This window comes from Oryza glaberrima, chromosome 7 (assembly GCF_000147395.1).
Source record: "Oryza glaberrima chromosome 7, OglaRS2, whole genome shotgun sequence".
NCBI lineage: Eukaryota > Viridiplantae > Streptophyta > Magnoliopsida > Poales > Poaceae > Oryza > Oryza glaberrima.
Genome location: NC_068332.1, coordinates 16818164 through 16872886, shown reverse-complemented (window position 1 = coordinate 16872886; position 54723 = coordinate 16818164). Strand labels below are relative to the sequence as shown.

Here is a 54723-nt window from a genome sequence, read left to right as displayed (position 1 = left end):
TATTTACACTTATCTCTAGTATTTTTTTTATGAATTTATAAAAATTTTAGGTATGATTTTTACGAGTTTCTAACACTTAGCTTGTTTTCACCAGATATGTCCCCTTCTAGGATTACCCAAATTAATATAGATGTTAATGAATCTAGACACATATAGAAAACATATACATTGATCAATGGATGAATCTAGGTAAGTCTAAAAAGTATTACAATATGAAACGAAGGGAGTATCAAATATACCGTCTTACTAGTGCTGGTTAGGGGAAAAACTAGCACTGGTAGCGGTTTTTGGTCCCTCAAACCCACACGACACTCGCAGGATAAGAAAAACCACACATGAGACCATATCGATACCAGTTCATTAAATAAACCAATAAAATGTGTGGGACGTCGATGTTGGAACATGTATAAAAAAGAGCTGATATTGATGGGTGATTAAGCTGAGCTGATCAAGTAAGCTCTAGATTGGTTTCGATATCCTTTAAGTCTAGACACTCTCTCTTGTGTGCGCTCAGAATCGATCCCTTCGTCTCCCTTCCCCTTTCTCTCATGGCCACCTCCCTTTTCCTCTCTCACTTCCTCTCCCTCTTTGTCCCGCCACCGCGAGATTGATTACAGTGGCTTGATCGGTAGGCAGCGGCAACTTCCGTCATCTTTCCCAACGCGGCTGTCCTATAGAGCTCGGAAGCCGCTGGATCTGCCCATCATGAGCTCGGGTCTGGCTGGATCCGATCAGTGTGGCTCAATGGAAACTTCCCTCCCCCTCTCCCAGCCACCTTGAGCTTTCGAATGCGACGACAAAATGGAACAACAGCTATGGTCTATTCTCAAATATAAGCATTTATATGATTTATTTTTTTCCAAGATATAAATATTTCTGAGCACTAATTCTAATATGTAGGAATTTAGGCATTTTTCAGCCAATTAGATACTTAGAAAATGAATCTAGCTATCTAAGAAACTCAAGATTTTTTAATATGACCATTGATGAGGTTATCGAAAGGGAATTATTACCTTAACATAATATTTACTAAATAACCTAAAAATGCTTATATTTAAAAATAGGTGGAGTGGTACATTTTGCGGTTAAGCTTTTCTTTTTACTAGTAATCGTGCACGTGCATCAATGCACGTTTTTCATAAAATATATTATAGGAGTACATTGGAAGTTTGGAAACTATATCTACCAAAAATAATTTATTCAACCAAAATTTATAAAATATATCTCATGTGTAACTGTAAAAAAAAATATAACCAACATTATCGGTACTTGTAAACATGGGCATGACTGTTTGTTTTGTACAAATTTTGATAGGAGGGAACAAAATAGAACCGAAGCCAAAGGCTATACAGTAGCCGCCTTTTTCTCTACAGCTAGCTGCTCCACTGCTTGATCTCGTAAAAAAAGAATTTGTCGACAATTCGCTAAATTGACCATCCCTCTTTCTTGAAGTTTCTATTGTTTCGTTCCGTCCAAATTCCCCAACAGACAAGCAAGAAGAGGGTCCTGAGCCCTTTGCTTTGCATCTTTTCTGATAAAGTCTTGTGACACCACCATTCCAATACTGAACAGGCTGAAGGAGGGCTAGCTGAAGAAACTTCAGTCAAGCACAGGCTAATAAATATAGATGTGTAAGACATGCTTCAGACAAACTTCAGTCAAGGAGGTAATGCATCACTGCAAGTTGAATTAAATTAAAAATCAAATATGATAGTTTCACTCATTAGATGTTACAACTCACAAGAATACAAGGTTTCGGAAAACAAAACAACTAATAAATATAGATGTGTAAGACATACTCCCTTCGTCAAAAAAAAATCAACCTAGAAGGGTCCACATACATCAACCTAGGAGGGGTCTTAAGTTGAATTTTTTTTTTGACGGAGGAAGTAGGAAGTAAAATCTAGATATTTTACCCGAGCGTGCAACAAAATAACTTAGATATGGAGGCTCTCTATTACCCTCGATAGAAAGGCGAAGTTATAAAACTCGTTGGAGATGCTCGCTTGGCTGGATTTTTTTTCTTAGAAAGACAGATTTGTCAATTTTCCCAGTCAGACAAATGTAGCAGCGTCAACTAATTAAGGAGCTGATGAACCTTCTTCCAGAGAATGGAGTGTCACGGGCTGTTATGTTTCTCTTGTCACTGTAATCTGAGTACCAGCTACTATGCGTCTGTGCGTTGTTCTCGAACGAACTAGTGGTCTTATCGATAAAGTTAAAATTTATATTTTCAAGTTGATTTTAAAATATTTTTAACATAGTAGTTTTATTTTCAGAATTGGCTTTTAAGTCCCTTAAAACATGCATATACAAGTTTTATCTATAAATTAATTTTTATTTTCTAATAAACCGTTTTAGTTTATAAGGGAATATAAGTAACCGACGAGGACATAAACAGCTTATCCCGATCTCAAAATTTTAGCAGAATAATGATCAACAAGCAGAAATAATTCAGATAGATAGCGACGTGTAAAGATGCACCAACCACATAGAAATCTCTGTTTCGTTGCGTTTGCCTCGGCGTAGGTTAGGGAGCAGAATTGGCTGTCAGCTGGTGCCTTATCGTTGATTGGAAAAGATATGGAAGTTGGAACAAGCCAACAAACTGTATATGTCATCATTTTAGGGCAAGCCCAAAAGCATTTTCTAGCCGCACCATCGAGAAAGCATTCTAGCCGCTCGATTTCGAGCTGGCATTTTCTCTTCTGGTCGTACAAATTTTCTTCCCTAAATTTTACTTGTTTTCAGTCTTTTTTAACAAAAAGAAAATATTTTAAGCCTACTGTTTGAGAGCGTACTATGCAGCAACAAATATTACAAAAAAAATATATCTAGAGATAGTATTCTATCATGTAATTTTCAGAAATTCACACCGACTTTCAAGTAAGTTCAACAAAACATACTTGAAATATATGTTGCTCCGTGATTTGGATCCCCGTGGACTACGGGAGAGAACCAGGGAATTGGAATCTAATTTCTTAAACACGTTGTTTGGGTGCCATTGGAGTTGGAATCATCTAAACAATATCAGCTTCCAAGACGAAAATAGTACATATCCACATTTTATATTAGAGTAAATTTCACAAAACTATACGTTTTGTGGTCTATGTTGTAGAAAACTACACACACTTTGATACTTGGCACTTAAGTACATATATTTTGATATTTCGGTAGTGTAGTTTTACAAAACCACACTATCAATGAATAAATTCACCGTGAGATGATGTGGCTGTTCCACCTAAACAAGGACGTGGCATCCTATGCTATTAATTTTGCATGACCTCCTATGCTTGTCAGCGCCGGCGCGGATGGCCGTTCCATATTTCCGCCCATCGACGACCACCGAGCAATATCGTGTAGTTCTCACCGCCTTCGGCCTGCATCTCGTCGTCATGTCAGCCACAAGCCAGCGCCTTTCCTCTCACTGCTATCCCCTCGCCGCCGCGCCACGAGGCTCCTCGCTAGGCCTCATCATCTCTCCCGGCGGCCCCTCACCATCCTCTGGTCATCTCTCTCCAATACATGCTATGCTCGAGATCTGGAGTTAGCAGGCAACTCGCTGGCTACATGCCTCTTTTGAGTACTGCGGCCGTGCGGCCCCTTGTGTCTCATTCCAGTACTATGGTGGCTCTGCCATTCTGCTACTAACAGGTATGGTTTGGTTTTTTTTTTTTTCCAAGGAATCAATCAGGTGCCCATTTCATAGTGAGTTTTCTAAAAAAATCTAGTGTGAATGAGCAAGTTCCAACTGAAATTTCACATAGGTATGTAGTTTTTTGCCTCACTGTTGATTGATTTTGTTAAAAAAAACAGTTAATTCATCAAATATGGAGGTTTCTAATGCCTTTGAAATGAAAGTAGTACAAAACATGGGAGCTATAAGGGGAGGACAGGGAATTAGTATTCTAAATTTTACAGTCAGTCCACTATTGTACTTAATTTCAAGTAGATAAATTACGCTTCAGTGGAAAGGATCACTCAGTCTGAAGTTTGTGGCTATAACCCCTTGAGTTAATTGATTGTTCCATTCAGCTTGTAGTACTGGAACTTGACAAGAGAAGCACAATAGTTTGGCTGTAGACAGTAGTAGGTGGCTTCTTTCATGTCTGCAGGAAAGTGCTCCTAAACCAAGCACAACCTTCAGTTGTGGTAAGCACAATACATACCTTAACTCATGGAACTTTGAAATGAAATAAAAATGGTATAATGCTCCATTAGACATGTTCACACATCTAGTTTGATCAACAAGTATTCTTAATAACCAGCTCAACAAATATTGCAAGAACAATAGACTCAAAACAACCATATAGAAAGGTGATCACTGACCAGAAAACAAGTCACATAATAAAATCCTTGGTAACATATCGCGCTGGGATTGGAAGGCACATATGTGTGTATATTTAGTTGCAGCAGTTTTAGTGGGCCATGCGCATAGAAGTCCAGCTTGTCCCACAATGCCACGTCCTCGTCCTAGGTGGAACAGCCACATCATCTCACGTGTGAATTCATTCATTGATAGTGTAGTTTTGTGAAGCTACACTATCAAAATATATGTATTTAAGTGCCAAATGTCAAAGTGTGTGTAGTTTTCTGCAACTTGGACCACAAAACGTGTAGTTTTGTGAAATTTATTCTTTATATTAAGAAAGGATGTCTTTTTTTTCACGTACTCTTGTGACTTAGGCCCTGTTTAGTTACCACGCAAAAACTTTCCACCCCGTCACATCGAATGTTTGGACACATGCATGGAGTATTAAATATAGACAAACATAACTAATTACACAGATTGCGTGTAAATTGCGAGACAAATCTGTTACGACCAAATTTGGTAAGATATGAACCAAGTTCGGCATTAGAATCGAAGCGGATTCGGCAAAGAGTTAGGCTCGAAAAACATAGTTTGCATCGGCTGCGAAGGCATCGGCTGAGATGGATCGGACAGAGTACAGCCGATACGGTCGATTCTGATGAAGACAGTTGTAAAACTGCTTCTAGAATCAATCAACATGCTACATAAGGATTGCCATGACGGAGATAAGCTCTTAGATAGGCAATTGTATCTATTAGTTAGTTAGGATATTTCGAATAGTTTCCTTAGAGATATGTTTGGACAAAAGTCTGCCGTAAAGACCTATGTGTATCTTAGAGTTTGTTAGAGATAAGAGTCGTGTCCGGCGAGGACATATTATGTATCTCGGGTATAAATATGACCCGAACCCAATGTAAACAACAACACACAATTCAATAACACTTTCGGCGCATCGCCACCCTTTTTACTTTTGTTCTATTTCGACGAGTTATTGCTTTCGGGTTAAGCTGGATCGTTTCGATCTTCAACTAGAGGTAAACTTGTCATGACGGCTTGCGTTCTCAAGATTAGTGCTTCCATCTTTATGATATTCTAATCTTGTTTATGTAATTCGTCGAGTTATCATATATACTTTATAATCTCTGTTAATTGTGCTATATAACTTGCAATTGGCTGATTTTTACTGTTGGAAAGTAGCCGATAGAGTTAAATATCGTTATTAATTTAGATTATATTGTATATCTACTATCTCTTAGAGATTTTCATCATCTTGCCTAGATCTTATACTTATCTTTATGCTTAATGCTGTATCGGTTGGGTTCGATCTATTAAGTAATATCCATAATTATAAATATCTAGTTTGTTTTATGATTGTCAATAGAGATAGTGTCGGAGTTTCAGCCGATCTTACCTGATTTAGCTATTTATATCTCATATGCTTGATTGTTATGCTAAATCTGCCTTTTATATTAAAATCTTATTTCATTAAAGTATATTAGGCTTCTTGTTTGATATATTTTGCTTGTTTTGATATCTTAGTATAAAGTGGTATCAGAGTATTAGCCGATACAGCTAGATCTATTTGGTCGGCTATGCTATAAACATCTATATAATCTTTGCTTCAATGTATGTTTCGACTTAAGTGATTTATATTGTCTCTGCATGACGACCGATCTATCCCAGTCACTTAGTTTAAACATATATCGAAGGAAAGATTATATGTCATTAATATCTACAGCCGATCGAGTAGATTTAGTTTTATCTTATTCATTTATTACTGCCAATCGATTCCAACATGATATCGGCTCGAAGATAAATGATATGTCATCGGCAACTAGCCGATCGGCTATCATTTATGGATTTAATCGTGGTTTTCTTGTCTTTCTTTCTTGTTGATTGCAGGATCAAATCAACTGGCACGCTCACGAACCTAAAAGCAAGATTTTGGACCTGCACATGAGTTAAGCAGATCTCCAGGCCAGTGTGTGTTTTTCGCATCAACAGAATCTTTTAAGCCTAATTACTCCATGATTTGACAATGTGGTGCTACAGTTAATATTTGCTAATGACGGATTAATTAGGCTTAATAAATTCATCTCGCAGTTTACAAGCAGAATATGTAATTTGTTTTGTTATTAAATCTACGTTTAATACTTCAAATTTATGTCCGTATATTTAATGTGACACGTCAAAACTTTTTACCCCTGAACAGGGCCTTACCCTACTCATCACTGCACTGGTCCCCGTATTGGGAAGCCTCAGCTATGGTGACACCGTCCTCAATAAGAGGAGGATGAACCTAGGCCAGCACACCATGTTTCAACCTTAAATTACCAAATCTGGTTGCACGAAAATATAAGCGTAAAGATAACATCAATAAACATGATATTAAGGTTTGTGCCAAACATTTGATGACATCAAGTGCAAGTGCAACGGAGACAGCAAGGCAATGAGAAATTGAGAAGTCTAGTATTTTGCTAGTTGCTTACTAGTATACCTTACTCTCTTTCTGAACTTTTCTTTAAAATGTTCTATAAAAGTTTATTTTAAAAATCATATTAATTCAATTTAAAATACTTTAAGCTAATACTTAATTAATCATGTGCTAATCTGCTACTCCGTTTTGCACGTCGAGAGGAAGAATTTGCAACACTCAAAAGAACACAACCTAATTCTCTCCACGCTTTCCTGTGCTCTTTCTCGGTTATTAATATTTTCTCAATCCTATAATTTTTTTTTAAAAAAAACAGGCATTTAAAACTATCCGCTAAGGATTTAACTCAATACTAAAATGGAAATATAATCCATTCTAAACATAGAATTCGAGCAGAGGCCTTTCAATAATCTTGAGCATAGCCTGGCTAGCGAGTCCATAAACAGTCACTGACAAGTGGGCCCCAAGTAGAGCGTGGCCACGACCAAAGCTCTGCTCCCCCCTTCCAGCCCGTCTCCAACCAGCCGCCTCCCCCCCAACGCCAACCACCCGCACACGCAAAATCCCCCAACTCCAGCAACAACCAAAAAGTCGCCGTCGCCGTCGCCTCTCCTCGCCGTCGCCGCCCATCCCCCCCCCCCTCTCGCTTTCCCCTCCCCTCCCCTCCACCGACCAGCCGCCATCCCGACCTGCTCCCTGCCGCGGCGGTCTCTCGACGACCGTTTCCGTCCCTACTTGCTCATGGTGGTGGCCGCGCCGTGCTCGTCGTGAGGGGGATGATGCGCCGCCGCGCGACGATCGGGGCCATGGGGCCCTCCGCAGCCGCGCTGAGGGCCGCCGCCGTGGTGGGGCTGGTTGTGGCGGTCGGGCTCGCGCTCCCGCCGCTGGCCGCGGCGCTGCGGCCGCTCAGGGAGCGCGTCGCGTCCGCAGGGGCCGCCTCCTCCTCCGGATCGTGGGGCGATGAGGTGAGGACACCGAGGCGCGATTGGGAGGTTTCCTCCCCACACCATTTCTGTCGCGGGGGTTTAGGCGAATTCGGTCCCGACGGGGTAGTGCAATTGAAGAGAAGAGGCCGGGGGGAGTTGGGGAGAGATATATGCTTTGCTCTGCGCTAAATTTGGTACTCCATGGGTTTAATTTCGTAGGGGGCTTATTTTGGTGCCTTGTTTCCTTGCAGTACAAACAATTCGATGGAAACAGATAACTAGTGTTGAATTTGGAAAGGTACTGCAAAACCAAAATCGGCGTCTAGGTTTACAAGTCAAATTAGGCTATTCTGTTCTTGGTAGGCACCTTGAATTGGATATGCTGGCATCCCAACTGACTGTACGTTTGTACCTACATAGACACCAGGTGTAGTTGGAGTAAGAGTCTACTAGGGGTCTATAAGCCCTTGGGAATATGAAGAAGGGGCACTCGAACAGCTCGCACTTCAAGTGGTTTCTTTCATTTCTAACTTGGTTGTTAGCTGATCATGCCCTTGAGCTTGTCTGTTTATCACTTTTATCTACAACTACGAATTCTACTTGTATGTCTGCAGTTGAGCTTATTACTCATTATCTCTATCTTTATGCGCTTCTGCAGCATGCATTCTTCAAGAGGGATGAGAATGAGATAAGTCCGTACTCATGGAATATCACAGGGACATATAAAGGTAACTTCTGGGTCATAGTTACACTTACACACTCGATGTTCTACCTGCTTCTTTAGCTGAACATTTGTATCACAACAGCATGTGCTATAGTGATATGTTGTCTTTCGCTTGCCATACATTTTATTGCCGCTGCATGTGTTTGGATGATCTACTGTTGTAGGTATTCCAGGAATTAAGTATGTGCTATTTGCTCTTGGAATATTATTTGAAACATGGGAACTGCCCTCTATTCCCTGGAGTTCAGTACTGTACCTGCATTTTAGGTGCTGGAATGATTTAATTTTAGTGCTACCAATTTTTCTTTCGAAGATTATAAGTTAATGATATGCTATTCAAACCATATGATATAATTTGATCATGCCTTATCTTCTTTGCACTTACTTCTTTTGTTTCATGATATTCCTTGTGCCTAATATTAATTCACTGCTGTTGCTTGCTTGTCATAATGCTTAGAGCTTTCTTGGATCTTAGGTTAGGACGTTCAGCCCCAAATTGAAATGTTTGATACTTTGATTTTCCTGCTGTGTATCTAGTTAGTAACAGGAGTCTTTTAACAATTTGTGGTAGATTTTCTATTATGGGTCCATATCTATGCTTTAAGATAGTTACTGTGGCCAAAAAGTGGAATAACATATGTGCTTTTGAAAATCCACCTCGTCACTGCTTGCCAATCCTAGCAACTGTGGTCTTTCCTTCCTGTCCAAACAGTTGTATCATACACCATGTCTATACTTGTGTGCGTTTGAGTGTTACACACATTGTTCTCTTAAATATAATTGTAATATAAATAAAGTGCACATATGACGCCTTTTTTTTAAAAAAAAAATAGTTACCTTATGTTGTGCTAGTGCTATGCATAGGATACCGTTGCTTCATTACAGTGTTAATGTGCTTCATGAAATAACATCACCAATTTGTTGTTCAGGAAGTTGGAACTTTGCTGGTTCCACAAATGGTTCTTCTAGGTTTCTTGAGTTTACAAAATTGAAGGGCGATGCGGTTTTGGAACTATTAAGTACACCGACAAAGATAAGCGGGGTGCACTATGTTCAGGTAATGCAGTTCCCCACCCCACCAGGTACATGAGGCCATTCTAGTTTACTTTCATTTATAAGTCCAGTTGAGCTGATGTCACATCCTGGGCCTCCCACACCCTTCAAATAGTCCCTGTTGAGCCATTCCTACATTGGTGTAACTCCTTTATCCCTGTAGCCTAAACTTAATTCTTTCCCCCGCCCCCTTCATCTCAATCAACTTGAAGCTTGTAATCCCACCTTTTTGGGACTTTTTGAAGAGATTTAATTTCAGGTGGGCTGATCACAGTTTTTCGTGGAGTCATAAAATAATAATAAAAAAGAAGTTACACAGTCCTTTGCATGTCCGATACAATTTTTGTGGTCATCATGATCATTTTCTTCTTCATTCGTGGCTCCTCTGTTCACTCTTTTACCTTGGGATGGCAGGGATCTGTTACATTCCATGATGTTCTAGACAATGCTCATGATCGTGGAGTTGCTCAGATAAGGTTAGAAGGCGTGTACATATGGCCTTTTCGGCAACTTCGGATGGTTGCAAACAGGTGCATATTTAATTTTATTTTCTTTGTACTAAGGAGCTTTGTTATACGGTTTTATGTTATGCCTTCCTGCTTCTGGATTACATTATGTTCTGTTAATTTTGTACAAGAGAACTATATTATTAATATGTTCTATTGCCAAGCACTCCAATAAACCTGCATTATGTTACTTAATGCAAGCTTAGCTACTATTAAACTTCATTCAAATTCCTTGGTTATCCTGACAGATACTTTTTTTTTTCTGTTAGCTAGTGCTAATGTTTAATTGTGGTGTCACATTGATTTATATTAATTACAACGAGGGCGACATTACATCACCTTTTTGTAGGGTGGCATATTTATTTGTTTTTGGTGTCAGTTCTGTTTTGGAGTATTCTGTAGTGGCACATGTAAATCTTGTCCTTCTACCATATGATCTAATGCATATGTACTATACTGTCCAGTGGTGCAGATGGCGAGCCACTTCAAGAAGAGGATTACTTCTTATCAAATCCATATCATTTGGTAAGAAGCATAGTTCTTTTTTCTTTATTGACTTTTCACAGAATGTCTTCCAGTAGTTTCCTCTTACCAAATGCCACCATCCAGTTTTCCTTGTGTACTTTCTCTTTAGATACGCATGTAGTCCCATGACATTTACATTCATTATGATAGTAAAAGAACCCCACTCTTTAAGCTAATGTACACGCCTATGACAATGCACTTGCTAAATTTGTATCAGCTGCGGATTTTCTCCTCTCAAGTGTTCCAAGAAACCTCTGAAGAGAAGAACCGGAGGAAGAATTGTAAGATTTTGACTTGTACATTGAATACTACCTACAACCTCATGTGGTTTTGATATGCGTGACCTCTTCCTTATCAGCTCTTACTTACGACATGGAGAAGCATTGTAGCGTCGAAATAGCTGCTAAGGTGGTCCGTGTGTCCTCTAACCTAAATGGTACTGAATTTCTTTGTAAAATTCTTAAACTCATTTCTCATTGGTTAGTTTGTTGTGCATCACCAAAAGCTGCATGCTCATATTTCAAGTTTTCAGTTTGTGATTGCCTTTCCTTTCATTCTTCAATGACATCTAAACAGCGTCTGTAAATGCTTCTTTTCAACTAGAGGGAGAGCATGAGAAATACCGTTTGGAGGGATTGATGGAGAGTACAGCAGTGGATGATGATGGAGAGTGCTTCTCACCGATCTTATTAAATGCAACATCATTGAATGTTGAAGTTTATTACAACAAAGCAGTCAATTATACACTGATGGTCACTTTTGTATCCTTTGTGACTCTTCAACTTTCTTTGTTCTGATTTTTTATTGGTATGTACTGTACTCTATGTGAATTCCTTAATTGAGTATACCAGATCTCCTTCCTCCAAGTTTTGTTACTGATTAGACAAATGGAACATAGCAACACCCAATCTGTATGTATTCATTTTCCTTTTCAGAATATGTCAATACAATTTGGACCTCTTGCTTTTCATAACCTCAAAGATTCCAGTTTTGAGGTAGTTTATATCATTTTGCAGGGAGCTGCCAAGGTTTCAATTCTAATGATAGGGCAACAAGCTATCATGGATGCATATCTTTGTCTACTGCATCTGACTGCTGGGATATTGGTTGGTGAGTCTTTTGAATCCTAAAATATCAGATGTCTTTTTTGTCTATTATTTTCTGATAAGTGCCAACTGCTAGTATCACCCACTCTTTCTTTGCTGGTAAAAGTTGGGTCCTTGTGCCACTTGTTCTGACATATGCTGTTGCTATGTTCCAACTTGCATGAAGTTCAAGTGTTTCTGAGCAATTAGCTGTAAAATAAAATGTCTTCCAGTAGTAATGCGAAAATAATTATGTTCATTGATTTTTTTTCTCTATTAAATTTAAATTCCACTTTGATTAATGGTTATTCCATTTACAATGGTATTTTCTGTTGAAGTCTTGGAAGGGTTGAATAGCAATGCAATATAATGGCAATCTGAGCCAAACACAAAATGAACATGTTATGGTTACATATGCTACTTATCAAATAGAGATCGTGGATAAAAATGATCCACCGTTGAACCTGCTACTGATCACCAGTTAAATACCATCAACATACCCCAAGATTGGGCCCAGCATGCATGCATGGTCTGAATTTGCCAACCCACTCAAACAAGTCCTGTAATTTCACTAATTTGTAAACCCCTAGGCCATTAATCTGAAATGCTGTTAGTCACAATATTAACTAAGTGGAAACCTTTAAGCTTTTCGTGTGGCCTGATGCTTATAATGTTTTAAATTCTGCATATCTTCAAAATTTATTGGTGGTATTAACATTTTAATTGCTTGTTTGAATTATCTACAGAGTCTCTCTTTAACGCATTCGCAACGGCTGCTTTCTTCAAGTTTGTCGTATTTTCTATATTTGAGATGCGATATCTCCTTGCCATATGGAAAGCCAGTAGACCATTGAACAGTGGAGAAGGCTGGGAAGTAATGAGGAGAGAATTGTCTGTTCTTTACAGCCGCTTTTGTAAGTTCTCCATTTTCATCTGGTTTCTCCATTGTCTTAAAAACCAGTCAGTAGGTCATCTCTTCCAGCCAACATTTATTATGCACAAGAGCATGAATCTGCATAAACTTTAGAACTTTACATGGGCATGTAATCTGGATCACAAGAAGATTGAGTTCCTAGCAGTCTAGCACCCATGCCGATCATTGTTCAATTAGTAAGATGTCATGTGCTCACCATAGTTGACTTCGCAAGATAGCTCCTGTGCTGACCCCATTGCTCAGTCATTCTTATTTATGGTTCTACACATTTACCTTTCATTTGAATTTATTTATGATAAGTGATACCTAATGTGTAAGTGAGTGGGCAAAGCACCCTTATGTGCTATTTGCCTATTTGTTGAAGCCTTTGAGTATGTTGTTCTGTTGGAACCATTAGGATGAATATTTTTGTTGCTTGTTGAAACAGCCTATTTTTCCATTGTAGTATCAGTATGTTGGTAAGATGTCAAATTAGTTGACACTTTCCACCTTTACATCAGTGTTTAGCACTTTTAGCTTTTATTTTACAAAATATAATGTTCAATTTGCGTTGTGTTATTCAGATGGCATTCTTTTGGGAGGGATCCTTCTCATGTATGAGTTGCACAATTTTCTGCGCCCACTTCTTTTCCTGATGTACTCCTTTTGGGTTCCTCAAATTGTCACAAATGTCATCCGGGATACAAGAAAACCCCTGCACCCTCAGTATATTTTAGGCATGACGATCACTCGCCTTGCTATTCCACTGTATATATTTGGTTGCCCTAGCAATTTCATGCGCATTGAGCCTGACAAGACATGGTGCATAGCTGTGACAATATTCATGGGTATCCAAGCCGCAGTGCTCCTGCTCCAGCACTATTTTGGTTCACGCTGCTTTATTCCTCACCAGGTAATTACTACATGGTCTTTCCTAAATCCTCATACACAGTTGATCTGTTGATCTTTCCTACACGCACTCTAGTTGCCATTCATGGCATTAAATTCCATGCCTCCCAAGTTTTTTTTTTCCTTCTATGCTTGCTGTATTATGCACTGTAGTACTTCCATTCCTCAGATTGGAACAATTTGTTCTACCTGTATCACACTATCATTAATAAATTGTCATGGGTACAATTTTCAGATTCTCCCTGAGAAATACTGCTACCACAGGAAGGTAGAGGATAACACAAATCAGCCCATTGATTGTGTTATTTGCATGACTACAATCGACCTTACCCAAAGAACAAGTGAATACATGGTAATTATGAAATCTTGTTGCCTGTGACTGTAACTGTGATGTCATAGATAACTTTGGCTGAACGTGTGCTGCCTTCTCCTTCAGGTGGCACCTTGTGAGCATATATTCCACTCAGGCTGTTTGCAACGTTGGATGGATATCAAGATGGAGTGCCCAACTTGCAGGCGCTCCTTGCCGCCAGCTTAGATGAGCACTACTTTGTACCATATAGTTAACAAGTAGGTAGCTCAGCATATACAAGGTATTACAAACTCAACTCCTTTTCCCTTTTATCCGTAAAAGTGGCTTTATACATCTGCAGCTTGACGGTTTGTCTGTTTCGATGCATTTTTAGGTGGGAATTGAGGTGCAATAAGACGAGTTGCAACCATGGGTGGTTTCTCGAAGATAGCTGTAGAAAATCTTTTACGCTTTTAATCTCAAGTGATCTCTGTGTTGTACACAAATCATTGTACCAATTCTCCCACGGAGGAAAAAAAAATCTTACTTATGCAGTATTCTCGCTCGGCATGCTGCGTTCTTATGTCTTCTTCAGATCTGTCCTTGTTTTGATTATGTAAGCATTGCACAAAAGGTATTCTCACACTGCAAAACGAACTACGGTGTTCCAACTTCTGCGATCTGCGGTAATGCGCCGCTACCCATGCCGTTGAGGTGTGTGCCCCTGCTGTTCCGGCGTTTGTTGTCGGGTGTGCTGTACCCCGTTGAGGTGCGCCCATGTTTAAACGCAGGCAGTCGAGACCAACACGACGAGACAGGAATGCTGCAATTGGAGAAAGAATATGAGGCCCCTTTTAAATGGAGGAAAAATAAAGGAATTGGAATCCTACACTATTCATATCTTTGATTCGTAGGAATGAGAAAAGGAAAAACGTAGGAAACCTTCCTATTCCTACGATTTTAGAGGAAAAACGTAGGAAATTTAACATCTATTCTAACCTCTTGGAAAATTTCCTCTGAGTCTATCTCTTGGAAAATTTCCTCTGAGTCTAACTCTCTTATCTAATTCTTGTGTTTTTCCTGTGGTCTAATCAAACGGTTATTCCTATGTGTGTTTCCGGTGTTTTGTAATCCTCTCTTTTATACTTTATGTCAAAATCATGTGTTTTTACTATTCTTCCGTTTTTTCAACCTTGCGATTCAATGGGGCCCGGAAGGGAAAAGGAGAGCAAAATGCAAGATACTGCAGCGGACGAGAGGTCACAATGCATTGAAATCGAACTTATTCACAATGCACTTCAATCATGTTTTTCTTTTTCTTTCATACACTAGCTAAAGATCTGTGCGTTATAAAAGAATATTATAAAAGATAAAACAAAAGCAAAAACTTTATAGCATAACTAGTCGATTTAACATATAATGCAAAGACATCCATACTGAAATGTGTTGCTAGATCACCTCTTTTTATCCTCTTTGTCAATTTCCCTAAGCCATAAAGTCGGATAATACAAGATTGGATGCTTATAATTCATCTGTGGTAGTAGATGAATTTAAAGGTTTTGTATGTGATTCCTTTAAAATTTCTAGAATTAGCATTTTTATGGCTATTCATATGTTACGGAGATCTCATGCTTATGTTCTGACATGTAGGTTTGTGGTGTTGAAGACAAACTCGGACACCACAAAAATCATTCTAAGTAGTAAAGATAAGAGCACTTCAATTTCCTATAGAGATTGAGAAAATTTAATTTCAAACTGGACATAAAGGATAGCCCACCTTACCAGTTGCAACAGTGCCACCGCCAATTCTTTTACCCCTTGCCAGTAGTACTATGTGCCATTGGTCTCTTGTGATTAACAATCGGAAGAGAAAAAAAAAACTCTAGGTTTGCTTCTCTGTGCTCATGTTGACAAGTTTTACTTTGAAACTAGTACTATCTCCGTTTCTCCGTTACAAAATATAAATATTTTTAAGATCGGCACATGTATTAAGAAAATATGTGCAAATGATTGGTTGAAAAGTAAATGTAGGTAAAGGATAATGGTTATGATTCGTTGAGAAGTAAGTAGGTGGAGAAGTAATTTTATTTTAATATAAAATACCGTGCTAGAAATAGCTACTTCATTCGTTCCAAAATATAACAACTTTTAACCCTCTGGATTTGTCCCAAAATGTAACAACTTCTCCACTAACATTCTCTTCCTAACCAATCACAACCCTCTAGCATTCACTTTTTCTACCTACCTCCACTACTCATCCAATCACAACCCTCCACCATTTACTTTTACCTACTTTCTTAATAACCGTGTCCAACTTTAAAACATCTTATATTTTGGGACGGATGGAGTATATTTTGGAACGAAGATATCAATAGAGTAACGGAACAGAAGAATTACTGCAATTGGCCGAGTTTATTTTCAAATTTTTTCTTCAAACTTTCAACCTTTTCATCACTTTAAAACTTTTTTACACACATGAACTTCCAACTTTTCCGTTACACCGTTTTAATTTTAACCAAACTTCTAATTTTTGTTTTGAACTAAACACGCCCTTGGACTCTCTACGGGAAATTTCACTCACCTGAACGAGGCCACTGGATCTCAATCGATAGCTGGAGCATCCAATACCGCTACTCCAGCGTAGTGGTAGGGACAAATCGCCGCAACAACCGGGCGCACTTTCCCACTTCCGGTCCCCCCCACCCGTCGTCGATACCGCCCGCCGGGACGGTGCAATAAACGTTACAGTGAGCTGGAAGGACATGCTGCATTGCATTGCTGCCCGTGATCTTAGTTTCGCACCGATTGGCAAAGGTTGATTTGCGCCCGATGATTTCTCCACGAGGCCGTAGTACTACGAGCAGTAGCTGTGTACCCCGACAAGATGCAACCCTTTTTTTCTTTTTTTTTCGCGCGCCTATTCATTTGTTGGGTGACCAGATTTTTTCTATCCTTACATTTACAACTAACGGATTACAAAAGAAAATAATAAATACATATTTACTTACACAATATTTATATTAAAATTATAGTGCACTTACCTGTCATATCAACTAAATTTACAATGTAATTTTAGTTATATAGGACTGTAATTTTATATTTTAAAGAAAATAACTAATACATATTTACTTACATAATAATTTTTATCAAAATTACATTGCACTTACATGTCATATCAACTGAATTTGCAAATATAATTGTGTTATATAAAACTGTAATTTTATATTTTATTTCATCAAACCAAACTAACATGCATGGTTGCATCCGTTCATATTCCTTATCTGGTTATAGTGTTGGTTGTGTGTCCAATAAAAATGCTACTAGGTGGTTCGTGCAGGCGTGCACGGTAGGGACGCATCACAGCCGTTAAATTAAGTCATGCCCAAGCGATCCAACGGAAGCAAATTCTAGTGATTTCCAAAAAAAAGAAAAATCTATCGCGTGATGTTTAACAAAATCGTTCAGAAAAAGAGAAAAACGGCCGTGCAATTTCTGGCGACTTCGAGTTTGAGGCTTTGAGCCAAAGCTAGCAATATTCTGGGCTTCTGTCGAGTACGAGCTCGAATCGAATAGCTCGCTAGGGGCAGGGCAGCTGGTTGCCTGGTTCTTGTCCGGGGCGCGGTGTCGCCTCCACCAACGGCTGCGCCGCGGTTCTATCGGCACCGTCGTCGTAGCCCGCATCGACGTTGGTAGTCCAACACCTCCTCCTCCCAAGTTGCCTCGATTTATCTACAACACCGACCACCAAACATTATTTGTTTTGAAACACCGACCACCAAACACCGACCTCCCTAGTTGACAGCGGAAGTTCGGCGGCGACCCCCACTCCTTTCTTTCTCCAACCGGCGGCCTTCCTCCCTAGGCCGGACACTGACAAGCTCCTCTCCCTCTCCGTCAAGTTGCTGCGTGGTTTGGAACAGGGACAACGACGGGCTCAACAGCGCTGAATGGGGACGAAAACGAGGCTAGCCGCCTCCTCATCTTCTTCCTCTGCCGCCTTGTTGTTGAGGTCGCTAGATCCACTTTAGGGGTGGCAACGCATCTCGTGGTGGTGGCCTCGCCGACGACCGCCACCACCCTTGCATGAGGTGTGGGGGTGTTGCACGGGGCCACGCCTCTTCTAACACGCCACTCGCCTCATGCCTCAGCTCCGCCCTGACATATGCCTGCGTAATTTCTGATGAAAAACCCGTGTCTTTATTTTAGCTCCGTGGTCTTTAGGTTGGGAGCGTGGATGTGTACGTGGCGTGAAATCTCCGATGTGAACGGTCGGGGGTGAACGCCATGTAAGTATACTGTGAATGGCCTTAGCCCTTGGTCCGGACATTCATTCCTGCGCGCTGATAACCAATTCCCAGATGATTATTGTTATCCTCTCCTCGGGTGGCTCGTGCGTGGGTCGGGAGCACGAACGTGCACGGTGCACTCCTCTCACTATCCCTCCCGTACCCCAACTAAAAAATGATAAAAGGAGGTTAACCTGTGACCACATCATCTGCACAGCTCAAGTCTCCATTACTAATCATAAAAGCACCCCGTATTTGTCTGTCGCTAATCACGAATATTCTAATACTACACTCGGTTTTAGCTCTCGAAATCAGAGTTTTCAGGCAGCTTGTTGTTTCTCTGCCTCGAGAGAAAAGAAAAAAAAAGAGAAATCTTGGGAGTGCCAAAGCGGAGGAGAAAGGCTCGTACTTTGAAGGGGAGGGAGGAGCGCAATGCAGCGCGGATCTCTCGGCGTGCTGCGGCTGCGGCTGTGGCTGTGGCTGCTCGCGGTCTCCGCATCAACCGCTGTTCTTGCGGCGGATCCTAGCAAAGGTGAGCTTTCTTGCTTGATTCTTGTTTGCCTTTTTTAGCTTTGAAAAGCTCAGTTTCCTGGGTCTTCCTGCTGAAATGTTTGCTAAATGCAGCCCAAACCAGCGACCGTTTTTAGTCTGTGGAATGAAACAATTTCGTCTACAGAATGAGAAATTCCTGGCTATTTTACCCCTTCTTTCCTTCCCTTTTTGGATCTTGAAATGCGAATCGTGTCTTGGGAGGATGTAAGCGGCGAGGTGGGTTCCCCCAGTTTGAGTTTTTGGGTCCAATGCTGCATTTCTTGAGTCTTGGCCAAAATTAGGCGCTGTTGTTTGGTTTCAATCAAGCAAATTTGTGGGAATATCCTTCTATTTTTAAGCATTTCTTGTATTTTGGGGGCACTGCATTGTTCACGGAAAAAAAAGATTGATTTTGACCCCTTCTGAGATACTACTACTTATGATATTTCTGTTCCCTTATCGAGTTCATCCATTTTGGAGTTCATCCATTTTGGGAGTACTACTCCCAAGGAGTCCAGTTTTCTTTGCGAGTTCGCATGTGCTATTTGATAGTTTCCATTTTGCTAGGACAAATCTTGCTCAAGCTATGACTGAATAGGAAGTAGGAACTACTCCCATTTCTGTATGTTTGTACTTTCACGGTTTAATGAACTCAGATAATATTTGCTGTAGTTGCTTGATTGATTGTTCTTGTCTAGCATGACATAGCTGTGTGCCGTAATTCAAGTATCTTGTTTTCAGAGCCATTCACCATCCGCATAAGCTGTGGGAGTTTTGATGATATCCGGACAGCTCCTACCAACACATTGTGGTACAGAGACTTTGGTTATACTGGTGGCAGATTTGCAAATGCTACACGGCCGAGCTTCATAATTCCTCCGCTGAAAACGCTCCGGCATTTCCCTCTGTCTGATGGTCCTGAAAATTGCTACTACATCAACAATGTTCCCAATGGGCACTATCAAGTTAGGCTTTTCTTTGCTCTTGTGGCTGATCCTAATCTTGACAGCGAGCCGATTTTCGATGTTTCCGTCGAGGGTACTCTATTTAGTTCTTTGCTGTTGGGTTGGAGCAGTGAGGATGAGAAGACATTTGCAGAAGCTTTGGTTTTTGTCCAGGACTCAAGCCTGTCAATTTGCTTCCACAGCACTGGTCATGGTGATCCATCGATACTTTCTATCGAAGTTCTCCAAATAGATGACAATGCCTATAAATTTGGTCCTTCATGGGGGAAAGGTACAATACTTAGAACTGCCAAAAGGTTGACATGTGGTTCTGGCAAACCAGCATTCGACGAAGATCTAAATGGTATTCACTGGGGTGGGGACAGATTCTGGTTAGGGGTGAAAACTTTGTCTTCCAGTTCTGACGACCAGCCGATATCAACTGAGAACGTTATAGCAGAAACATTACTTGCACCAAATTTTTATCCTCAAAGCATCTACCAGTCTGCTATTGTGGGTACTGACAGGCAACCAAGCCTATCCTTTGAAATGGATGTTACTCCAAACAGGAATTATTCTGTGTGGCTTCACTTTGCAGAGATTGAGAATGGAATAACTGCGGAAGAGGAAAGGGTGTTTGATGTACTTATCAATGGGGATACTGCATTCAAGGATATTGATATAATTCGCATGGCAGGAGAACGTTTTACTGCCCTTGTTCTGAATAAAACTATTGTTGTCACTGGGACAACACTAACAATTGTCTTGCAGCCTCTTAAAGGAACACGTGCCACTATTAGTGCTATTGAGGTCTTTGAGATCATTCTGGCCGAAAAGAAAACTTTAACTCAAGAAGGTTGGTGCTTGATACCCTACAAATTACTTTCCTTTTGTTTCAAGCAAATAGCAAACTATGGTAGTGGTTTTTTTGAACATTGTACTGACTTTATTTTGACTACTGAGCCTTTTTGTGTCAAAATGCGTATGAAACTTTTAGTCCCATTTCCATCTTGTAGATGATTGAGGCCACCTTAGCTTTTCATGATGTATATTGATCGATGAAAAATGTACTGCCAAATAAAGTAGCTTTTACTGAATGCAAAAAATGTATTGATGTCTTTTTTCAAAGAACAGAAAATGACACGCGAATCACCAGAGTTTGCTGCTTATGTAATGATTTTCCTGTTTTAATGCTTTATAGTGAGCGCATTGCGTACTGTGAAGGGTTCGCTTGGTCTTCCTCTTCGATTGGGCTGGAACGGTGACCCCTGTGTTCCTCAACAACATCCATGGAGTGGAGTTGAATGCCAGTTTGATGATATCAAAGGCCATTGGGTCATTGATGGGCTGTATGTTCTCTATATCACAAAAATCAATATTTATCTTTATTATTAGCTTGCTAGAAATGCTACACTGATTTTTTATTCGTTCAAATAACATAAATAGAAGGATTCCGCACGGTCTATTTTCTCATTTATTAAATTTCAGTAACATGAAACTAATACATAATAATAAGGTATGTTCTAGTAAGCAATATTGCATACAATTGCCCAACCAAAAAAAAGGAAGGTCTGAAGGACTAATAATAGGACAAAATATGAGACCGTGAACATATAGTAGTTAACTAAAAGATAGTGCCAAATGACATCACTTGTGAAATTCCACATGTATTCAATTATCAGGTGAAGATTGTTGCAAGCATACTATTGCTAGTAGTTCTACAACAGCTATCACCTAATCTTATTGTACAATAAATTTAAAATGCTCTAGAATTTGATTTTACAATGCCATGCTGTCATATATTCTTTTCAGACAATTATTGATTGTCATGTGATTTTCCCATGGATTTCCTAATGAACTGCTGGTAAACCATTGATTCGAACACCAATCTTTTCATAGTTTGGTTTTAGTGTTGTAAAAGTTGTGTTTTGATGAACTAGGGGCTTATCCACAATTTTTGGTTTCTGACATGCATTTCAATTTCAATAGTTATCCATCAACAGGAAATCTTTTTCTATCGCAAGCATTTAAACTTAATTCCTGAACATGCAGAGGTCTTGACAACCAAGGTTTGAGAGGATTTATACCTTCTGACATATCTAAGCTACAACATCTACAAAGCATGTAAGTTGGTATCTAATAGAGACGATCTGATTTCATTTTTTTGAGGAGCACTAGTATGCTTTGCTAGATCTTATGATAAGTGCAGTATCTGAAACCTTCACATTATAACAGCATTAATTAAGGACTGCTGGAAAGTATTCAAAACCTATAAAGCTGTAACATTGCAATGGATGCATTGACCTACACACCTGTGCAACATATATGACTGTTGGAAAGTGGTCATGTCCAGTATCATCTGAAAATCTAATATGAATATGGGATTTTCGTGAAATCTAAATGACATGTTCTAACTGCCATTGCCATAAGAAAGTTTTGCCCCTCTTCTAGTCTGACACAAGTACAATCCCATTTTGTCAAACAGAAACTTGAGTGGTAATAGCATAAAGGGCAACATTCCTGTCACCTTGGGTACTATATCAGGGCTGCAAGTGCTGTAAGTGCACCTCAACTATATTTTACTATTATGTTTCCCTTGATTATTTCAAGAACATTCATAATATGTTCTCTTGATTAAAGAAAGAGTATGTAAAATGTATTTGTATTCTTTGTGTTTGAGCTTCTTAAGGCTTGATGCCAAATGTTCTTGGAGGTAACAATAAGGGAAATTTATTTGTTTGGTCAAAGCGTACCTTTTTGGTGATAACACATGACCTCAGAATGGGATATTGCAATGGTTAGATCTTGGCACCTTGCATCATGTGCCTAAAATTACCGATATCCCTGCTCCTTTATTTTTATTGTGAATATTCATCCAGCTTATTGCCTGTTCTCTGCTGACATGGAACTCAAAAGTGAATTGTATTTCATTTCCTTATACTCCTGAGATTGAAACTGCAGTTGGAAGCTAATGATTCAGTTAAATATCATTTCTTGATTAATCCTATCTCTGTCAAATCCGCACTACTCTTAGACCAAATTTAAGTTATATCGGGAAAGAGCAGCAGTTTTTTGTATAATACTAACTTGATAATTATGTTTGCAGAGATCTGTCGTACAACGAACTTAATGGTTCTATTCCAGATAGCCTTGGTCAGCTGGCATCGTTACAGATACTGTGAGGACATTTATTATGCATTTTGTTTTGTTTGGGACATGCTTTATGCTTCTCCCTGTTATCTTAAAAGAATAGCTCTCATGCAGGAATCTGAATGGCAATTATCTTTCTGGAAGGGTACCAGCCAGCCTTGGAGGAAGACCTCTACACAGAGCTAGATTTAAGTAAGCACTCTCTTTTCATTTTGTCACTATATGTAACCTGGTTTCAATTTGCCACATCCTTCATATACGTAATCACACATACCAATCTAGATACATCTGGCTGGTAATTGCTGTTAATAGAAGATTGAATGATAACAAGTTAAGTAGCTTATGATTGCTGAATGCTGATATGGCAGCTTCACGGACAATGCTGGACTTTGTGGAATTCCTGGTTTACATGAATGTGGCCCGCATTTATCTGTGGCTGCAAAGATTGGTATGGCTTTTGGGGTACTGGTAGCTATCCTATTTCTAGTTGTATTTGCGGCATGCTGGTGGAAGAGAAGACAGAACATTCGCCGTGCGCAGAAATTAGCTGCAGGTAAGAAGCAATCATAAGTTGTTAAAATCTGAATGCAGGGTGTACGCCTTTTCTGAATATAAAGGACTGATTGCCCATTTCCCCCTTATATTACTGCAGCAAGGGAAGCTCCTTATGCAAAGTCTCGAACACAATTTACACGGGACATGCAAATGGCGAAGCATCACCGCCCACATGAAAGCTCTCGGAGCGGCAACGATGAAAGCACTCCACATTTGCTTCCTTCCTAGTTAATTGTTAGCTATGGTGATTTGTTGTTTGCTCAGTTGATTCTGCTATCAGGTTGAGTTGCAAAACAAATTGTACATACTAGGTCATGTATGGTGTATAGACACTCGTTTTTGGCTCCAACGTTTATGGTACAGGAGTATTATCAGTTGAGAGAAAGGAATGATCCAGATCAGGTTGTCCTATTGCTTCTGAATTCTGATGGACCAGGTGGTGTACTGACTGAATTGCAACATCTTATGCTTGTGCAAATTAGCAGCCAGATTATCTCCTGTACTACTTTTAAGTTTGCCAAATGTAAATTCAGGGGAGCACCTATTTACTGTTATATAAACCTGAAATCTCACCTGGTCTGTCAATCTGTAAATGTTGTTTTTTTTTTAGTTTCAATTGACAGTAATTTATTTCGAGTGGCATACTGAAAATGTGTTCCAGAACTTATACATCCCTGCGGAACAGAAAAGCAACAGAAGGTATGCAGAACCAAACACTGAAAAACAAGCATATTACTCCCAGTAGCACAGGCCTGCTGCATATCAGCATCACATATTTTTATCCCATCCTACTGATCTCATGATCTCATCAGGATGTTTTTTTTTTTTTTACCTATCTTTCATACCTCATAGACCGTGTCCACACCAGCCATGTATATGTATGTATATGCACATATATATATATGTGTGTGTGTGTGTGTGTGTGTGTGTGTGTGTGTGTATATATATATATATATATATATATATATAAAAGCTCGCCGCCGGCGAATCACCGGGAGACACCTGGGATGTTAACCCATTGGAGGTGCAGGATGATCTCGCCAGTATCGGTGTTCCTGAGCTTGAGGACGATGTCCTGGGACACCTTGCCGTCCTTCCATGTGATGTGGCTCTCCGCCGCGAAGCAGTTCTCCTTGTCCGGGTGGATCGTCTTCATCACCGCGCCGTCGCCGAGATGGCTGTGGTCCTGCTTGGCGATCTCGACGAAGTCCAGGATGCCGAACTCCGCGTCGCCCATGCTGTCGTCCTTGGTGAAGGTGTCCTTGTCAAACACTTCCTGCGTGCAGGTTGATGTTTCAGAAGGGACCAGAGGTGGCAACCAAATGCTTAGAAGTAGGCTTATACAAGAATCAGTGCAAATTTCATATATTATTTAACATGAAAACTACCGTTAAATCAAAATAAACGTTTGAGATTTGTCCGCGTTACTCTAAGTAAAACTTTTACTCCCGGATTTAACAATGAGGGAATGTTTTACCGGGAGTAAAAGTTTTACTTAAGATGATGTGAACAAATCTCATATGTCAATTTTTTTTATCCAACGATAGTTTTCAGGTTTACGTTACATTTTGCACTACATATTTTCCCAACTTGTAATGAAACACTTGATATCTTGAAGGAAGAAGCACTGAAGTAGTGACGAACCGAGAACGGAAATTACCAAGGGTCTAATCATACTCCCTCAGTTCTAAATATAAGGCATAACCACACACTTAACCCAACGAGCAAGAAATAATTATTATCAACTTCTAGTTCACATAATGTAAATAAATATAATGTATGCACCCAATAAATCAAGAGATCTTGAGGGTGAAGGAGAGTGGGTGCTAGCTAGTTACATGCATATACGTTGTTTTATCTTATAAAACAATTTTAAAAAATAGTTTTACGTTATATTATGAAATAGAGAGAGTAATTAAGTATCTAACTTATGAATTGATATACTTAATTAATATAATATACATTATTAAAATTGGATAATTATTTATCTGGGTCCTATGACCTCGAGAAGGATAACGTAGGAACACCACTGGCTGGCTGAAGGTACTAAAATGTGAGTGGAAATGCTGATGAACTTACAATTTTAACAGGCAGCATCATGTTTGTGATTGATAACGTGAGTTCCTCGTTCCATTCTGGGTTGATGGAATGATATCTTATACTTGACTTGACTTTCTGCACATCGCACGAATAGATTAGCAGAAATGTCAACAAAGAAGCATCATTGAGGATAAGGAAGACAAGAATAAGTAGCCTGAATTTACACCATTTCACTATATAAAACGAATTGTCGTAACCAGTAACATCATACAAAACGAACTATTTGAAAAAAAATTTTCTACTTGGTTTTCCTATCAATAATAAGTACTACATCTATCTACGACCTCTCTATCTCTTTACTAATACTCCCTCCGTCCTAAAAAAAACTCAACCTCATACTACGACGTGACACATCCTAGTATAACGAATCTAGACGTACTCTATGTCCAAATTCGTTGTGTCACATCCTAGTACTAGGTTGTCTTTTTTTTGGGACGGAGGGAGTATGAGATATTGTAGAGTTTTGCCTGTCCCATCAACCACTTTTCATTTAAATTTTTTAACATCTTACTCCCAACAAGTCTCTCACGTCCAACCATCCAAACTCCTTTTCTTCTCAATCTGGCTTAGTTCTTTTCAGCAATTCCAAACGACAACTTCCTTGTTTTCACGAACACACTACTGAACTTATATAGAAACTTATTTAAAAAATTAAATAAATATATTTTCTAAGTTTATCATACACTAAAGAGCTTTCTCATTTTGCGCGTGGTTGGATATCTCATCCTAGAATCACAAAGGAACGGGACCTTTATCTCTACAAAATAACCTAGAATCCATTTACACGTAACGTAGAATAAAAACAGGGGAGGAGCCACCGCCCGGCTACCCTGGACGGTTGCCCAGGCTCATCAGTGAAAATGCTATTAAATTTGTATGTTGTTGTTGAATAAGTTGACGAATTTTTTATAGCAAATACTAGTTACAGTGAAATTTGTTTGGGCTCAAAAATATTTCTGGCTCTGCAACACTGAATAAAGAAAGGAACTTGGAAATTAAATGATGCTCTTCTATATTCGAGGGTCCCTGATTTCTTAATCTGTTTTAGCTTCGCCATTACTCCGAATTAGCTGCTTCAATTCCGCGTTGGCCGGAAATGGTGTGACTGATACAACGATCAGTAAGTACGTACTACTACACGTACATATATACAGGTCGATTGATTACCGGCCTTAATGGAGAGCTTGTGAATCAATCCCATCAGGGCTACGTATACCGCTCGCTCGATCCAAATTAATCGAAACAAAAGCATGCATGTGCGATCAGGATCGATTAAAAACCGAGACGATCGACGACATTACGACAACCAATCAAAAGGTAATTAAGGTGGCACTCGCCTAGAAGAGCATATGCATGAACAAGGAGGATCCAAGGAAGGAAAGGAGAAGATCGATCGATCGATCGATCAGCAAACCTGGGAGCCGTGGCGGAGGACGACGTAGGGGTCGCTGCTGTGGGTGAGCGGGTCGCAGATGGCCAGGTTGAGGCCCCGCATGACGCGCACCTTGAGCAAGCCAAGCAGGCACTCCATCGATCGATCGAACGAGGTCGTCTCTCCGGGCTGATCAGCCTCCTCTCGCGGCCGCGCGCGTCGACCTTATTACCGGAGTTAAAGCTGAAGGAAGAGGAGGAGGCGGAGACGACGGGCGACAGAAAGAAACGGCAGGAAGGCAGGCTTAGGCAACGCAAAACTTGGGCGCCGTGGAGGAAGATGGAGAAGCTGGACGCCAACGCCGGGCAGCCAGCCAAAGGCTTTTTATATTTTCATTAACTACACGGATGCATCATGCATATGCATGATATTTCTGAAACCGCTCCAATCCACCTCCACGCGCCGGTAACGCTACCAAATTTAGGTAATACTACTTGTAGGAACGATCTGAGTGCTCAGTTTATAAGGGTATATTAGGCCTTGTTTAGTTGGCAAAAATTTTTGCTTCTGTGTGTCATATCGGATATATGGATATATATTTGAAGTATTAAACGTAGTCTAATAACAAAACAATAAATTATAGATTCCGTCAGTAAACCGCAAGACGAGTTTATTAAGCCTAATTAATCCGTCATTAGCAAATGTTTACTGTACCACAACATTATCAAATCATAGCGCAATTAGGCTTAAAAGATTCGTCTCGCAATTTACACGCAATATGTGTAATTGACTTTTTTTTGTCTACATTTAATACTCCATGCATGTATCCAAACATTCGATATGAAATTTATTTTGGGAACTAAACAGGGCCTTAGCACTCTCTCCGTCCTAAAAATGAACATTTTTGGACTTCGACACAGTATTCAGGATGCTATTTTGACCAATAATAACTATAAAATAAGATGTTTTAAGTAAAAAGAGTTATACATTATGATAGTTTGTTTAATAATAAATTTAGTAACATCAATTTTACATGATTAATCATTTTATTTTTTTTCTATTAATAGTTAAAGTTAAAAATGTCTGACTGGACACCATACTTAAAAATGCTTATATTATACTCCCTCCGTTTTTTAATAGATGACGCCGTTGACTTTTTCTCACATGTTTGATCATTCGTCTTATTCAAAATTTTATGCAAATGTATAAGATATAAATCACACTTAAAGTATTATGAGTGATAAAACAACTCATAACAAAATAAATTATAATTACGTAAATTTTTTAAATAAGACGAATGGTCAAACATGTGAGAAAAAATAAATGACGTCATCTATTAAAAAATGGAGGTAGTAGGACGGAGGGAGTACTTAGTTACTAACTCTATAGTTAGGGGTAATTTTGAGAATCACCGTCGCTACCCGTTCACCCGGCCATGGCGGCCGCTGTTCCACCCAGTGATCACTGCCCTCGCTCTCGTAGTTCCGTCGCCGTTCTTCCCAGCCATCCTTGCCCAGGTTCGATGCCGTCATATTCGTCCTGCGGCACAAGCTCTAGTAAACCACGATGGCCTAGCTAGATTATGCTAACAGTAAAGAGGATCGTGAAAGACGTTTTTGATGGATTTTGTTCGACTTTTCAAGATTTACCGTGGTAAGCGAAACCTAATTCCCGATATCCGTCCGACTGTTAGCTTTCTGCCATGCTAAGGAGGACATTGACGAAGCGTTCATTTGTCCTCCTCCCTGACGGCGATATCGGCGGCCGGCCGGCCGTGCAGTGCAGGGCAGGGAAGGGCAGGGCGTCTCGTGCGAGCCTGCGTTGCGGCGACTCGTCAAAACATGTCTTAAAGATATAATATAAGGAGTTTTAAATCAAACATGGGTATCTATCTATTATATACTAAAAGTCCATTAAACTTCCTATAAACGCTCTCAAGCCGCCACGTGGCACTTCTACAAACGCTCCTAGGCCGCCACGTGGCAATGTCTAATCTTACCGTCGATTTTCACTTAAATCGGTGGACCCGATAATTTGGACCATTAGATTAGATTAGATGCATTTTATTTAAAAAGAAACTAATACCTTACTATTCACCGGAAAAAGAAAACAAATTAAACTGATTTTAGTCCTCCACCGTACCCCGCGCGGACATATGCATTCATCCCTGTATATACGTATGTACAGGTAACGTACTAACGTACATACGTAAGAATAGAAAACAATGAATCTTACCTTAGATTAGATGTATTTTATTTAAAAAGAAACTCATACCTTACTTCACCGGAAAAAGAAAACAAAAACACGAGTACTCCATATGTACGTACATACGTAGGAATAAAAAACAATGGATATATTACCTATTGTTTATTTAAAGAAAAAAACTATGCACGGACTTACTGTAAAAAAACAAACAAAAAACATACGTGTGTAGTACCATAAAAAATCGATTATCTTTAAAATAGAGTTTTCTAATATTTAAAGATAAAATCTATTATTATATAAATTTAAGCAAATATCACTGCTGATTTTTAATTAAATTGGTGAACCAAATAGTTTAAACCATTAGATATATTTTATTTTAAAAACTAATAACTTATTACGCTGTGTACGTATACGGGAGAACTATATAACAATTAAGCTAGAAAAAGAAAAAAAACATAAGTAATCCCTACGTGCATACGACTTGGAAAAATAAATAAAGCTTAACCGCTATCCATCGAAAGTTCGGAACAAAGAAAAATCTACTCACGGTGGTCTTTTGAAATAGTATTTTCAAAATCCTTTACTATAAAAACAAAAAAAAGTATCATTCGAAAAAGATCGATGGTCTTTTGAAATAGTATTATCTACTATTTAAAGATAAATATATTACTCTACAAATTTACGTAAATATACGTAGTTAAACTAAATCTATATTATAAATATGAAATATCCCATCAATGATCTTTGTTCGTTCGATCTTACATACAAGGCTGATATATATAATAATTAATGTTTTGATAATTTCTTATTTCACATCATATTTTAGGGTGTCAAATATCACTCGACAAATATACAATACTGATTTAAATTTACATTTGTGAAAATGAAAACAACACAATTTAGTTGTTTCATTTTACACCGTTAGATTAATTGTTTCTCCTGTATATGGATATATGAGAAATATATAACTGTTGACCGGAAAAAGTACTCCGTACGTACATATGGTTGAAAAAAATAATAATGCTTATTGTTTGCCGGAATAACATAAAACGTATTTATGATAAAGCCCAAAAAATCGGCAGTCCTTAAAAAATAATTTTCTACAATTTAAAGATAAAAATATAATAATCTTCAAATTTACACCAATGTAAATATAAAATATCCAATCAATGCTTTTAAGCATTCTATCTTTTAAATTATTTTAAAATTATATATCCAATTTGTGATCCGGTTGTATTCCTTTAAATAAATAAACTACTAATATCTATAGCCATAAATACATCACAAATATGGAGCCGGCATGTAATAATTAATGTTATGATAATAATTTCACATCATATTTTAGGTGTGAAAAACACTTGACAAATATACAACACTAATTTAAATGTACATATGTATTCTCCAAATTACTAAAGGTGTCTCATGTGATTAGAAACAATAGATGTGGAAAACAAACCGGACATTGAACGAACATGCACTACAGTATACATATTTGTCAAAATATGATACGGTACTTTGGAGATTATCGTGGTAATATTTAGAAAATCACTGTCTTGGTTACATATAAATTCTTCTATTGTTTTGGGATAAAATTTACCTCCTTCGATTTATGTGACAGGGGGAATATAAGTAATATAAGTCTATCTTTGATCAGATGAAGTAGTATCATTAGTTATATTTTTAATAGAAAATATATTTCATTAATATATAATAAAATTAAAATGTTACCTAAAGTCATCTATAGCATACAAAACAAAAAATGTTATATAAAGTTTGGAAACTCCAAAATTTTTTTTAAAAAATCACACACAATATAAATAGATATGAACTAACTCTATTATTGGGACATATTTTTCTAATAAATTTGAGGATATAAAGGTTCAAGTAATACGCCCAACAGTTATTAACAAACATACGTTTAAAATAGAGTAAAACAATATTTCAAAAATATCATCCACACATAAACATTCATAATAATAAAATTTCAAACAAGATTAAACAACATGCTCACGCGTATGCACGGGCTACTTCCTAGTTTATTAAATATATGTTGACAAGACTAAATGGAGAAATATTATGGTTGATTAAGAAGAAAATGTATAAAGGAAATTTCAATGGTGAAAAGTTATGCCCTGGTTAATAAGAGAATGTAGGCGGATGAATTGTTATTTTTTAAAAAATAATTTTTAAAGATTTAAAGTTGTTATATTTTAGAAGAGGTGAAGTAAACAACTGCATGCATTTTGTTCCACAGACGACAGGATCACAGGAACATTTCCGTCGGATCAGTGAAATGAAGAATGCGTCAAAAACAATTTAGCGAAAACGGATGGTGGGCCTCGCTGAGCCAAAATCTTAGCCCGGCCTACAGAGGCCAGCAATGTTGGGCCGAGACGCAGAACCGATGATTTTGTTCTCTTCTACTCTTTTTTTAACACTACTATAGAAATGGACATTCAAATCGATACTATAAATACCAAAAATGATATAACTAGCATTTATAGTGTTTTTTCCACCCACGCGCCCACCAGCGAGAGAGCCATCACAAAAAACCAGCACCTTTCTCTCTAAATAGATGCCGGTTTTTAAATTGAACTTGCACCTATTTTTCCTGTCAAAGAAAGATGCCGGTTTTAAAATTTAGACTTACAATTTTTTTTGACTTTTGGCTTAGTAACTTTGACTGAGAAGAGACCGAGAGCTTGTTCGGGTGGCAAGCGTCGCCGGTGGGCACGCTGCCCACGAGCATTCGAACCCCAGGTTCGACGCTCGTGCTCGCCTGAGGGATTTTTCCCCTCTTTCCCCGGGACTGACTTTGGTTGGTCCTGGCTAGGTAATAGGGTACACACGCGTGCGTGTTCAGTGGGACTGCACGTTTTCCGTGCACTGAGGCCTAGTGCCTCTAATCTCATTCCTAGCGTGTGTTAGGGACGTGCACGCGTGTGTGTGCGTGTGTCGTGGTGAGTGTGGTGTGTGTAAAGTGTGCGTTATGAGTTGTACCCTTCAAAAAAACTTTCACTGATGATATACATGCAAATTTCAGACTTAGGAATGGCTTTGGACTTAGTTATTTTACACTTAGGAAGGTTTAGACTTATAATTTTTGACTGAGGCATTTACTCTTTTTTTTTTACATTTCTATGTGTTGATATATATGTGAACGTGGATGTGGATGGGGTTGTGGATTTGATGAAAAATTCAGATGTGGCTACGAATGTGAATGAATTTGTGTGAATGTGAATGAATGTGGCTGTATACTAATGAATGGATGTGATTTGAGACAAATTATGTTACATGTGATTTGTATATGAAATTGGAAGATCCTGCTATTTTTATTTTTTTATTGTCAACATAAGGGTGCCGGTCTACTTGCCACATGTCCAGTTCAGTCAAAAACTGGCACCTATATGCTATTTATAGGTGCTGGTTTTTGTAAGAACTGGCACCTACACTACACCAGTTGCGGTTTTGGTCAACAGCTAAAATGATCTACACTCACGTCTAAAGAACTGCAGATATGCAATAGTCTTGTCGTGGGTGATTACATATGGATACCGGTTCTTGGATGAAAACTGGCACCTATATTTTTAGTCATCAGTGTCACCTATTAGATGCTGGTTTGATAAATCCGGCATATAAGAATTTTCTCAACTGCCACCAATGAGGGTTCTTTTAGTAATGTATACTCATTTTAGTTGGGTTTAGTCCCACGTTGGTAATTGATGATGGGGGAGCACGACTTAAAAAAGTGGATGCCGTCCTTACCTATCAGACTATTCTTTTAGTTTGTGTAGGCCTGGAATCTAAAGTTGTGGGTCCGGTTGGGCCTGTGGTGGAGCAGGCCCAATGTGACCTGGGTGACCCACAGTTGGTGGGCTGGGCTGCGTACTCTAACAAGTGGTATCAGTTCCCAAGGTTTGGAACCCGAAACAATTTTCATGGGTCACATGGTGGGGAGGCCGGGTAACAAGTCTTCGGGGTCACATGGATTGATGTGACGGGGGAGATTGTTGGGTTTAGTCCCACATCGGTAATTGATGATGGATAAGCACGACTTAAAAGGTGGGGGTAGTCCTCACCCATTAGACTAGTTTTTTGGGTTATGTAGGCCTAGGACCTTAAGTTATGGCTCTGGTTGGGCCTATGGTGGAGAATGCCCAATGTGACCTGGATGGCCCACGGTTCGTGGGCCGGGCTGCACACTTTAACAAGTTTCCTCTTAATCATGTAGCAATGTAAATTATCGTTTTTCATAAATAAGATGGAAGGTAGAGTTGGCTCTACCTTCTTATGTGTGAAAAAAAATATTTCAGGTCTTTTCTCATTGTTTGCTTGTTAGTTTATCAACCACAGTAAAAACTTAGCTAGGGTCTGTTCGGAAGAGCTGGCTGCTGCAGCGCTGCGGCTGCACAGCACAGCCAACCAGCAGCTGCAACTAGCCAATAGTAGCTACAACCTATAGGTGTTAAAGCTAGCAAAGTATGCAGCCGAACGGATTGGCTGTACAGCACAGCCAAACAGCTGTAAAAATTGACCTACCGAACAGGCCCTTAAATTTTGGAGTTCTTTCATCATAATCTATTTTACAGCATTAACTTCCCACAACTTTTTTTTTTCAATAGTTTTCTACAGTTTTTCAACCATAAACCATTAGAGTTGGCCATTCTCAACTCTTATAAAATTTTGGTATCAGAGTTGTGTGCAATTAAAGGTGGATGAATTCAATTTAGCTGATCGATCGACCGCGCCTTCATACTCTCAGACACGGCTCTGCTTTGAGAAAGCGGAGCTTAACACTTTCACGTGGCTAGCTAGCCTGCAGCCATAAACCATGGCCGGATATTAGCACATCAAGTTACCATGCAGCCTGGAAAATATTAGCACATCAAGTTACCCCATATATCTTGGACGATATGCAAGTGTCGGACGGAAAGCACCATCACGCAAACAAGCTGGAGTAAGAAACGAACCGGCGCTATTCCCCTTCAGTCTTGACGTTCAATTAGCAGACATGCTGTGTTCGTGTACAGAGGTTGGGAACACATGCTTAGTACGTGATTAATTAAGTATTAGCTAATTTTTTTTTTCAAAAATAGATCAATATAATTTTCTTCAAGCAACTTTCGTATACAAACTTTTTGAAAAAAAACACCGTTTAACAGTTTGAAAAACGTGCGCGTGGAATATGAGGGAGGGGTTGGGAACCCAGTGATCTAAACACAGTACACAAGCATCAATCCTTGCCTGAACTAGGACTCAAAGCAAACATTTATGTAGCTATAGCTAGCTACTAGCTACTATGGATCAAACGTTAACGTGTGTTGTCTCTCTCTATATATACACATATGTTTATATGCATGCTTGTGATATCCGGCCATTGCTGCAAGAAGACTACGAGCAAGCAGTATAGCTAGCTAGGAAGCTAGCGTCGTTGTTGCCCGGCCGGCGCCGGAGAAGAAGGAGAAGGAGAAGGCGGAGGTAGGTCGAGATCAATGGCGGAGGCGATCGTGGGGCCGCTGGTGGGGAGGCTGCAGGAGCTGGCGCTGGGGCAGGCGCGGGCGCTGGTGGGGGTGAACGCCGACATCCAGAAGCTCAAGGACAAGCTCATGTGGCTGCAGGCCTTCCTCCGGGAGGCCGACGCCAAGCGCCGCGCCGTCTCCGACGAGGTCACCAAGGTGTGGGTGCTGCAGACGCGGGACGCCGTCTTCGACGCCGAGGACGCGCTCGACCATTACTATCTCCAGTTGGACAAGTCCAGGTATGTCACATTATTAGTACTACTGTATACTACCTCCATTTTTTTAAGTAACATTTGATTATTTGTTTTATTAAAATCTTTTAGTATGAATATGTAAAAGTATAAGTTATTAAGGTTCACTACACTGGCCAAGGTCACCTGTGACGGGCCCAAACCCTCATCTTTGACGGCTTTAGGCTTGGTCAGTGATCAGTGGTCACTGGTGAGTCCAGTCACCTTTGACGGGTGGCCGGCCGTCAGAGGTGACACCCACCTCTGACGGGCAAGTTACTAGAAGGCCGTCAGAGGTGTTGGTCTCCGCTTGCCTAGGGCGAGTTGGGACCCGTCACAGGTGACTCATCTCTGACGGCCCTTTAAATAAAGACCGTCAGAGGTGATGGTCTCCGTAGTTAAAAGCTGTCACAGGCGATCTACCTGTGATGGCCCCAAAAGTAAAGGCCCGTCACAGTAGGTCACCTCTGACGGGCCTTTATTTGGTAGTCCGTCACAGGTGATGTTACCTTTGACGGATTTTTGTTCCGACCCGTCACTGATGAGTTAATTCCAGAAAAAAATAAATGCTAAATATTGGCCTGCCTCAGGATTTGCTAGCCATGCCCTCTGAAACACAGATACATCACAGATATATTCTAGTCACCCCCTCCCCCCCACAATATAACATCACAGATCCATCTCAAACATCACATATCCCCAACAACACAAATCCTTATAAAAAATTCATCCATTCCATTCATCATTCACATATGCAGTTCAAATGCCACAATTTTGCACAGCAAAATCACACCCCTTGAAAGCCACAATTTTGGTCGTTGCTCATATAACCGCATATATACTTACGAAATGGATTAAAGCCATAATGTCCTCGACCTCCACAACCTGTCAATAAGGAAAAAAAAGGAGAAAACAGATGAATAGTACAACGTAAATAGTAGTTGATCAAATTTGATGACACTTTAGTAAACTACCATAAATATTGCACATATGAAAGTAAATTACATTGCACTCCATAAAAACATTTTTTTTACATCACAAGAAATTATGAAAACATCTTTTGTACATCACAATAAATTATCTAGCCAAGTTCATGAGTCTATTTGACGTGAAAACGTCCTTTCTTGTTCATTATTTCTGCCAGAATGAAGGCGCACACTTCGCCTCTGATAGCGGGGGGGTTGATGGGTGAGATCTTGAGGCCAGCTCTACCTTTCTGTTTAATAAACAAGATGTTAGCACTTTTTGAATAGCAATGTTGGTATTGAAATGAGCTTATTCGCCATTAGCAACAACCTCAGGGTCGAAATCTTTCACCTCTCTTAGTAGTGTTGACATGTTGTGGCACATGTGGAAACCACATTGGTCTCCGATCTGTTGTGCGCATGCGAACTTGGTGTCATGGTAAAGTTCGTCCTTGCCCTCCTTGTGCCTACCACCCTTTTCTACATATGGGCCCCAAGCCATATTTAAGGCCTTGGTGATTTCACTGAAATCATAATCTTTGGACTTATTGGAGTTAAGGTAGGTAACCCTACTCCACTTAGGTACGATGACTAGGAGAATCCAATGTCGCCTGTGCAGTGGTTATGTAGCGTTAGTACTAAGAACCTTAACTTCAAAAATAGTATACACGAAGGGTATTGGCCTCTTACTCTTGGTTGTGTGCGCACATGATATACTCCTTGTCTTGATGGGCTCATAAACATCGGTTGACATAGTCAACCACCTCAGTGAAGCTCTGTTGTAAATTAACCTCGTTCACCATGGATGGATCAAGGAACCCAACCTGATTACCAAGGCGACGGCTCTCGATCCAACACAACCTTAAAACATTTACGTATTAGAACTAATTTAATTAGGAGATATAGTCCAATCATATCACAAGTATAGAAGGTATGCACTTACAAGGTGTAGCATTTTAGAAGACCAGTGTCCAACTTCCGGATCCTGAAAAGGTCGAAGAGGTCATCAAAGCCTATAGTTATATAGGCAGGCGACGATAGGAACGGCTGGTGGTCGTGATGTCCAACTATGGATGACTCCCTCATTTTCCGCTTGGCATTGCTTAGCTCCATGTATTGCTTATGTAGCTCTCGGCAAGCAATACCCATCACGGCTAACACATTGTCCTCCACCAATGGCATGCCTAGCTCAAATTGGGCTGGCGCCCTCACGACCTTACCCGCTTTGCTCAACGGCATCGACGTCGCAGCCTTGCCCCTTTTTGGCTCCGACGCCAACTCCCCGACCTTTCCCTTGCCGCGTCCACGCTTCTTACCTTTGACAAGTGGTGGGGAGCTATCGGCCTTTATTGTGGTCTTTATTGGAGCCAAGCTTTGAGCTATATCTGCCAAGTCCATATCAGCTCCACCAGGAGAATGAGGTACTGACAATGCCGGTCCACGGGGAGCCTCAATTGATAGCTTAGATTGGGAGGTGTAAGCTCCGTCGGTCGACTTGGACGAGGAGTCATCTTCACAACCATGTCTTCTTTGGGCCATTGTATGAACGTCTTGCGCGCATCGCCCAAAGTCATGATTTCATCATTGGGGGGCACGAGCAGCGGATAGCCTGACCAGGTGTCCTTTACTGTATCGATGGACACCTTGGCATATCCAGCTAGCAGGTCCGCGCCGTGGACCTTGTAACCGAGGGCTTGAAAGCCATGCCCTCAGCGACTTCAGGAGCGAAAGTTGGGTGGACTCTCGCTAGTAGGACACACTGTGCTGCGCCCTGCATAAGGTGAAAGTTTGAATTTAATATTGAAACGTGTAAAGGTTTTTTATTAGATATGGATCGGATAACAACAATTACCTCGATGTGGTCCACTGCAGCTAGTGGTGCGATCGGGAGACCAGGGGCCGGCACCTCTGTGGATGCACAACTACTCCTATGCTGTGACGGACTCGCGTCATGTTGTGCATGAGGAGTTGGATGCACAGCAGGTGTTGCGACTCGGGGTATATTCATGTCGGCGAGGACCTTATTAACCCTTTCTTCCACTCTTGCATTCATGCTAGCTTCTAGTTCTTGAATGACCTCAACCTTAAGTTCGGCCTTCAAACGAGCGTCCCTCTCTTCCTTGGAGACTTTCCGTTTCTTGTATTGGGAGCTGTACTGAGGGAGTCCATGCTTCCAGGGCACATCGCTACCAATTCCGCGAGTCCGGCTAGGATGTTCTTTGGTTCCGAGCGCCTTTGTGAGGATGTCATCTTCGCGCCTCTTCGGCGCGGACTCAACCTCGCTTTGTGAAGCTTGTTCAGCAACCAAGCCCAACTAGAAAAGAAAATAGTCGTTTATATGAACTTGTACTTTATACGAACGGAAATTAGTTAGGTTAAGTAGTGAACTCACCAGTTCCTGATAGACGGCGGCATCACTTTTGTTCTCAAATGTGACAGAGCCGTCCGGGTTGACCTTACCCCTTGCCCGCGCCCAGTTGCGAGCTCTTTGTTCAGGGATGTCTGAAAACGGTGCAGGGACATTCGCTGCTGCAGCGGCTGCATCTTCATGGGCCCATATTGCCTCCTTGCCGATGTACCCTGCGGTGCCTAGCCGATGCGGGTGCTCATTCCGCTGTTGCAGTAGACGATGTGCCTCGCTTGATTCCCTAAACTCTTGGGTGTTCTTGAGAGAGCAGAATTCCTCCCACACCGCTTCGGTTATTTGAGGGTTCATCGAACGGCGTATGATTGCCGGACGGGTTGACAAACTCGGTGAAGAGCTTAGACTTCCAATTCTTCCAAGCTTTGCCCATCTTTTGGAATGCCTTCCGCTTGAGCCTATCATTTGCAGCGTGCGCTCCAGCGTGCGCTTGTCGATGGTGTCACGCCACCGCCGGCACACGAGCCGGCACCGTCGCAAGGAGCTCGTCGGGAGCTGCGATAGGATGACCACCAGAACATCCGTCGAGAAGTCGACGCCCACATTCTCCATTGCGGGGGGTTTCCTCGGCAGCATCGTTGTCCTCACCATGATCCGTTCAAACTACTAGTGCACATTGAAGCTGGTGGGTACTGGTGGTTTTAGTCAAAGGGTATTTTAGTCATTAAGAGAAAATTCAATACAGCAAACGGATGTCAACTAACAGCGCATGGACGGCGAGGGCACACAATAGAGGTTAAAGAAAATACGATGGTATATTATTGAACTTGACAAAGTGAGTGGTAGATTGTAGAAGTACGATAAACTTAGTGGTACTGAGTGGATTCTCTCTTTTTTCATCTCCCTCCACTATCTTAATAGTACGACATTCCTAAACTCAAATGTAAATAGGAGGAGAATTATACCAATAGGAATGCCTTCTTTCCATCTTTCTTTCATTATCTTAAGGGATGCCAATGCCGAAACTGTTTCACCATATATTCTTCAGATGATTGATGCGGTTACTTGTAGCTTCAAATGGCCTCGCACGGTCCATCATGACAAAGCCTTCACTCGCCCTTGATCACCAGATTTGGTTCTTCGGTGCCAAGCCCCTTGCTTGCCCTTGACCGTCGCATGGTCCATCGTAACCAAGCATCGCTTGCCCTTCACTGTCTTGCCATAGTAGCCACTTCATATCTCATATCTTCAATATCTTCACTTTGTCATCATTGGCATCTTTAGGTGTAATGAGATCACTTGAGCAACAATACCTTTGCAATCCTTGGGACCTATTTCTCTCATTCAACTCAATAAAATTATTATATGAATAAATAATGAGTACTAATCAACACCACAAGTGTCATATACTCGAATGTATACTCAAATGTAAAGATCCCAATTAAATAAAAGTGAATCACTTGGATCAAGTACATGCATAACTAAGGTATAGTATTTACTCCCCCTAAATGTATGCATACGAAATATTTGTGTGAAGCAAGAGTATGTATAACAAGATATGAAACATTGAGAGCTTATCCTATATAAGAATAGAAGACATTTATCAAATATAGACATTAAAATAAAAACATACCTTCATCATCTCCATGTTCTCAATGTAAAGAGACTAAACAAGATATGGCTCAAACAAAACATTAGTCTCACATGCTTATGTAATCACATGAAAATATCAATATGTGAACAGAGAGAAAGAGTCATACATGGCTTGATCTCTATTTATTTCATCTTTGTGATTTAGGTCCACCATCAATGAACGTTTCTATCTCAACTTATATGATGTCTGGGAATCACTTCTCACATATTCCGTTTTCATATCCATATGAGACTAGTAGACAAAGAAATGCTTATAATTAACAATATTAGTCTCATGTAATTGGATTTATCATTAATCACCAAAACCAAATTAATGGCACATAAACTTTCACAAACTCCAATTGTACTAAATTTGGACTCCCTCCAAATTTAAACTTCTCATCCTATACGCACACAATATCTCCATCGTATGCCATATGGAATCTCCAACAACCACGTGCATTGATCTTTAGCCTAAGCATCCTGCAAGATACTCCGATTGTCAGGACATCATCTTCTCCCAAGTTAACTCCTGATCCATCTCCGGCAACGCTCTCTCGAGGCGTCAAGACTCACCTACACATGAATCTAACACGAAACCATATCCGAATACAAGTTCTCTCCAACTTGACTCAACATTAGCATACAACAGTATTACATACGCATAGAAATCATCTAGAAGTCATAAACATGAATTATCCACGAGTATCCAAATAAATAACCCGAAACCGAAACCGACACAGAGTTGGTCAGTCAAACCGCAGGCTGACCAGTCTGACCGCGCACATAACATCGGTCTGACCGGTCCCGTCAGACAAAAATCCCTGTTTACCACTTGAAAACATTGTTCACAATCATCCCGGTCTAACCGGTGCCAAAACCACTTCCCCAATAATCTCCATATATCAAAACAAATAATCTCAGATGTCAATTGTTCATTAGGAAATAAGAATCAAACACACTTTGATTTTACACTTGCAACCACAAAGTTTAGCCAATAAGTAGATGTGAGTCTCAAAAGTTTAATGAAACATTCATATCTTAATTAGGGTAAACTTTGGCAACAAAATCAGCAATCCTTTGTTTTACCAATAAGTTCCATAGAATATTTTTCCTTAAGTTTTAGTACAACTATAGTTTAGTTTAGCTTTGTATGTATTTATATGATACTTATACATATGCTTTTGGTCTATCTAGATTATAAATTTTTTTATTTTAGCAACTATTACTTAGCGGGGATTTGCGTCGAAAGTAGAGATCAATTGTCAGTACTGGTCTAATGGTCTTAAAAAAAGGATCAACCACTTGATTAATAGATGATCTAATAATGAATAATGCTTCTATGCTTCAACAAAGTTGAATATATGGTCTTGTTTTGAGATATCTGCTCTTGATGGTCTGGTTTTAAAAAAAAATTGCTCTAATAGTTTTATGTACATGTATTCAGGTACCCAATGTGGATTCGTCCCACTGCAAAACTTGTCACGACCTTTACAACACAGGCACACATTCGACACAAGCTGTCTAGGAAAATAAAAGCAATCAATTCAAGGCTTGAGGACATCATTGAAAACAAACATAAATACAAGATCGAGGAGGCAAACACGAAGACAACTGGGACATGGAAAGCTTCTACATCAATATCTTACACCCATAAAAAATTGTAAGTAGACAGAAGTACCTTTTGCAATATTTATCTACATGTATTAGATCTCTAGTATTATTTGGATTTGGTTCTTTGATTATTCTTCTGTAGAAATAAAGGCTTAGCTATTCCAACTTCAAGTTTCAAAATTGTGGAACTTTATCTTTTAGTTACATTAAAATCAGAAACATGGAGTTCAATAGAAAGCACTTGAATTCCAAGATTAAGTTTGAGAATAAAAAAAATCAAATTATTGTACTTCAAATATAAAGATTTTAAATCTCATTTAGCAAATGGTATTCCTGTGTTGGTGCTTTTTCTGACCAACATGGGTTCGCCTAAAAATTTACGGTGTTAACAGGGTCGCCAGCCACCTCGGAGTAGAAAAGCTCTTAACAAAGATGGGTTTAGAAAAGAATAAAACTAACTAGCGGAACTGATTCAGAGATCAAACCAACGTCTAGGCTGATTTAGATCGATTTGAAAATAACAACCAGTCTCATGGGTGAAACGGAAGGTTTACGAGGCAAACCTTCAAAGGGTATTGCACTCTCGCAGTGAAGGCGGATGATATATGGCGCAAATCGACAAAGATGGATGAAACTATAGGATAAAGTAAAAATACATGGCTGAGAAGTAAATGTAAAAGAACGATTCGATGGATGGTGGTCAGGGGTTTAGAATCGAACCATCCGTTGCCCTTATGAAGAGGTTGGTCTTGTCTCCGTAGGGCCTTCTCCACATCCTATTAGGCTTAGAGAATAATTTGGACTATAGAAACCTTGGAACAAAATAAGGAAACTGATAACCCACAAATTGGGCTCGAAGTCGAATCTGCTGGTATGACCGGCCACATACCGTCGGTCAAATTGGGCCCACACCATCGGTCTAATCAACCCTATGGCAGGGCTCAAACCAGCTTCATATAGCAAACCGGGTCTTTTCTATATATGGCTGTGTTTTCTTATTTTCAATGTTTGGTGTCTAATTTAGGTGTTAACACTTTTATAGGGAGTTTTTCGTAATGTAGGAATAAGTCTAAACCCCACTATCAAGTTTATCTAGAAGCACTACTCAACTTATATAGTGGACATAATTAACACTTCATCTTTTGAAACCATTCATTTCTACAGTTACATCTCACTAATCACCTAAAGCTTAACATATAAGCATAGTAATTATTAACCTAACCTAAAGCTTAACTTACAAATATACCACATCAACCTACTAAGCACATGTAACTCAACATGCAACCATAGCAATTAATTATTAATATGTCCTAAACTTAAAATACAAGTAGACCATATCATAATATTTCAATCAAAATCCACCCATCATTTCTACTATATTCAACATATATTCCTCCATATGTCCCGCTGCAAAGCATGGTGCGTCATCAAAACCCAAACCGTGGTTTTTCTCTATGGGGTGCTGACAAAATTTAGTTAAGAAAAATATTTTGTCGTATCTATATTTTTAGATATACATCTAATTTCTAATCTAATTATTGCTCTATTAAATAATTAAACCAACAATTCATGATCCATAATGCCTATATTTTAAACTAAAATAAGACTTGTATAAAATAAAATAGAAAAGTATAAAAAATATCAATAGGGATTGAATTAAATTAATTAGAGAGACTCTAATAAATTTGTAAAAAATAGTTATTACTTTTCAAAAATTGGAACAACCATTGTATGTTCCATTGCCATAACCATGTTTAAGTGCTTAGATATTAATGGTCTTCCATCTATCCTATACCCTGGAATTATGAGTTTCTCCAATTATTGCATATATAAGATATACTAAGGTAGCAAGATGTAGAAGTACGTAGTTGGTTAAAAAGTTATATATATGCTACTATTAACATTATATTTAGAACTCATGTTGACTAGGTATATTTTAAAAAAATGAATTATAAATCACATATATAACAGTGAAACGAGGTATACAATATATATCTCCTATGTATTTATTGAAACACTCTTTCTAGAAAATAAAGAAGATTATTGATAATTGCTTATAGTAATAAATTAAATATTATATAGTTCAAAACTTACAAATATCTTGTAAAAAAATTATCTAAGCAATGTCCACGAAGAAAATTTTTATAGAAATAGTACTTTTCAAACATAGCAGGTGTCATCTGATTGATATTCCACCTTACAAGTTACTCAAGCGTAACTTACATTACATTCTCGTGCGAATGCGTGGGCTACCTTCCTAGTTGTTTACATGGCCAACAGGTTAGCCCAATTTTTCAAGCCAACCAACAATACCCTTATGTGTTTGTTTTCAAGCTAACTTCTTAAAAAAAAAAGATTGGCTGAATTCGTTATTAGGCCAATTCCGTCCTAGTTTGCATGACCTGGTAAAATCACACTAGGTTGTTAGCTAGTCTAGTTTTCATTCCTTTTTTAGGGGTGGGAGAGGGGGGGGTTGATTGGGGTACAAATTAAACCCATTTTCATACTTAGGCTGTGTTCGTAACTTGGGGTTGGGAACCCATCTCCTCCACATGGAAAAGGAAGCAGTCCATTAGCACATGATTAATTAAGTATTAGCTAATTTTTTTTACAAATGAATTAATTTGATTTTTTAAGCAACTTTCGTATTGAAACTTTTTGCAAAAAACAAACCGTTTAGTAGTTTGAAAAGCGTACGCGTGAAAAACGAGGGAGAGGGGTTGGGAACCCAGAGCACCGAACACAGCCTTAGGGGTAAACAAAACACCTACTATAATACATCAAGTGGTTGTAGACTTTTTCCTTTAAGGAACCCACGAGGCTCTACACCTAATAGTTTCATGTTTTCAGATCTCTTTGAAATATTTGAAAGGTACAAAGAGATACTGCTACTTACAAGTCAGAAGGCAAAGAAAAAAATTAACTCTTTTAGTGAACTACATTTGTGGCACAACTAGGATATAGTTATCACTTATTAAAATTATACGTACTATTACTGATAATAACGGTATACTTATGATTTGACCACAGGGAATATTTGCATGAGTCAGACGTGCCGATTCATGTGGAAGAGCGAAAAAAACTAGAGAAAGTCCTTCTTACTACACCTGAAGATCTACATGGCAAAGAACACAATCCAGTCATAATCTCTGTGTTTGGAAAAAGTGGTGTTGGCAAGACAACTCTTGTGAGAAAAATATTTAAAGAAATAGGTAAGCAGAAGCAGTTCGACATTCAAACCATGGAGTGTTTTGCACCTTACCTATCCGCTACCAATATCTTACAACAAATTGTTCAACAACTAACAAAAGACAACAAGAATTGCCCTAGAAATATGGTCCTCAAAATGTTAGAAGAGGAATTAAAAGAACAAAAGTATTTGTTGGTGATAGATGGTGAAGTTAGTGGTACTGAACTGAACAACATTTTGAGTACACTCCCGATTGGTCATGCGGGTAGTAGAATAGTTCATATCACAGAAAGTAAGCCAGAGGAGCCACCTAGCAACTATCATCATGTCACCATTGAGTTGAAAACAATTGACAAAAGTATATCCAAGAAGATGTTCCTACACCATATGGAAGTACAAAATCTAGACCTTGAAAACCATGAGGATGATATTTTTCAAATTACTGGAGGGTTACCACTTGCAATTGCTCTTTTATCAGGTCTTATGAAAACCAAGGAGTCCCCTGGTGAGTGGCAGAAGGTATTTGAATATCTTAAGTCCAAGCAATCAAAACAAATTGATGATATGCTCTCAATTTGCTTTGATGATCTTCCACATGAGCTAAAATGTTGCTTCCTGTATCTTGCTGCATTTCCAGCCAATGTTACCATTGAGGCACGCAGCCTAGTGTCTATGTGGGTAGCTGAGGGATTTCTAAGGTCAAAAGTTGGCAAGTCAATGGAGGACATTGGCTACTTCTACTTGAAAGAGTTGTCGGCTAGGAATCTAGTCAGTCTGGTTCAAATGGACGATGATTCCAATGTTAGCAATATGACTGTTACCATCCAAAACAAAGTCCATGAATTTTTGCAGTTTGAAGCACATGAGGCAAGCTTCCTAGAGGTACATAGTGGTGATGATATCCCCACATTGACAAGTGCTCGTCGTCTCTCCTTGCAGAATTACACTGATAAATATGCTGTTCTAGCAAATCCATTGCCGAAGCTACGATCCATCTTCTCCTAGTTTGAGCAAGAGCCTAAAGAGGAATTGGAGACCATGACAAAAAGCATCCAAGCATATGTATGTTGTTCCCCTCAACAAGGTACTATAGCTTCTATGCAGAAGAAGAATATCAAATCTCACATAAAAGAACTATTGCATGGATCTGAGTTCCTCCGTGTTATCAATATACAAGGCATTGAGATAGGTAACAGGTTGACACGTGCAATAGGCAAAGCCGTTCACCTCCAATACCTTGGAATCACTTCTTGCTCACTTGAAAACATCCCATCATCCATAGGAAATCTTACAAGCCTTCAAACATTGGATGTAAGGGAAACTAATGTCCGGAAGCTCCCAAAGGCATTTTGGATGATCAAGACACTAAGGCATGTGTTTGGTTTTATCCTCAAATTACCCAAGCAAACTGTCAATTTGAAGCAGCTACATACACTTGATTCCATAGAACTTGAAGATTTTGAGCAAGGCTTGGATAATACACTTGGAGAGATGATCCATCTTGAGGGCTTAGTTATTTGGAATATCTCAAATGGTAATGTCGAAGCTCTGTTAAGTGCTCTAAGAAAGCTTGAGAGCCTTAAGACTCTGAACTTACAAGGTAACAATATTACATCAAGTGTATTCACCACCTTGTTCTTGCGTCGCCTCAAGTTTATGGTTCTAGACGGGGAGTTGGACTTTTCATCTGATCAACTGAATAATGGGTTAGCCCTCCCTAATCTGACTATGCTTACATTGAGGGAAACAAAAGTAACTCAGGAGTTTATTAACAAGCTAGCAAAGCTTCCCTCTCTTGTCACACTTGCGTTGTGTCTAGGATCCTACAAGGATCAGGAACTTGTCTTCTTTTCTAATAAATTTCGATGTCTAAAGAAGCTCAAGGTTGACGTGGAGAAATTGAAGAAAGTAGAAATAAAGTTGAGTATGCTTCCCAAACTCAAAAAATTAGAAATCCGGACACATGACAGTCATCACTATCAAGAGCATGAAGTAACTCATCAGGAACACGAACAGAAGACAGTGATCTCTTGGAAAAAGGAAAATGCTATTCAAGTTGAATGATGAAGCCCCTCTGATGAGATGTCACTTCTCCTACTATGCATGGCTAGACTCCGTTATCTGTTATGACATGCTTGTTCTTTCTTGTGTTTCCGCCTATACCTCTCTAATTAATATATCCATAGTGTTGTCTATGTATGGATTGATTGTAATATTTGTCTAACCCAGGTGCGGTCGGTGTTGTCGTGTGTATATATAGTAAGCTTGTGTAATAATGTGGTAAAAACTGTGATGATTACTCTGCCTCAAGTTCATGCATAATTATACTTAGCTAATGTGGGTTACTAAAACAACAATTGAAAGTTGTACGGCTAGTCCCTTAAGCATACCAAGAATGTAAAAATGCCATGTGTGTTCTTTTAGCTGAGCGAGCGTGAACAACGGCGTCATCAAGCATTGGCTTTGCTTCTCTTTACTGTGCGCTACCCAAAATTTGGTCATGTAGAGACATAAAAATTAAAAACAAAATACTCCTTTTCTCCTCAAAACAGAGAGAGAAAAGATGTATAGTATTTCTAATGCTTCTAACATCAAATTTATAGTATTGGCCCAAATGCCCATGCCGCAAGCGCAACGACAAACACACCCATCAATGCTTAGTCTGATGAGTCAAATCTAGCGGCACCGCCTCACACCCCAGCCCGCACCATATCTACATGACGACAATCAGCAAAACGCCTCAACAATGGAGGGCAGATCTCATCCAATTGATCTCGTTCATTTGTGCTGCACAGCAGGATGGATGCACGAATGCACGTGATCGATTGGTCAAGGTGCCATCAAGGAGATGGGGGCATACGTGACATGACCCGACGACGTACGACAGTCGGCCGGTTCACTAAGAGAGGCTATCTGCAATGACGCCAAGCGTAAGCGGACAAAATAGAACCAAATTTAAAACTATTTTATCACAAAATTACAGATTTTATAACTTTAAATAGATAATAGTACTATGATCTAACTCTAGAATATGTAGTTCTTTGATAACTTCATCACTAAATCTGTATTGTTGTGATACATATTTTTAAATCTGTAGTTTTGTGATCATTTGAGCCAAGTATCTATATTTTGTGAAATTTACTCTTTTATCTACGTACAATCATCATTGGTATACAATAGATTTACATTTAGATTGATATATAAAACCTTATCATTTAACAAAATAGTCCTGTAATAAATAAATGTATTATCAGTCTCTTCAGCACCTGCATGGAGGACAAGTTGATTCTGCCTTCAGCACAGCACCCGTAGAGCAGCTGACGAAACGGAATATTTGTTGGTCCCACTTGGCATTGGGCCACCCATGCCCACAAATCCATGACGCTGGGCCTTCCCCATTCCTCGTGGGCCCAAGCACAGAGCAGTTTGGGCCTTACAAGCAGGCCCGCCACAAACTTTCGTTTTTGGCCTGCCTAACTTAGCAGTAGTAGGTCCCCCTGACACGACGAGCTGACGTCTCGGTGCACCTGATCGTGTTGCCGCCGCAGCCGTCGCGTTGCCATGACACAGCGTGCGGCGGCGGCCATGGAGATGGAGCTCCTCCGCCTGCAGGCAGCTGCTCGCCGGCGAGATGAACTGCGCGACGCGGTCCATGAGCTCCACGGCGCTGGGGCGCGCCGGCCGGTACAGGTGGAAGCAGTGGTCCTCGCCCTCCGACTCCACCAGCGTCACCTCGCGCCCGCCGCCGCGAAGCTGGGCGGCGTACCGGCGGCCGCGCTCACTCAGGACGTCCTTCTCGGCGACGGCGACCAGCGCGCGGCGGCATGGAAGCGACGACACGTCCTCGGCGGGGGGGTCGATCCGCGGGTCGTCGTTGCCGGCGGCGCCGCCCGTCACGTACGGCCAGAGCGCGTCCAGCCTGCCCGGCGCGAGCATCGGCGGCTCGTCGTCGCGCCAGCCGGCCGCCGCCGCCTCCTCCGACGGCAGCCACCGCGCGCCCCAGAAGCATGGCTGCAGCAGCGCCACTCCCTCGATGTCGACGTCGTCGCCGTCGGGGCCGGCGGCCCGCGCGGCCACGTTGTGCGCGATGGTGGCGCCGGCGCTCTCGCCGGCGAGGAACAGCCGCGTGGGGTCCGCGTAGCACGCCACCCAGGGGTCGGCGAGCGACGCCGCCCACCGGAGCGCGGCCCACCCGTCGGCGAACGCCGCGGGCAAGGGGTGCTCCGGCGCGAGGCGGTACTCCACGGAGACGACGAGCGCCCCGGCGCGCGCCGCCAGCGACGCCGCGTACCGGTGGAACAGCCGCCCGAACGCGCTCCCCGTGACGAAGGCGCCGCCGTGGAAGTATAGAACCAACGGAAGCCTCCTCCCTTCGCCGCCGCCGCCGGGAAGGAACAGACGCGCCGACGCGCCGGTATCCTCGTCGACGACCACGTCCCTCGTCGCGACGCCGTCCCTAGTAGCCGGCCGCACCGCCGCCGACGTCGCCGTGCCGTCGTCGTGGGACGCCGCCACGGCGGCGGTGCTGCGCACGAGCCGCTCAATGTGGCCGCCCTCGTACACGCGCAGGAACGGGTAGAGGTCGACGGCGACACGGCCGCCGCCGCCGCCGCCAATGGCCGGAGATGATCTAGGCGCCATGCATGCACGTTACGTCGCACGAATATGCTTGCGAAAGCTGCATGCAAAGTGTGCTACTTATACTGTGCTGCGGTGGTGGGCTTACCGGGTCGTCTAAATGTTCAACGAGTCATGCGTGCCAATGTGCGCGTCAGCCGTGGCGCACACAGTCGGGGGCTCAAATCACATACTTTATTGCCTACAAAATTTCGAGAAGTTTTTTGAGGGGAAAATCTCGAGAAGTTCAAAGCAGCCATCGGTTGCAAACAAGATAGCAGCAGAGAGTTTGGAATTTGATGAGTATCAACACTTCACGAGCGTAGAATTCTAAACGCATGCATGCATGCCGTCAATTTTACGAACAAAAAAGGTTAAAAAGAATGTCGCAGCTTGGGCCTAAAAGTTATTTTCTATCCAAACCATCGAGCGATATGCATGCATCCTTTTCTGCAGGAACATGCGTGTACAATATTGTTTTGTTCACATCGTCGATCGGTCAGCTTTTTACAAGCAAAGGAATTTACAAGTTAATTTTAGCCTGTGAAAGAAGGGCCGACTGATTTCAAAAAGAGGGGTAAAAACAAAAGCGATTGAACAAGCTTTCAAAGTGTCAATTTCCATCAAATGTGGATATATTATGAGAGATAGAGTTATTGCCCGAATCCATGGGGATATGAGTATATGACCTAATCTTGACATGTCTTCTAATTTAAGTTATCTATAAGCTCACTACATATTATCATGAGGTAAAATAATATACTTTTCCCCCATCTTGTTATATACCTTTCTCTTCTTCATTTACTCTCTTCTCTGTTCCATAAAAGCATAGTATTCTTCTCTGTTTTCCCCTGTTCTCTCCTCCTATGTATATATGCATAGACACAAATATGGCATGACATAAACAAAAGCTATAAGCGATTTACACGGCATCATGAAATGATAAGAATATACAATGCACTACTGCACCAGAAACGCCCTTGTTGATGATTCTTTATTGCGACAGCATATAGAGCTCCTAGAATAATGCGATATATATCTCGCACCAGGTAAATCCTTAACCCTTCCTTCTCTTACTAATACTACGTAATGTTCTTGTAAACTATCGACAATACCAGGTATATAAGCAGTGATTTTAAACCTAGAAGTTAATCGTACTCTAGCAACTTTACGTAAGAGCATAAGAGCATGTACAAATATAAAGTTCAATATTAGTTTCTTAGTTAATATATATCACTTAGAAACCATCCTCATACAATAGTGAGACAATAAGATCTCTTAACTATTGTTACCCCAAAATAATTTTTTTACCCTTATTTCCTTTTCTTCTTCCCCTGCAACAATTTTTTTTTAATAAATGTTAAGAGTCGACTCTGAACCGTTGCATAGAAACGACGGTTCCCTTTTCACCCCCCCCCACTACTAGAAAAAGTATTTTTGCAGGCGGACAAAAGTGATTTTTGCAGGCGGAGGGTTGGACCGCTTGTAGCACAACGACGGTGAAAATCAACGATTTTCGCAGTCGGGGCAATAGCCCGCCTGCAAAAATCCATGAAACGAACAAAAAAAAAATCACGGCGGCGGCTCACTGACACCGCCACGCGCCTCACCACCACTGCCCTCCGCCGGCCGGATCTGGGAGGGGAGGGGAGGGGAGCCGGCGCCCCGTAGTCGCTGCCGCCGGCCTCCCCCTCCCTCCTCCGGCCGGATCTGGGAGGGGGGAGGGGAGCCGCCACCGCCGCCCCGACCCGTCGTCGTCGTCGCCGCCGCCGCCGGCCTCCCCGCTCCCTCCTCCAGCCAGATCTGGGAGGGAGGGGGAGGGGAGCCGCCGCTGTAGCCCCGCGTGTCGTCGTCGCCGCTGCCGCCGGCCTCCCCCCTCCCTCCTCCGGCCAGATCTAGGAGGGAGGGGGGAGGGGAGCCGCCGCCGCCGCCCCGCGCGTCGTCGTCGCCGCCGCCCCGACCCGTCGTCGTCGTCGTCGTCGCCGCCGTCGCCGCCCTCGCCGGCCTCCTCCCTCCCTCCTCCGGCCAGCCGTACGCCACGCCGCCAGCCGGACACCGCGCTGCCCCGCCGCCTTCCACGCCACCCCGCGCCGTGGCCGCCGTCGCTCCCCCTCCGACGGCCGGGGGGAGGAGGAGGGGTGAGGGGAGGGGAGAGGAGGCGGCGTGAGGGGAGAGGAGGAGGCGTGAGGTGTGGGAAGAGAGGCCGGCCGTGGGTGGAGACTGGAGACTTAGAAAAAATCAACACTTCCCTAAGTCTATTTATAGTGAAGTCTATTTTCGCAAGCGGACCACTGCGAAAATAGATTTTCACAGACGGACCGACCATTTCACCCCGATTTATATTTTTGTAGGCGGTCATTTGGCTTTAAGAGTCATGTCCGCCTGCGAAAATGAGACCCCTACGTTAATATGCTTTTTCTAGTAGTGCCCCCCCCCCCCCCTCCCTCATTTCTATCTTCCACGTCATCAAATTTGCATGCATGTCAACCGAGAGAGCCCGTTAATAAACGTGGTTGTACAAGCCCTAAGCTAGCCAGCTATTTTCATCTACTGCCTTCGTCCATAAAAGATATATTTCTTGTCCAAGTATATGGCTAAAAACAAGATCGGCAAGGAGAAAGTGCGTATTGAAAAAATAAAATCTATTGAATAAGTCCCTACATGGGCGGAATCTTGCCTTCTTCCATATAGCAGGCTTTCCTAACTTGGGGAAATTTTCAAGAGAGACTTAAATATAATTAAGTTTAAATTAAACACAAGAATATATTGTTCCTAAGAGCATGCTGGTAGTTAACATTAAGCCGCCGGGCACAGTGACAGTACTGCAGGCATCTTGACGACGTTGATGCGCCAACGTTTTACTTTTCTCCCAATAATTTGGTCAAGATCGATATTATTCGGCGTTCACTTTGCTCCTAATAATTGGTCAATAGATAATTCATGCCCGTTGAACAAATCAGGTCCATGCCAAGTGCTTCAGCCGCCTACTCTTAATTAGTACCGTATACGAACTCATATAAAACCTAGCAAAAGCTTTTGTAAGCAAATGTCTCAACAAAATCCACTAGTACATATCCTTATATATGTGACGGCCTCTAACATGTCTGAAATAGCGGGCCGTCACAAGGAAGTCATCTCAATCGGGCCGAAAAAGTGCCCGATTGAGATATGGTCACACAGACATATTACGAGGGCATAAAACTTAAGTCCGTCACGGATGACACCTATCAGTGACGGGCCGTAGTTTAGGCCCGATAGAGATAACGTTCCATATCTCAAACGGGTCTAAAGTTATGGCCCGTCATAGATGACCATCATCCATGACGGGCACCAACCTTAGGCCCGATTGAGATAACATTCCATATCTCAAACGGGCCTTAAATTGAGGCCCGTCACAGATGACCATCATCCGTGACGTGCACCAACTTGAGGCCCGTCACAGATGACTCATCAGTGACGGGCTATATACTAATCCCCGGTTGACATGACTTAATCTCTATCGGACATTAACTAAAGCCCGTCACCGATGAGTATTTTTTCCATTTTTCATATGAAATGTTTATATTTGTAAGTTGAACTATAGCAAAATAATTAGCTTGTAGTACAATAATTCAATTTATGAGTCAAAATAATTTTACGCGTAGTAAATGATATCAAATGGAAAAGTCATCAACAACAAAGTTGTATAACTCATCAAGATCTATAACTTTTATTTTGGTCATTTTTCTATATAACAATTTTTGAACGGTTTGAATTTGAATTTGAAAATATGACAACTTCAAACAATATTTTCAAATACTAAATGATTTCAACTAAAAAAGTTATCAACAACAAAGTTGAATAACTAATCAAAATTTATAACTTTTATTTTGGTCATTTTTCTATATAACATTTTTTGAACCGTTTGAATTTGAATTTAAAAATATGACAACTTCAAACAACATTTTCAAACACTAAATGATTTCAACTGAAAAAGTTATCAACAACAAAGTTGAATAACTCATCAAGATCTAAAACTTTTGTTTTGGTTATTTCTTCATCTGATAAAATGTTAGTAACATTGTTCACAAATTTTACATATATGTGTTATAGTTTATAAAACCAGATAAGAGATATGTCAATTTTGTGAATAATGTTACTATCACTTTATCAAATGAAGAAATGACCAAAATAAAAGTTTTATATCTTGATGAGTTATTCAACTTTGTTGTTGATAACTTTTTCAGTTGAAATCATTTAGTATTTGAAAATGTTGTTTGAAGTTATCATATTTTCAAATTCAAATTCAAACGGTTCAAAAAATGTTATATAGAAAAATGACCAAAATAAAAGTTATAGATCTTGATGAGTTATACAACTTTGTTGTTGATGACTTTTTCAGTTGAAGTCGTTCACTAACAAAAAATTCTGTTTGAATTTCTCAAACTTTGAATTTCAAATTTCAAATTGTTTAAATAGAGTCGGATGGAGAAATGACCAAAATAAAAATTTTGCACCTCGATGAGCTCTACAACTTTGGTTTTGGTGACTTTTCCATTTGAAATCATTTATTAACCCTAATTTTTGTTCAAAGTTGTCAAATTTTGAAAATTCAAAATTTGAATTGTTCAAATGAAACTTATTTGTACAAAGGACCGATACAATAGTTGTAGATCTTGGTGAGTTATACAATTTTGTTGTTTAGGATTTTTGATGGTTGTGTATGTGAATGAATGTATATGAATGAGGGATGTTGGGGTGTGACATCTTGGCCTAAGGCTTAATAGGATTAATAGAATACTCATACCAACAAGTTACAACTACTCTTCCGGAAGCCAACTTTGATGTTAAGCGTGCTTGGCCTGTAGCAATTTCGAGATGGGTGACTGATCGGGAATTTCTTCTCAGGTGCACACGAGTAAGGACAAAAAAGATTGGCCTGAGAGAGAGGCTAGACGGCATGCCTAAAAATAAAATCTGTGACGGGCATTAACTTAGACCCGATTGAGAGAGGCTAGATGGCATGCCTAAAAATAAAATTTATTTTTTTGGGGATTATACTCATCTGTGACGGGCATTAACTTAGACCCGATTGAGAGGACTCATCTGTGATGGGCATTAACTTAGACCCGATTGAGATAGGTCATCCGTGACGGGCTATAGTTTAACTGATCGTCTGGGTCAAAAGCTATTGGTGACGGGCTTTAATTATGGCCTGATTGAGATAGGTTCATCTGTGACGGCCGTTTGCCCGATTGAGATAACTTTTCACATCAGTGACTTCTAGCCTGTGACGGACGCCATGCCCGATTGAGATGGGGGTTGCCGCCCGATTAAGATGATGGTATCCGTTCTAGTGATCCCAAATTATCCATGTCGTCCTAACTATTGGCAATGTACAAACTTGTGGGATGGATACAGTCTAGTCCAATAGCTTACGAAATTCTCATGTCGATGCGAAAATTTGTTTCACTGCTTATATTAAGGGCTCAATTTGCTCATATCACGGAAAATAGTTCCTTTCTTTGCTGACTACTCCCTCTATTCTATATTCTATATTATATATATATATATATATATATTGATTTATCCTAAATTAAACTTCTATAAATTGGACAAGTTCATAAAAAAAAGCATAATTTAATTAAAAAAGTATTATATTCAATGATGGGTTTAACAAAACTAATTTGGTGTAGTACTATATTTTTCTATAACTAGTGTGACCATCAACTATATTTATACAATTAAGCATGAGAAATATAAAACATTACCAAACAATACCTCGGATGAATG

The 54723-nt window shown here is 40.4% G+C and overlaps 4 protein-coding genes and 1 pseudogene across 4 annotated transcripts; 3 read left to right on the top strand and 2 right to left on the bottom strand.

Annotated features, from left to right (window-relative positions):
* The first annotated feature begins 7304 nt into the window (after positions 1–7304).
* On the top strand, positions 7305–14336 carry LOC127779877 (transmembrane E3 ubiquitin-protein ligase FLY2-like). Its single transcript, XM_052306799.1, has 15 exons — positions 7305–7711; positions 8331–8400; positions 9326–9453; positions 9864–9979; positions 10420–10480; positions 10698–10761; positions 10839–10916; positions 11084–11241; positions 11332–11391; positions 11497–11590; positions 12312–12479; positions 13063–13391; positions 13623–13739; positions 13824–13980; positions 14074–14336. Exons 1-14 carry the CDS (start codon positions 7523–7525, stop codon positions 13923–13925), a joined length of 1734 nt encoding a protein of 577 aa, XP_052162759.1. The 5' UTR covers positions 7305–7522; the 3' UTR covers positions 13926–13980; positions 14074–14336.
* A 3792-nt stretch (positions 14337–18128) lies between these two features.
* LOC127779833 (receptor-like protein 4) lies at positions 18129–23800 on the top strand. Its single transcript, XM_052306744.1, has 9 exons — positions 18129–18497; positions 19238–20296; positions 20642–20789; positions 21493–21564; positions 21926–21997; positions 22547–22618; positions 22705–22782; positions 22959–23143; positions 23243–23800. Exons 1-9 carry the CDS (start codon positions 18398–18400, stop codon positions 23371–23373), a joined length of 1917 nt encoding a protein of 638 aa, XP_052162704.1. The 5' UTR covers positions 18129–18397; the 3' UTR covers positions 23374–23800.
* A 77-nt stretch (positions 23801–23877) lies between these two features.
* Positions 23878–26999, bottom strand: LOC127779834 (protein C2-DOMAIN ABA-RELATED 5-like). The gene is made up of 3 exons (XM_052306745.1): positions 26660–26999; positions 25225–25320; positions 23878–24421 (listed from the first exon to the last, which is right to left on the bottom strand). Exons 1-3 carry the CDS (start codon positions 26774–26776, stop codon positions 24134–24136), a joined length of 501 nt encoding a protein of 166 aa, XP_052162705.1. The 5' UTR covers positions 26777–26999; the 3' UTR covers positions 23878–24133.
* A 7315-nt stretch (positions 27000–34314) lies between these two features.
* LOC127778298 (putative disease resistance RPP13-like protein 2) lies at positions 34315–46398 on the top strand (annotated as a pseudogene).
* Positions 46399–47233: 835 nt separating this feature from the next.
* Positions 47234–48975, bottom strand: LOC127780246 (probable carboxylesterase 2). Its single transcript, XM_052307172.1, has 2 exons — positions 47862–48975; positions 47234–47247 (listed from the first exon to the last, which is right to left on the bottom strand). Exons 1-2 carry the CDS (start codon positions 48973–48975, stop codon positions 47234–47236), a joined length of 1128 nt encoding a protein of 375 aa, XP_052163132.1.
* Between the last annotated feature and the right edge of the window lie 5748 nt (positions 48976–54723).

Excerpts from the sequence above, each read along its gene's own strand:
- LOC127779877 (XM_052306799.1), top strand. The coding sequence starts at position 7,523 with ATGATGCGCCGCCGCGCGACGATCGGGGCCATGGGGCCCTCCGCAGCC. Across the intron at positions 9,454-9,863 it reads GCGGGGTGCACTATGTTCAG|GGATCTGTTACATTCCATGA; the intron begins GTAATGCAGTTC and ends TTGGGATGGCAG. Across the intron at positions 13,392-13,622 it reads GCTGCTTTATTCCTCACCAG|ATTCTCCCTGAGAAATACTG; the intron begins GTAATTACTACA and ends TACAATTTTCAG.
- LOC127779833 (XM_052306744.1), top strand. The coding sequence starts at position 18,398 with ATGCAGCGCGGATCTCTCGGCGTGCTGCGGCTGCGGCTGTGGCTGTGG. Across the intron at positions 21,565-21,925 it reads CTACAACATCTACAAAGCAT|AAACTTGAGTGGTAATAGCA; the intron begins GTAAGTTGGTAT and ends TTTGTCAAACAG. Across the intron at positions 21,998-22,546 it reads ATATCAGGGCTGCAAGTGCT|AGATCTGTCGTACAACGAAC; the intron begins GTAAGTGCACCT and ends TTATGTTTGCAG.
- LOC127779834 (XM_052306745.1), bottom strand. The coding sequence starts at position 26,776 with ATGGAGTGCCTGCTTGGCTTGCTCAAGGTGCGCGTCATGCGGGGCCTC. Across the intron at positions 25,321-26,659 it reads TCCTCCGCCACGGCTCCCAG|AAAGTCAAGTCAAGTATAAG; the intron begins GTTTGCTGATCG and ends TGCGATGTGCAG. Across the intron at positions 24,422-25,224 it reads TGATGCTGCCTGTTAAAATT|GAAGTGTTTGACAAGGACAC; the intron begins GTAAGTTCATCA and ends ACCTGCACGCAG.
- LOC127780246 (XM_052307172.1), bottom strand. The coding sequence starts at position 48,975 with ATGGCGCCTAGATCATCTCCGGCCATTGGCGGCGGCGGCGGCGGCCGT.